General features: G+C 41.3%; 1 protein-coding gene across 1 annotated transcript; it reads left to right on the forward strand.

Annotated features, from left to right (window-relative positions):
• Positions 1–2,473: 2,473 nt before the first annotated feature.
• On the forward strand, positions 2,474–9,462 carry LOC148135727 (putative G protein-coupled receptor 139). The gene is made up of 2 exons (XM_087984259.1): positions 2,474–2,537; positions 8,561–9,462. Exons 1-2 carry the CDS (start codon positions 2,504–2,506, stop codon positions 9,460–9,462), a joined length of 936 nt encoding a protein of 311 aa, XP_087840385.1. The 5' UTR covers positions 2,474–2,503.
• Positions 9,463–72,089: the final 62,627 nt, after the last annotated feature.

Genomic DNA, 72,089 nt, shown 5'->3' on the forward strand with positions numbered 1-72,089 from the left:
ATTGCTTATTATTCTACATTATTTGTAGATGAGTGGTAGTCTGCAAACTTCCCGATCGAATCTGGGATCAGAAAATGATTCAATTTCTCCCTTAAACTTGTTTTGCATTACATCGGCTATTCTGCTGAGTCTAATAGTCAAAAATGGACAATTATCGTTGGGGACACAATGCATTTGAAACGGAATCTTCACCACTGTTCAAACATGTTGCATTGAACAACCTACCACCCTGCTACCTCTATTCCCTTTCCCAGTCAAAATCAACAGGGAAGCATTGAAATGGAGTCAACGGTGAGAGAAATGTGAATCTACTCAGTTTGGAAGGGAGATCAACTGAACAGTATTATTCAAATTGAGAAAGACTTCAGAAAGCGATAAAATCGGGGACTGGGTGTGACTGCTGAGAGGGCATCTACAGGGAAAATCCAGAGCCGGCGAACACTGCCTCAGAATAAAGGGATTCCACTTGAACACTGAGGTCAGGAGGATTTTCTTCTCTCAGAGAGTTGTGAGGTTTTGGAACTCCTTATCACAGAGAGCTGGCGTGTTTGTGTATCCTCAAGGCTTAAATAAAGTTTGATTAATAGAGGTATCAGTATGAAAGGTAGTCTGAGTTGTTTGGTGGATCGTTTTTTTCTACTTCTTATATTCTGATTTTTCTTCTATATTGAGTTACATTTTTTCTACTTCATAAGATATGTCAGAACCTTCTCTCCTGCATTTGAAGAACATCTGCAGCTCATATGGATATTTTGCATTGAATAACCATTGTGTTAAGCATTCAAGCACAACAAAGAAACCTATGATATTAGCATTTTTGGAAAGAAATCAGAGTTAACATGCTGGCTCGACTGAACCTTACTAAGAAGTCATGATTTGGAGATGCCTGTGTTCGACTGGGGTGTACAAAGTTAAAAATCACACAACACCAGGTTATCGTCTAACAGGTTTAATTGAAAGCACACTAGCTTTCGGAGTGATGCTCCTTCATCAGGTGAAGGAACCTGATGAAGGAGCATCGCTCCGCAAGCTAGTGTGCTTCCAATTAAACCTGTTCGACAATAACCTGGTGTTGTGTGATTTTTAACTCTTTCCTAAGAAGTGTTCCGCAGCAATTTTTCTCTTTGTTTTTGATTTACAGCATCGGCACATCTTTCAGTTTCCATATTATCTCCCATGCCAACTCTTATTTTGGGAACTAACATTGTCAGTCATAACATCAACTGAAAGCAAACAATGAAGTGCTAATGCCCAAAACAGCCTGTGGCCTTGTGAATGAGTGACCGAAAGTGATCCTGCACATGAAGCAAGCAGTTCAGAAGGTTGACAACACTTTTAACATGACGGGATTGGATTACATGAGCAAGACGTCTTGAACCAAAGGAATTGTATAAACTAGAGTATTATTTGCAGTTAGGCTCACCTTGCCTTAAATTGGTAAGGCTGGAATATCTGGAATTAGAAATATTTCATAGCATCCAAGAAATTTCTAATGTTTTTAAAGGGGCAGTAAGTGCAAGGTGAATACTTAGTTGGTAATGTGGGCTCATACTCAAGAACTATTTCAGAAAAAAGGAAAGCAATAAAAGCGAGGTATGTTTTGACTCAGAGAATAATGAATCTTTGAAATTCTCTGCTCCAGAAAACTATGCGAGCTCCTTATTAGAGACAGAGAGTTTCAGAGTTATTAACAATGTCAAGGCACATAGAAATGTACTGAGTGACCGTGTTTTGGAACAGCGGAGCTGGTTCAATGTCGCTGTCAGCTGAATATGGCTAAATACGCTTTTTTCTCTCTTTGTTGTGTGAACAACTGCTCTAAACTTCCTTTTCCAATGCGTCATGCCTAACGATTCCGCAGGCACCTTAAGCTTTGGATTTCAATTTGCACAATGACCACTGTTTTATGGTATATTTATTCACTTTCTTAAACAGCGCTCAGCACTTGCAATGCTCAGACTGTAGCCCGACTCCAGTTTTACAGTCAGTGCCTTCACTAATCACATCACTCTTTCCACAGGCAAGCTCCAATGTCACTTGGGTAAACACATAATTCTATTCTGGCACAGAGGGAGTTGAATTGAAAGGACATAATTGAACACGTTAGTTGAGTAACTCTCTCCAATGCCATTCCCCATGGATCCTAACTGTTTCACAGCAGCGTGTACTATATCTATTAGTAAGGGACATCAATCGATGTGTTTTCTCATCATGTCATTGGAGCAACAGCCTCAGCACAAAGAGGCAGACAGCGACAGAGAGAGCGGGGGGCCAGAGAGAAAGAGAGAAAGGAAAGGAGATCGTATTTAGTAATCACTACTAGATTAGAATGATCAAACAATATACTGGAATCTGGCAACAATAGATTGAATTGATAAACATTGGAATCGAAACCAAGAACAATGCATTGAAAAGTAAGAGAGTGGATTGGAAATTCAGGCCAATCGTTTGGCATTGTACAAAAATGGATTGGAATGTTACATCAGATTGGAATGGTACAGCAATGGTTCAAAATGTGAGAATAATGGATTGGAATAGTGCAACAAAGGTGAGGGGTTTTTTTGAAATGTTGAGTTACTTTTCCACCAGTCATCGGAAGCCAGTCAAACACCACATTCGTACAATCCTTCGGATTACCCAATTCATTTATTATCCAATTCTCGCTATTGTTGCAGTCCCTGGTAAGTCCTTGGTATTTTAATAAAATGTGACATTTACTCTGCAACCCCTACTGCTATAGTTTCCTTTCTTGTCTGCTGTTCATTCTGCAAATCTTTGATAAGAGTCTGACAGTGCTTGAAATTTACTCTCCTACTGTTTCTCGTCTACCTTTATGTCCGCCTGTTACATCTCCAATCCTCACTACTATCTTAAAGTCTTATTGAGTATTAACTGACTTAGTAGCCATATATCCATTGATTACATATCCACGCAGTTGACCTGTTTCATCAAGCGAATCTATTATCTTTGTTTTCACTGCAAATACCATTGCTTAACAATTGGTTAAATCTCGTAATTACATGAGGGTAACATGTCTTAGATTTTATCAATTTCCAAAACGCAATGGCTCGCCAATCTGGCATGACTTGCCTATCACTCAGTCATGACCACATGCTCTGAGTTCGCATTTCATTCTTTTCAAGAACCAGCAGAAAGCATTAGAGCAGCCGAGCAACTCTGGCGACAGTTCGAGCAAGAACACATAGTTAACATTTCCATTCCGGTGTTATCAGTCCTCCAGATCTTAACATCAGAACATAGAATGTCGAACATTACAGCGCAGTACAGGCCCTTCGGCCCTCGATGTTGTGCCGACCTATGAAACCAACACGAAGCCCATCTAATCTGCACTCTTCCATTTTTGCCCATATGTCTGTACAATAACTATTTAAATGCTCTTAAAGTTGATGAGTCTACAACTGTTGCAGGTAGTTCTTTCCGCGCCCCTTCTAGTACCTGGGTAAAGAAACTACCTCTGACATCTGTCCTACATCCATCACCCCTCAATTTCAAGCTACGTGCTCCACGCTATTCATCACCATCCCAGGGAAAAGGCTCTCACTGTCCACCCTATCTAATCCACTGATTAGCTTATATGCCTCAATTAAGTCACGTCTCAACCTTCTTCTCTCCAACGAAAACACCCTCAAGTCGCTCAGTCTTTCCTCGGAGGACCTTCCTTTCATACCAGGCAACATCCTACACAATTTCCTTTTTCCCCTTTCCAACGATTCCACATCGTTCCCATAATGCAGTGACCAGAACGGTATGAAGTACTTGAAGTGTGGCTGCACTAGAGTTTTTCCTTTACAATACAGCATGAACTCATAGTTCCGAAACTCAATCACTCTCCTAAAAAAGACGAACACACAGTCGGCCTTCTTAATAATGCTATACACCTGGGTGGCATCGTTCAGCGCTTTATGTACTTGAACGCTGAGATCTGTCTGCTCATCTACACTACCAAGAATGTTACGATTATCCCAGTACTCTGCATTCCTGTTACTCCTACCGATGTGAATCCCTCAAACCTTTTGTTATTAAGCTCCATTTGCCACCTCTCAGCCCAGCTGTGCAGCCTGGCTATGTACCTCTACAACCTACAACTTCCTTTGGCACTATCTCAAGTTATACTTAATGCCATCCCCAAATTTGGTCACCCATCCTTCTCCGTCCTCAAAAAGGTCATCTTTAAAAATGCAGCAGTGGACTAAAAACAGATGCTTGCGGTATGCAACTCATCACTAAACTCCAGGATGTTCATTGCCTTTCAAAGAACACCCTCTGTCTTCTTTCAGCTTGCCAATTTCTGATCAAAACTTCGAAAGCACCCTCTATGCCGTGGCTTTGTATTTTGTGCAGTAGTCGACCGTGGCGAACTTTATCAAATGCCTTACTGAAGTTCATATACAATGTTGAAATAGCCTTTGCCCGCATCCACCTGTTTCGTCACCTTCTGAAAGAAGTTAATAACGTTAGTAAATCACGACCGACCCTTCACAAAACCTTGTTCACTATCCCTAATGAACTTATTTCTTTCTTGCTGATTATAAATCCTATCTCTTATAACGTTTCCCAACATTTATCCCACAACTGAAATAAGGCTCACAAGTCTATAGTTACCAGGGCTGTCTCTTTTCACCTTATTGAACAAGGGGACAACTTTTGCTCTCCTTCAGTCTTCTGTAACTATTCCTGTAGAAAATGACGATGTAAAGATGAAAGCCATGGCGATCCATTCCCGAGAATCCTAATATAAATTCTAAAGTCAAGCGCATGAATTCTGAGACACTGGCTTGAACACTGAAGGTAATGTTCGTCCTTAGAATGGACCCTCTAACACAGATGTGCATGAGTTGTGCACCGCAGTAAGCAATTGAGCCTTGGAGAGTCACTGCAGTGCAAATTCAGAATGGCAGGTGCATTAAACGTTTATTGTTTTAGTTGGGAACCGGTTTTGTGCAGCACTTTGTCCTGGATAATAATCCACATCAATCGAGGGATATTCGGCCATTATCAAGTTAAATCAATCACTGCCAGCCCCAGATTGACCAGAAACACGATCAAAGTTGGGACGCAAATTTTCGTGCAGCAAGTTGGCTCAGTGGTTAGCACTGCTTCCTCATAGCCCCTCGGACGGGGGCTCGATTCCAGCCGCGTGCGACTCTCTGCATGGCGTTTGTGCATACTGTCTTTGTCTGCATGGCATCCATCCGGAAGCTCGAGTTTCTTCCCACATTCATAAATGTAATAGGAGTGTACTTGAGATAGAATGCAGGAGTGCAAAAAGGGGTCATGAAATAACCTTGATAAACAGAGTTAGAAAAGAATTGAAAGGATTTTGTACAAACACACCATGAATGAAGAGATAACTTTGGACCGAATCGAGCTCCTGCAAGATAAGCGAGATAGCCTTTCTGTGGAGCTATCGAAGATGGCTGGGGAGGGGGTCTACTAGACGAGTATTGTGCCTCAGTGCTTACTATGGAGAAGAACATGAATGATATAGCATATGGGCAAATAGGTGCTGACATCTTGCGAAATGTTCATATTTCAAGGAAGAGGTGCTGGACGTCTTGAAACGCATAAAGGTGGATACATCCCCAGGACGTGATCATGTGTACACGATAACTCTGTTGGGAGCTAGGGAAGTGGTCACTGGGCCCCATGCTGGGATGAAGTATTATTGATCGTCACAGGTGAGGTTGGTTAATTGGTACCACTACCGATGAAAGATGGTATGGACATTGCAGGAAACAATAGACCGCTGAGCCTGACCTCGGTAGTGGGCAGGTTGTTGGAAGGAATCCTGAGAATCAGAACTGGATTTGGAAGAGTAAGAACTGATTCGGTATCGTCAATCTGACTTTGTGTGAAGGAAATCATGTTTGACGAAATTGCCTGACTTTTTTGAACGAATAACAAAAAGGATTGATGACGTTACAGATGTGGACGTGATCTAAATTTGACTTCAGTCATGTTTTCGTTATAGCTCCGCATGGGAGACTGCTTATCAAGGTTATATGGCATAATACAAGGGGAAACAGCGATTTGGATATAGAATTCGGCTCGAAATTAGAAAACAGAGTATGGTTGTGGAGGGTTGCTTTTCAGAAAACAGGTCTGTGACCAATGAAGTGTCACAAGGCTCAGTGCTTGGTTTCCTCATTCCTCCACTACGTTTCCTCATTCATATAAATGATTTGGATGTGAACATAGGAGGTGTAATTAGTAAATTTGCAGATGACACTAAAATTGGAGGTGTAGTGGACTGCGAAGATGGTTACCTCAGATTACAATGGGATCTTAATCAGATCCAATGGGCTGAAGAGTGGCAGATGGACTTAAATTTATATAAATCTGAGGTTCTGCTTTTAGGAAAAGCATGTCAGAGTAGGACCTATACACTTCCGCTACAATGATGACTGCATCAGCGCCATCTCATGCTTCCATGAGGAGGTTAAGCAGTTTATCATTTTTACCAGCATATTCCACCCCGACCGGAAATTTAGTTGGATCGTTTCTGACACCTCCCTCCCCTTCCAGGACCTTTCCATCTCCTTCAATGACGACCGACTCAACACCAAGATATTTTTACAAACACATGGACTACCACAGCTACCTGGATTACACCTCCACCCACTCTACCTCCTGCAAAAGTGCTATCCCGTATTCCCTATTCCTCCCAGGAGGACTAGTTCCGCCACAAAATGCATCAGATGTCCTCCTTCCTTCAAGACTGCAATTTCACTTCCACGTGGTTGAAGATGCCCTCCAACGCATCACATCCACGTCCCAAATCTCCGCACTCAATCCCCAATGCTCCAACCGCAACAAAGACAGAATCCCCTGGTCCTCAACAACCACCCTACCAACCTCTGCGTAAACTGCATCATCCACTGACATTTCCACCACCTAAAAATTGACCCCACGACCAGAAATATATTTCCCTCCCCACCCCTATCCGCTTTCCGCAAATACCGTTTCCTCCATGACTACCTGGTAAGGTCGACGCCCCACAACAAGCCACCCTCCCCTCCTGGCAACTTCCACGGCCACCGCCGTAGTTGCAAAATCTGTGTCACACCTCCCCCTCCACCTTCAGCCAAGGCTGCAAAGGAGTCTTCCACATTCATCAAAGTTTCACCTGCACATCCATAAATGTCATTTATTGCATCCATTCCCCCCGATGCAGTCTTCTTTCCATTGGGGAGACTGGACGCCTTCTAGCAAAGTGCTTCAGGAACATCTCCGGGACACCCTTATCAATCAACTCCACCGACCAGTGGCCGAACATTTGAACCCCCCCTCCCACTCTGCCGAGGACATGCAGGTTCTAGTTCTCCTCCACCGCCACTCCCTCACCACCTGACACCTGGAGGAAGAACGCCTCATCTTCAACCTCAGAACCCTTCAACTCCAGGGCATCAAATCATTTCCCCTCTCCCACCTTACACCAGTTCCAAACTTCCAGCTCAGCACTATCCTCATGATCTGTCCCACCTGTTAACCTTCCTTCCCATCCATGTGGCCCACCCTCACCTCCGACCTTTACCACTGTCTCAATCGACCTATTGCACTCTCAATTATCTCCGCCCCAGCGCCTCGTCCTCCCATTTATCTCTCCACCACCGAGACTTCCGTCGTCATTCTTGTTGAAGGGGTCCTGGCCGAAACGTCGATTTTCCTGCTCCTCTGACACTGCCTGCCCTCTCTGCTTTAATCTTGACTCTAATCCCCAGCAGCTGCAGTCTGCACTTCGGCCTACTTAGGTTCAGAGGGAGAGTTTCTGAATAAAGAGACGTTGGTTTGAATATTCATAACTCCTTGAAAGTAGAGTCGCAATTAGATCAGAGAGTGAAGAAGGCGTTGGGTATATTTTCATTTATTAGTCAGAGTACCGAGTATAAACTTTGGAGTCATGTTGCGGCTGTCCAAGACGTTGGTTAGGTCACTTTTGGAATGTTGCTTACATCTCAGGTCTCCTTCCTTTTGGAAGGATGTTGTGACATTTGAAAAGGTTCAGAAACGATTTACAAGCATACTGCTCGGGTTGGAGGCTTTGAGCTTTAAGGAGAGGCTGTTCGTCGTGTTCAGAGATGCATTGATGTGCGAAATGTCGTTTTAGAGGATGGGAAATGGGTCTGTGTGAGATAATGTTCGACGGGTGATGTGGACTTGTTTGAGATAAATCACATGCTAAACATGTGTAGGGATGCTTTGATTCTATTTTGCTAAACTGATCAAATTCACAGTGAATAATCTCAGTACAGCGTTCCTGAAATCAAGTTGAGTTTCTTTCATTTATGTTATGGTGAAAAAATAATTGAAACAATAAGAAACATTTCAGCAAACAGCAATGAGTATAACATGTTAAATTTCTATTCAATGCTCAATTTATGGAATGCCAATAGTTGGACCCAACAAATAACCTCAGCATTGGCATAATCTCTTGCTATAGTAATGGATACAGAGTGATATTTAACATCTCATATAGTGGTCATGAAAACTGGTATTCTTCCAAACAGAAACCATAACTTAATTTTTGCTTTCCTCACAGCTAATGTAGTAACAGTTGTGGTCTTGTCCCGGGAAAAGTGTGGTCTCTCCAAATGTGTCACTCGCTACCTGATGGCCATGGCAATAGCAGATCTCCTGGTTATTATTGTTGATCTCATATTGCGACACATTCCATTTGTCTATATGGACGAGCATCATTTCCTAGAAGGCATTCCTGTGTGTAATATCCACGCTGTCCTGATTTATGCAGCCACTGACTGTTCTGTCTGGTTCACCGTCACTTTCACTTTTGATCGTTTTGTTGCGATTTGTTGCCCAATACTGAAAAGTAAGTACTGCAATGCAAAAACAACGGCTGTGGTTCTGGGAATGGTGATTGGATTGAGCGGTTTAAAGAATATTTTCTGGTATTTTATGTTCAAACGTCAATATTATCTGAGGAACAGACCCTGGTTTTGTTGGGTAACAAGAGCTGTCAAGTTCTCGCTGGTGTGGGGGGCAATTGAGTTCTTTCATTACATACTAACCCCGGGAGTTGCCTTTATTCTTATTCTGCTTTTCAATTTTATAACTGTCAGACACATTGTAGTGACCAGCAAAGTCCGCAAGAGATTCCAACATCAAAGCAATAGGAAGAGCGCCAGAGGCCAAGAGCTGAAGAGTCGAAGGAATTCCATCATTTTATTATTTCTTATCTCAGGCAATTTTCTACTCTTATGGGCAGTATCAATGGTGTTTTCCATAAATTGGAGAATGTCAATTATGGGAGATCAATTCCATGCTCTCCCTCTTTGCGTAATGGAACTGGGATACATGCTCCAGGTGCTGAGTTGCTGCACAAACACTGCAATTTATGTCATCACTCATCCTAAGTTCAGAGAGCAGTTGAAGAATATGGTGAACTATCCCTTTACTCCACTTTTAAAACGGATTAAACGTTGAGAATGACGGGAAAATTACATGAACAACAATCAATTATGCATTTATTTTATGCAATATTCACTGTAGGTGTCTAATTTATACACATCTGTGCAACTCGATTATGTGCCCAGTGCCTCTGAACTGTGATTTTTGCGTCTTCAAATTGACAGAGTGTGTCACAACATTTTCTGCATTCCAATTGGTTTTGTTCTAACAATGCTTCGGTTATTTGCTGTGTCGCAAAGTGTGTATATGTGTATGTGTGTGTGTCTGTGTGTGCGTGTGTATGCGTGTGGCGTTTGCATATTCTGCCCACATCTCGACGTAAACGTAAGGTAGCTCGACAGAGCAGAAGCTTCTGTAACGGGTGGATTATTCCAGAGTGATCACAAAATGATAAAATATCGTCCAGTTTAAACAAGGGAATGATGAAAAACATGGGAATGACCCCAATCTATAAATTTAAATAAAACAAATACAATCTCGTGAAAACAAACTTCGTTATGGCAGACTGGAAAAGAAAGAGAAATACTGGCATGTTAAATACGATGCAAGACCAGTGCGCCAAAATTTAGTAGTTCCAAATAAACCTGTTGTGCTATAACCTGGTGTTGTGTAATTTTTAGCATGTTAAATAAGCAGTTTTGGGTTCATAATGTACAATTTCATAACGCTCAAAAAGAGTTCTGTTTTACAGTGAGACAGTTGAATAGCACGTGTGTACGAGTCATTGAATAAAGGATCATTTGAAAGTGAATGAAACTAGTCAATATTGTGAAGCTGTCTGTTGGGGCAAAGTGGGAAATTAGCACTCCACAATATTAGTCTTTTGATCAGCCCATGCAGATACAATGTTGCAAATTACATCTGTCTGTGCTGTCCCAAGCCTGTGATTCTGTCGGGAAAATGAAGCAGGGTAAATGTTCATCGGTTTCCAGTACCTGAACGTTTGCATTTTAGAATCTCAAATTAAGTGACAGCAAAACTCGTGCAAGATTGGATTTAATTTTGCCATATTCCTTTCTTCTGGGAAACCCAAGCGGATCAGCAAACCAGAACATCATCCCGCAATCCACAAACCTTCCACAATGTCCGGCAGAAAAAGATACATTAAGCTGTGCTTTGCGTATTTGCTATTACAAATATCATCACTTCCAATATTCGACTTAGTCATTGAAGTGCAGTTCTATAAAAAAAGTAATTGCTTCTTCATTCTTGGCATTTCCTTCGTATCTGCTACACTGTGTCTTTCCCCATGACCATTGTTTGCGTGACGCCACCACAGTATGCACCCACCTCAGATTGATTTGATGGGATTTTCTGTCAGATGGCGATGTGCTTCACAGCTCTGTAAATTCACTGGAAGAAACATGCATAAAAGGAATGCAACCACACATTGCCACAGATTGGAAGAAATGATGGCAAGGTAATATTCAATTTTCATCGCACAAAAGAAGAAGCAATTGTGCAATAAGAATGTGTTCAATTTCCGTTCTGGTTCGAGAAAACTTTCAGTGTTCTTGTTTCCTTTAGTCCATGCGTTTTAATAAACATCGCCATGAGGGTCCAGGGAGAGACAAATGCATTTATGATCTGTTCTCGAAATTTTCTCTAGGTTGATGCATAAATCCAAATGTTTACAGACGACCTCAAACACCTCAGGAAATTTGCAGTGTCAGTGGTAAAGTATCTTCTGTGCGTGTGGTCACCTTGGTAGTAAGTAGTATTTGTCAGTTTTGTCGTCAAAGAAGTCACAATATGATTCAGCCACAGCAATATAAAACTGCCAGAAATAGCGAACAGTAAGATGACAGATTTATTTCGGCTCTGCACCTCGGTATAATTGTTTCTCATTCCTCTGAATATGGACGCGTTCCCCGGTTCGACTGCTCAGCATAATCCGACTGATGGTTAGAGAGCTAAATGTAGTAATCAAAATAAAAGGGAGCCAAACGAGAGAGGCACTGTGAAACCAAGAGAAGGCTTCCCCAAAATCTGAGAAGAATTCTGTTCTTGCTTGGCAACCTCAAAATATTTTGTTAATTATTATCTGATGATCAAAAGCAAACGTAATTGGGATGTATTTTCAAAAGGTAAGAACAGCGAGAGTTGTAACAATAATAGCCGTCATTAGTACAGTGCAGTATTTTGTCTTAAACTTCCTTTAGCAGATCACTACAAACCGGCCGAAAGTGAAGGAATTAGTGAACCAAACAGAACATTCAAGCGTCACAACAGTCTTGCATACGGTGAACTTACAAACGGAGGTCATTGATAGCAATGATGTTGGGAATTGCTAACTGAAAATGTGGTATACTCATACATTATTCAGCATGACCAGTAGATCTGCTGCAGCCATGGCCACCATCTAGCCAGATATACAGTTGGAAAATCCGCAGTTTCCTCATTCAAGAATCATAATTGTCACCAAGTTGGCTGTAAAAAAGTTAAAAAGAGGTGAATACTATTCGATTACTTACAAAAGGAAGAGTTTGTTATCAATATACAACACAGTTTCCCGCTTCCAAAAAGATGATGAATAACGTGTCATGTAAGAATATGACTTGTATTATACCAGTTGCCTTGGAAGCCTACTGATACATGGTCATGATCTGTTGGATTCTTCAATCTCCAAGAAAAAATCGAGCAGTCATCTGGTAGTCGCAAAATGTAATTAACGTTATTAGATTGTGAGTAATGTTAAAATAATTGTTGGTCATCTAAAACGATTTCTACCGACCAACAACTTAACTGCATCAATAAAACAAAGAATGGCGCATGTTGGAAATCATATGTCAAAACAGAAATCGCTGGAGGGGGTCACTGGACCTAAAGTATTCACCCTGATTCTGTCTTAACCAGTGTTTCCAAAACTGTAGAGAATTCACAGCACTTCCATTTGTTTTGTAAATGCCATTTTCTCCGTATTAGTATACATATTTTACATTGTTCTTGAAATCAAGTTAGTAAGTAGGAACGTATTTAACATAAATCAACAGGCAACTATAAGTATATAAGTTAGCCCCTGGCACACTGATGACTGCCAGTAGCGGATTGTAAAGTTATGTTATGAGTACAATCACTGGTTGTACATCTTCTGTGACAGTGAGAAAATTCTGAACCATCCAAAGGACTGATTCAAGGTTGAGGCAATGGAAGCTAACTTATATTTTTACAGACATCAATCTGCCAGTGAGAAATTCAAGTTACTTCGCCAAGAAGGTTAGTCACAAATGTTCAAGAAATGCATTCAACCGTTTTGTTTTACTTTGATGCCTCAAATACAATACAATGCTTGTTAAATGCTAAACACATAAATCAGCTGTTATGGGCAATCCACAAGCAGTGTAAATGGATGAAGACATAATATAAAGACTACTTCAGAGGTGCTCAACATTTCATACCAGTACGTCGTCAATTCTCTTCACTCCACATGGAGTCTGGATAAAGCGACAGTCACACAATTAAGAAAACGTTACTGGAAAGGTGATGGCCCCACACAATATTTTGAAAATGATACTGAACACGTCTCCTCCAAAACCTGATATGTCCTGAACGAAGCTGATCCAATCATATTATAACATTGGTATCTGTGTTCCAATGTGGAAAGGTGCCCACTCATGTTCTCCGCACATCAGGAATGACAATGCAATACAGATCTCTAACGGCCCAATTGGTCCACTCCCAAATACCATTAAGAAATGCACGGGGACATTGACAGCGCTCCTAAGCAGAATTTGTTCAGGAAAAGTCTCGCTCACACACATTCATTTGGGATTCTTCAGAAGTACTCTGTTGTTGATCTAATCACCTCCTTTCTGCTTCCCGAGGGCAAGAGCATATTTCTAGAGAGAGTGGAGCAAAAATGCTCACAATGCCCCAATGTACAATAAAATAATGTCACCACAAAATTCAGCAATTAACATTCGACACTGCCTGAAATCCCAACTGCACCGGTGACGAATGTATCAAATTCCAAACATGTGCTGTATCTGCACATTCAGAAGTTCTTTGAATGAGGTAACACGGTGGTCTCCACTCTGACTGTTGTGGGCAAAGAGAATTATAGTGCTTAGTTTTGCAGAGGTATTTGGTGAAGTGCTACTTTAAATACTATATTCGCAAAATAAACATTCACGTAACTGGGAGCCTGTGGTAGTGATAGAAGGTTGCCTGACAGGTACGAGGAAGAAACTGGATCTCAGTGTGCATTCTACTCATAAGTATGAAGTGTGAACTTATCCTGGGACCTCAACTGCTTCCAATCTGCGCAAGTAACTTACGGAAATCGCAGTTACATATGTTCCCAAATTTACTCATAAATTGAAGTTAAATAGGAAAGTCTTTTGTGCTGCGGAGATGAGAAAGGCACATCGTATTGTTTTGGGAATGAAGGGGGAATATTTGCAGCAAACAGTGTGCAATGTGGCAAAATGTGAAAAATGCCACATTTTCAGGGTTAACGACAATGAAGCATATTCACTGAAAATTGAGAGTTTGCAGAAATTCGAGATACCGAGAGATCGGTTTATCCTCACGAATCACAAATGTTAGGGTGCATTTAAAGAATGAAAATTATTAAATGTAATAGGATGTTCTGACTTACCACGAGGACAATTTAAAACAAAGTTAGAAAGTTGTGTGTCAGTCATTCATAGCATTGATGAGGCTGTGTTTGGAGTACCTGGTACACTATTAGTCAACTGATTTAAAGAAGGCGAACTAATGTATGCGACGGAGTTCAGAGATGCAGATCCTAACTCATTTTTGGACTAAGTGGATTTTTTTTCGGTTCATATTGAACAGGATAGGCTGCTACATGCAAACTTTTCAATTGGGATGCTGCCATTTGAATGAAATCTTCCAGATCATGAGGATGGGTTCTGTTAAGAGACAATACAGAACTGTTTTTTTTTTTTGCTGACTGAAAATGAGGTGCCATTTGTTTATTACAGAGATGGGGAGATTTACATTCATCTCTGACAAGTTCAAAACTCCTTGGAAGCCTCTGCCTCGAAGAATTGGTTTTGATTAGGTTCAAACCAAAGTATATTCTTGTTAAAAATAAGGTAGAAATGTGAGGTTGCAATCATATCAACCATTACACTATTGCATTTTGGCACAGACTGGGGGAACTGAATGACAAATCCCTACACTGCCTGCATGCACCTGTTTTCCATTGTTATGCCTTATCTTAATCTGTTATTTGTGGAGCTGCTTGCATTGTAGATGCAGTATTGAGTCTCTTGCTGCTGTATCAATACTTAATCATGTCAACCGTTTTTGAAGATCATTGTGTCAATTTCACATGGCATTCGGCATTCTTGAAGGTCTTGAGGGTATCCAGTCCACTTCGTCAAATTGTCCTACTTTCCCCATTCATTCTAAGTCCAATGCTCATTACAACACTGTTTCAGTTTTCCTCCCACAACCCAAAAGTGTGCAGGATATGTGAATTGGCCATGCTAAATTTCCTGCTCTGTCGGATAGGTGTATTGGTCAGAGGAAATGTAGTGCAACAGGGTAGGGGAATGGGTCTGGGTGGTTACTCTGCAGAGGGTTGGTGAGGACGTGTTGGGCCAAACACACTGTTTCCACACTGTAGGGATTCAATGATTCTCTGATATGATTATACAATTCTAAAATAAAAGGAGGAAGAACCAACAGTTTCTCAGCATTCAATATTTTTATCTACGTTCACAGTCACCAAACTAAGGTTGCACATTCAAATGCTATTGGTCACCGTTTACTGGTAGAAATGGTAAACAAATTAAAAAAAAAACATGAGAAACATGGAAAAATAGAAGTTAGTGCAAGAACTAAGGAGATCTGGTAGCATCTAGAAAGACAAACCGAGTTCATGTTTCGAGTCCAGTGACACTTCTTCAATCTCTTCCATACTTCCTTCCACACAACTGCCAGCGGAAGTTACAACATTGAACTTCTTTCAATTTTATGCATTCAAAATAACAAATAAGCATTTCCCTGAGCTAATGCATTTCCAAATATCATGCTACTTTGACGCGGTGTGCAACATTTTCATCAATTGTACATGTTTCAGTCAGACCACATAAACATTCTTAAAAAACTGTCTGCAGCAATACGTTTACAGGTTCTCTCTCTCCTTGATAAAATCTGCAGGGCGGAGTAATGAATTTCTTCTGACAAACTCTAACTTGGTCACGCAAATTGTTTCACCAAAATACATTATTCAGTTCCTAGCGGCATTGCTGATGACACAAAGACTTTGCTTTGTGTCAATTCCGAAAGACAATTTCCGATTCAAGCCACTATACAGAACTTCTTTTTCTCACTATAACGCAAAAGGGATAATTGGAAGGTCAAATGCCAGAGACCTCTATGAGTTTTTGCTCTGCAACATATTGCCTGAGCAGGTTCTGTTTTTACTTCACGTTAAAGTTTTTGGAGTTTTTTTGGAATTAACAGAAAACTTAGTTTGCAAATGAAATGGAATAATCTACAAAATATGTGCTCATGGCATCACAGCATTTGCGAGTTCGATATATGGATTTGAAAAATGTATTGACTGATGATGCAAGCTCAGAAGTAAAACCAGAAATCTCGCTCTTTGTTGCAGCTGTTCTCACAACAAAAGGAGTGACATCATGCAACAGCAAGAGAAGCACAGCCCTATCTCTGGTTACCAAAAATAGCATGCTGCTTATCGTACTGTGGTCCATGAATTCAATCCTCAATCAAATCAACCAATCTGATATCAAACTGAGCCTTTGAGGTTCGCCTTTTTATTGATTCATTTCTTTGCAATTAAGTTTTGACTCGTTGTCATCTATTTCCTTCCTGAGATCAGTGCAAATGAGAAGTGCTGGGGCCGGGAGATGCTCGGCGTTTTTTTTAAATATCGAAGTAGCTTCATTCTGTTGGGATTTCCCAGTTCACTGCCATAAAACTGGAATCTTTGATAGACTGAAATGCCACTTCCAAAGTATTTCGTAAAGTTACAGGCAATGTATGAATGAGCTTTAGCACTACTTGCTCTGCGACGTTTGGAGCTGAACTGCTAAACATTATAAATGTAAATTTCACATAGATTCGCTGAGCAGGTGGACTTTTATTTTTGCTTCGACATTTTTGAAATTTGTGGAAAACTCGTTTCAGAAAAGGACAAAATAACCGACAAAAATTAGGTTATAACATTGGCAACATTTCGGGCCAAGTCGTGGAATTTGGAATATTTATTAATGGCTGTCGCAAGATCAGGCTGACAACTGGAAATATTCTGATTGGTAATCATAGCTGTGCTCAACAGAACATTCAGAAAGTGGAGCTGTGTTATAGGGTGAGCAAGAGTGAATCTTTATCACAAGCAGGTAAAAACAGAAACTTTGGGGGAAAATGAACTAGTCTGTCAGCATGTATGGAGACAAGCAACGTTAATCTTACGAATACAGTGAGTTTTTGTTTAATTCTGCTTTCTTACCTTACTACAACTGCCAGTGGAAATAATTACCCTTATCTCCCTTCACGTTTTAACAGACAATATAGCAAGTCACCCTCACTCGGTGTTCAAAGAATATTTCTCGACTCTGTGCTCCTCTGTGATGTACACTGTAATCCTTCCACTAGCATCTTCATGTTTCAGCTAAGACTACGAAAGCATTCTTAACAGGTGGCCAGCAGTGACAATCTTCACATCTTGATTTTGTTTTTGACAAACAATGCAGGCCAAGGTAATAACTTGTATTTTTGTCGACAGTCAAAGAAGGTGCATCCGCCAAACAGCTCAGTCATGAAAAGAATAACTGGGTCATGCTGCGAAATGGTTTGTTAAATGCTAGAAAGGTTTCTGTCGTTATTTTTGTAATGAAGGTAGGCCTAAATATACAGTTCCAACAATTCTCCTGGGTTAGTCCGGCCAATCATTCTGAGCAAGACTAAAGAATTGTTCATTCTCATCATGGTGAGAATGAGGTCCCAGTGAAGATTTCCATTTGAAACATTTTGAACTGCTCTTAATTCTAGGATTTGATATGATAGGCAATTTCATCACTGCACTGCTTCTGGAGAAGAAAGATCAAGTTCCAGCAACATGTGCAATTTCCAGAATTTTGTTTGAGAGTTCTATAAACAACCCCGGAAGCTCCCTTTTGAGAGCTGATGTAACTGTTTAATTGTTGTTATGCATGAGTAGATCATTCACCGGCAAAAACAGAAGACAGACAGGGACATGAAGACTTAATCTTCGAAGGACAATCTGATTGTTACATAATGAGCTCTCTAATCATTTTGATCTTTGCTGTCAATAACTCGTAGTTCTCATCAAACGTGTGTGTCAAAGGTCTCACTCAGACCTGCAAAATTCTTGAGCACTGATTAGTTTGTCAAACGGTTATTTTTGCTTTCTCAGATCAAGCTGCTCAGAAATACTGCTATACATGCCCCGACTATTTGGGGATAGAAATGAAACCTCGAGGTCCAGAGGTAGATATACACGCAGTGCACCACAAGAGAACATCATATTCAGACTATCAAAATGAATCTTTCCAGCAACAGAGACGTCTAACCTCTGCAAAGGTATCTATTCCTGCTGTGAAATCTCAGTGTCTTGACTGTCACAGGGCACCAATCAGTCTGAGAAATTCCTATGTCCAGTCTGTCAAAAATCTTTTCAAGTAGCCCATCTAGACTGACAAAGGCCGCGATATATATTATGTTAAAAGCCCAAAGACATCTGTCCAATATTGCTGTCAGCACTCAACAAGCTGCTGTTTGGCCTGAAAGACGCATTTATTTATAAACGTCAAAGAACCATTCAGAGGTAGGCATTAATTGACTTTTTCCAGGACCCCATCTGAACTGCTGAAGGCTCCTACCTGATCTATCAACAAAGCCAGCATAACACTCAATTGCACAAAGCCACCTATAAGGTCAGACAAAATCCCATAACCTGTCTGATGAATATCCGTAAACCGTGTGACAAAGACTCTGAGACAATGTGAGAAAGACTGCATCCGAAATGGTAAAGATCCCGGTTTGCTCCTCTGTCGTCTTTCACATAAGAACATAAGATGAAGGAACATAATTAAGCCATTTGATCATGGCTGATATGTTTCCAACTTCTCTCACTTTCGATACCCTCACACATGAACTTATCCATTAATGTCTTAAATAGAAGCAATAACTTGGCATCCATAGTTCACTATGGCAAAAGGAAGAAACATGAACCACTGACTTGCAGAAGTAATTCTCCTCTTCTCGATTCTGAAGGGTCACTCCTTCTCGCCATGGCTTTGCACTCTGAATCAAGCCTTCCTATAAGTGTAAACACGTTGTCTGGCCCATGTGTCTTGGCCAATCAGGGTTCTGTAAATTTCATTGTGAATCCCCCTTATCCTTCTAAATTCATTCGAGTTACTGACCTAGAGTCCTCAACTACTCTCTTCTTTCCCGCGTTAATTGTTTTGTAAATGTCCTCTGGACTCCCTCCAATGTCATAATATCCTTCCTTAGATACAGAAGTAATACTGGAGACAATATTCCAAATGCGGTCTGACCTGAGCCTTATACATTCTCAGCAGTAAATTACTCTTGTTCCAATCTAGCCCACTTGAAATTAATGTCAACATTACATTTGCCTTTCTACCCAGCAACTGAAAATGCATATTAATCTGAAAGTAATCTGAACTTGAATTCCAAATTTCTTCCTGCTTCAAACTTCCGACGCTTTTCCCCATTCAGAAAGACTATGTATTTATTCTTCCCACCGAAGTGTAGAAATTCACATTTTACCACAATTTGTTCCATTCGCCCACTCTCTGAGCCTGTCCAAATACATTTTAACCTTACCACCTCGTCAACATGACTACTCCTCCACGTATCTGCATATTAGTAACAATGGCCTCAATTGTCTTTGTCAGTGCATAACGGGAAAAGTTCTACCAAAACTGCAATCTACGGAAATGCACTGGTCACCATCTGCCATCTTGAGTAATACCCCTTTATCCTCACTGTCTGCCTTCTGCCAGGCAGCCAATTCTCGAAACATGCCAGTACCTTCTGATGATGTTCTCACTTTAAAAAGTTTATGATGTCCTTTTTTATTATGAAGGCAGGTTACAAAGGCAGAGGTAGAGCCTCGGGAATTAGAATGTTAAAACAATGGAAAGGGAGTGACCAATTCACGTGTTTCAAGGTTTTCTAGTTATTTTTGCTGTAGCAGACACCAGATGTTTTGAGGAAAGAAAGGTATCCAGCTTCAGTAAAGGATTCCCAACTGACTCTGTCTAAAATCGCTCTCGATGTTGTTCACTCCTGCCTTGAAGAACCAGTATTTGAATTTATCTTGTTGCAAGGGTTGGACTTATGGACTGTAACGATATCGGACCAGTTCATTACAAGTAGTTACTGTCCTGGATCGATTAAGTTTTCAACAACCAAGTTATTTAAAATTCGACTTTCCTTTGTTGCTGTTTTAATTATAGTGTTTAAATACATTTTGTTATGCTTAAAGCCGAGTTGTTTCACCAGCTGCATCAAACCTGGAACACTCACTTCATATTATTCTTTTCAATAAGAAAAAATTCGGGTATTGGTTGACGTTTTAATATATTTTTGGGGGTATCTAGCCTGTTCCATAACACTTTGGTTTCAAATCTTATTGAGCAGGTTCCTGTGCAGCAGCTTGTCAAGGTCTTTCTGAAAATGCAAATAGACCACGTCCACTGCCCATCCTTTCTCCAACTGAACGAGCTATCAGACATCAAATCTCCTTGATGGAGCCACGCAACTCTCACGTTATTTTACCACAAACCAGTAATCCGAAATCGAATCCTTTAAAATGTGTTTGAAAATCTTGATGTCGACCGATTCGGAGAAAGTGGGGATTGCAGATGTGAGAGATCAGAGTCACAAAGTGTGGCGCTGGAAAAGCACACCAGGTCAAGCAGCATCAGAGGAGAAGGAGAATCGATGTTTCTGCCATAAGAATTAGCCCTTCATCAGGAATGAGAATGTCCTAGGTCAGGCTAAGCGACCTATAATTTTCCAGAATAAAACAAAGCAGGAATTACTATAAGAGAGGAATGAGAGTTAACTTATCGGGTCGTGTAGTCCTTCATCAGAATTGGAAGCAAAACTGAAATGTATTTCCAATTACGTTTGAGAAAGAGAGGCAACACAAGCGTATCATCGATGGTACCGAAACAGGGCGGTGGATGGGGATCAGAATAGGACTGGAAAAGGAAAACATCGAGTGCCGTGAGACCATCCTGTGGAGTATGGACATGCAAAGGATTGCACGCCAGTGGTAAGGAGGATGCGGTTGGAGACTGCAAGGTGGAAATCCTGACGCCAGCATAAAATATCAGAGGAATGACGGATGTAAGTGGGCAGGGACGTGACTGGGGAGAAAAGACCGATTCAAGCAAGGAAGTGATGAATTCTGTGGGGCAGGAGTCAGCTGAATCAATGGGCTGCCTGGGCATTCCTGGTTATGGATATTTGGAAGGAGGTAGAAACGAGTTGTGCGGGGTTGGGACAGTATCAGCTAGAGGCAGAAAAAGGGAGATCACCAAATGACATGAGGTTAATCACTGCAGTTGACAGAATGGCAGGATTATGATTCAGATATACTTAGCAGGAAGTACCTGAGAGCTGGCACTCAGCATCCACAAAGTATTGATCAGACAACAACGCCAACACACTTATTGGCAGGCTTAATTACAATGTCAGTCTCAGATCTGAATGCCTGGAGAGCAGTTAGTTCTCGGAGATTGCGTTCGAATAAATGGTGGTGTGTGCAGAAAAACTGAGGCGACCAATCTCATGTTGACGGTCCTCAATTAAGGGTAGATTACAAGTAAAGAACCAGAAGGAGGGGTCCTGGAAGGAGACTACAGGAGTTGTGCGAAGGGGTATTTGTGACAGGGACAAGGCTCTTTTCCACAGAAATGGGCACAGAGATAAGGCAATGGAAGAAGATTTCAACACAATATATTGCCCAGCATTCACTAAGTTGGAGACGCAGATAGATCAAACGGGAACCTTTGCTGAGTATAGGAAGTTCAACAGCGGATAGTGGAAGTTCAGAAGGGATGGTGAATATTCGACAGGAGGTGAATTTGGGGACAAGGATGCAATCAAAGGGCAGTGGATGGAAGAAAGCTTCCGGACAGCTGTGGGTATATCTAATGTTTTTCTATTTTTCTACTTTGATGCCTGACAGGAAAAGAATGTGTACTGTTAGCACCTCAAATTAGCCAGGGCTAGAGTGGAACTGGTTGTTGTGCAGCCCTGAGCCAGCTTTGGGAATGCAGTTGGAGAGAGAGTTCGATACTGTGACCAGACAGAGCTCTGAATGGATGTCAGGATCAGGCAAGAGCAGCTCTCAGTCGGACGATAAACATTACAGAGACTCTTAAAATCCTGAGTGAATTCAAGGCATCAGAATGATACTTGTGTTGGAATCGATGTGGCGTGTGTTTGAGTCAGAGACAATATAATTTTCTGTCTACTGATTCCCTCCCTTTTCAATATTATTCATTTTCTAGACATGTGGGACCTTTCATGACACCAGTAACTCACGAAAATTCACAACGAATGCTTCTGCACATCCCCTCAGCTTTGCCCTTCAGAATTCCTGGGTAAAATTGATCGCGTCAGATCAATTTATCAACCTTAAGACCTTTCAGCTTCCCGAGCAGCTTCTCCTTAGTGATTGCCAGTATAGTCTCATCTAATCTATCACGCTGGTGAAGTGCTATAATTCTGCATAGCCATTGTAATTTGACAATTGGCACAAACCAGCCATTCAATTCCTCCAGCTTCTTTGTATTTACATTCTCGTTTGCCTCGTCTTATTTTTCAGAGACATATGTTCACTCTTATCTCTCTTAGATTGTACATATCTGAACATTTCGTTCAATCTTTTTGTATCACAAACTACCTTACATCTTCTTTCATCTTCGGTCCCCTTGTTGCAGTTTTGGAAGTTATCCTCTGCTAACTTTGAAGAGGTTGCCTCTCCTCTGGATTCCCAACAATCAGTACCAAATGGTATGATTCTATTCTTGTGATTTAATCCTGTCGTTGACTTGTCTCATCAACCATGGCGCTCCTTCTATTCCCTCCATTGGTTTATTCATTCTTGAGTTTAATTTCTACTCGGCCCCCAGCAGAATTACGCACAAAAAACCGGTGCAATTTTATGCCACGTTTGACTTCCATTCCAAACAGTTCGGGCCAGCTCCATGCAAATGCTTTTATCATTACCTTTCCTCAATTTTAATACAGTTCGAACCGATGTCAGACTCTTCCTTCCCAATTAGAGGATGGATTCTCTCAATTTACAGTCACTGTCTCCTCGGGGTTATTTCACGTTAAGCACCAAAATCAAGTCTACCTCATTACACATAACAGAATCCAGCATTACTTGTTCTCTAGTGGTCTCGCCTACAAGCTGCATCAAACGCCAATTGCTGAAATTAAGAAAGCGTGGAAGAAGGCCATTTGTCCCACTGACATTCTGAAGAACATCCCACCATCCCACCCAGATCAACATGGCACCCTCTCCCTATAAATCCCAATTTTTCTTGACGAATCCACCGAGCCTGCACATCTTCGGAATATGAAGGAAACTGAAGCGTCTGAATGAAACCCATGCAGATACAGAGAGAATGTACAAACACCCACAGTTCGAAGGTGGAAGCAAAACATTGTCCCTGGTGATGTGAGGCAACATAATAAACAACTCAGCCTTTGTGCTGCTCCTTTACTTGAGAGCCAATGCGACACAACACAAACAATAATCTTCTCCAAAGGGGCAGTCCAATCATTCTTCATCTTTTAAAAAAAGAACAATCTATATACACAAAGGATTTCATTTTCAAGATCTTTATTCTCACGAGATTAGCGTTTGGCATTCTATCTGCATAGACGTTTCCAACTCTAAACATGTCAATATTCATCACATCAGATCTATTCCCAAACATTTCACTGTAACCTCGAATTTTTCATGACTAATCCACCAAGACTGCACATACAGTCACAGAGTCAGAGGCATGTACTGCACGGAAACAGACCTTTGGTCCAACTTGCCCATGCTGAACGATATCCCACCCCAATCCAGTCCCAGTTGCCAGCACTCAGAAAACATCCCTCCAAACTCCTCCGATTCATCTACCTGTCCAGACGCGTTTTAAATGTTGCAATTGTACGAGCCTCAACGGCTTCCACTGGCAGTTTATTCCATACACGGACAACCGTCTGCGTGAACATGATGTCCCTTTGGTCTCTTTTATATCTTGCCCCTCTCACCCTAAATCTATGCCCACTAGTTCTGGACTCCCCCACCCCAGGGAAGACACTTTGTTTATTTATCCTATCCATACCGTTCACGATTTTATGAAACTATATAAGATCACCCCTCAGTCTCAGACACTCCAGAGAAAACAGCCCTTGCCTATTCCGCCTCTCTTTATAGCTGAAATTCTCCAACCCTGGCAACATCCTCCTAAGTCTTTTCGGAACAGTTTCAAGAATCACACCATTCTCCGATGGGAAGGAGACCACAATTGCACACAATGTTCCAAAAAAGTACTAACCAATGTCCTGTACAGCTGCAACTCCAAACTCTTGTACTCAATACTCTGACCAATAAAGGAAAGTGTACCAAATGCCTTCTTCACTAACTGATCTAGCTGCAACTCTACATTCAAGGAGCTATGAATCTGCACTCCAGCAATACCCCCTTGGACGTTACCATTATGTGTATAAGTCCTGTTAAGATTTGGTTTCCCAAAACGCTGCATGTCACGTTTATCTAAATTAAAGTCCATCTGCCACTTCACAGCCCATTGGCCCATCCGATCAAGATCTCGTTGCAATTTGAGGTAATCTTCTTCACTGTGCACAACACCCCTAATTTCAGTGCCATCTTTGAACATACTGACAATACATTTTATGCTCACAGCCAAATCATTTATATAATTGATGGAAAGTAGTAGACCCAGCACTGCTTCTTGTGGCAATCCACCGGCCACAGGCCTACAGTCTTCTTTGGAACAATGAAGGAAACCGAAGCACTCGAATGAAACTAATGTAGATATGAGGAGAATGCACAAATGTCCTCAAGCAGACGCCCGAATGTGGAACCAAAACGTTGTTCCCTGGTGATGTGAGGCAATATTACGAACTAGTCAGCCATTGTGCCGCCCTGTTAGTTGAGACCCACTACAGAACTTTTTTTTCCCAGTCGACTTGCATATTAGAGTATCCCACAATAACTGAATTTTGCCTGAATTTACATGCCTTTTCCAACTCCTGATTTGTATTCTAACAATAGTCTATCTACTGTTTGGAGACCAGTACATAACTCCCATTGGAATTTGTTTCATTCGCCGATTCTCAACTCTCCTGTGAGAGACAACACCAGACTGTCATCATACCTCCCAACTAAGTATTGTGAGCAGATAGCCTATGTGTTAACTTTTACATTATGATTCAATTAATCCACCAGTTGATTTCATAAAGGCAAACATCATTCCTACCACAGTTTTAAAATATAAGGAAGAAAATGATTTGGCATAATTTTAAGTCTGTTGCAATATTTGAGATTCCTATCTATTGTTGAAATAAAATCATCAACCGTTCCGAAACATGTCGGATTCCATTTAAAAAAAAACATCTGTTTACAAAAATGCAACACAGCTAAATAGTTATGGTTCTTACATACAACCTGTCACCAGTCCAGAAGACAGAAACAGGATGCTCTCTTTGATTTTTAAGAAGTCTCTCTGCCTGTGACATCATCGCCACAGCTTTCATCAGCCAAGGTTTCAAATATTTACGTTAGCAGTCAGCAGAAGCCTACTGACTCACTGAAAGCAAGTCAATAACCTCCCTGGGTCTGTGTGAACACTGACCCACCCATTCATGGTTCGAGTGTATCATTTAAAAAGAAAACAACAAGGCGAAATCAGAAGTTGATAACTAATTCCATGGTGGAATGAGACATATGGGCAGTATTTTAGGAGAACCTCACTGCAAGAGAAACACCACAACACAAATCTCTCAAAAAGGACACTCCTGTCATTCTTCATCTTTAAAAAGTAATAATCAAGGTACAACAATGATTATTTTCAAACCATTTAATCTCACGTGATTAGTGCTACGTATTCTATTTGCACTGATTATTCCACCTGAAAAAACGAGTTCATTTCATTTATTTTCTTCCATCATTGAATGCCTCCTTCATCTCAGTCGTGACAATGCGTTGGAAGTTATGTTCTCTCGTGCTGTACAATGCTTAAGTTTAAAATCTAAAGGTCATAATAACAGCGTACATGTGTATAGATTGGTATTTTTATCCTCACAATTCTATGTGAAGATAAAATAAGGGATTATATTCTACATACAAAACTGTATCGGCAACATAAATGTTGAAATGTTGCACCACCAGCACCAGTCTCATTCTCATTAGTAGAATACCTCCTTTGAAGAACATTAAGCTTTCGGAAAAAAAATCCAGTAAGTCTCGTTTTACTCACATTACCTTCTTTCAAGTGTACAGCCACTTCACTCATCGCTCCCAATCTAAATTCCTTTACTTAATTGTTTTTTACTAATACTGGAGTGATGGTGGACAAAGATTTCAAACTGTCACATTGCAATTTGACACACATTCATTAACAGAAGCTTGATGCTCTTCTTCAACAAGTCGGTCAGTGGAGAAACATGCTGCATAAATGTGTAACAACAGTTTTCTTTAAAATTACTCACAGTCAGGAAGTGGAGTGTTTCCGTCTTTGTCGATGCTATGGGAAACTCCTCAATAAACATGTTTCTCACATCCCAATGAGAAACCTGTCGTTGTCTAATGATATGGCCTAGGAATGTGATTTGGGCATTTGTCAGGTCGTGATGCATTTACCAACAAGCTTGCCTCCTGATGTCTGTTGAACAAGGCCATTACATGCTCTTAACGTTTCCTTTTTGTGTAACGAAAAATGTCCAAATCTTCAATGTACACTGCACAAAAGGGTAATACCTACATAATTTTATGTTTATTTTTTTTGAGATGAGGCTGGTGAATATTTCATACTTTAAATTGGTAAAGTCATAGGTAGTGCCACAAAAGCTGAAACTTGTTTCGCTCTTTTGTATAGAGGTAACTGCCAGTGAATTTTTTAAGGGGTTCAAGCTTAGCGATAATGGTTGCTTGTCTTACCTTCTCAGCACGATATCAGGTATAGAGACGTGGTCACACCGTAGTCTTCACAGGCAGGAAGGTAATGGGTGATCACCAGGCAGAACAGGAGAGCAAAGCAGGCAACGCAGGAATATGGATATTCCCCGGCAAAACAAATCCACCGTTCGTGCTACTGTTTATGGAATGTCCTCTCAGCCAATAACAGCAGCAACCTAATTAATGGCGTCATGATAGTCTCTGCTGCAGAGGAGGTGGAGAGACAGGTATCGAAATGGATAGTTATAGGGCATTCAATTATAAGGGGGTAATAGATAGACATTTCTGTGGCAGCAAACAAGAATCCAACATGACGTGTTGCCTCCCAGGTGCTAGGGTGCTGGATGTCTCGGAGCGATTGCAGGACATTCTTGATGGGGAGAGGGAGAGCGAAGAGTCAGTGGTCACAGTACACAATAATAAGAACCCAACATCGGTAAAAAAAAGATGAGAATCGACAAGCAAAATATAGAGAACTAGGAAGAAATTTGAAATGTCGGACCAAAGATCGTTAACTCAGGATATCTAAAATTCTCATGAGCTAGTTAGAGTAGAAGCTGTACAGTTTTGAGAACTTAAAAGTTGCTGAACAGATGTTGCGGTGGGGAGGTTTTATGATTTATGGATCATTGGGACTGGTTCTAGGGGAGGTGGGACCTGCACAAAAACGACTGGTTATGCCTGTGCATGAACAGAACCAGTTTTCATGGTGTGGTTGGGGAATGGTGGTTTGGGAAGGTACTTGTTTGGCAGGGAGATGGGAACAAGAGAAGTACGGTAGTAAATGCAGAAATTGAGGGTGAGATGGAAATCAAAGGCAAATTTTACTCAGAACAAGTACAGGCAAAGGAACGATGCTGAAAACAACAGGGGACCTGGTCTGAAATGTGTGTGTTTCAGTGCGGGAAGTATAATAGGCAAGTAATATGAAGTTACGCCTTTGCTTAGCACTTGGAAATGTGACATGACTGGGATTACAGAGACTAAGCTGAAACAGGAGCAGGACTGGCAGGTCAATGTCCTAGGATTGAGATGTTTCAATTGTGATGGCAATGGAGGTTAAAAGGGTGGCGGCGTTGCACGACTGATAAAGGAATATCTTTAACGAGGGCAGGAGGTTGCGATCTGACGTTATACATGTGTATAGAATAATGAGGGAGAGAGATAAGGTGAATTTTAGTTGTCTTTTCCCTTGGGTGGGGCAATTCAAGAATTTGAAAGCATATTTTGAATGTAAACGCAGAATGATTTAAAAAGAGACAGGAAATCCAAGTGTAAGTCCACGAACGTGGTTCGTGTGAGGAATGAAATTCCAGAGGTAGTGGTGGATGTGGTTACAGTGATGAGTTTAAACAATATTTAGGGACCTATGCAAATAGAAAATATTTGCAGGGCTATGAGTTCGGTGCAGGCCAGTCGGACTCGTGTAATTTTGGATTATGGTAGGCATAGACTGGTAGAGTGAAGAATCTGTACTGGTGCTATATGATTCTATTCCACTACAACTTTGAATCGATTCTGTAATTTGTGTCTAAATCCATCGTACCCTGCATATACGCTTAGATATCACTTCTCAACTCCCACTCCTTGCAATCAAGACTAACATTTCTACAGCACAGGAATGAGTGCATGAGCGAAAACAGCTTGTGACAACAATTCGTCCCCCAACCCGGTGCTGACAGAATTTATGCCTTCTCTGCCCTGTTCTGTTGGAGTATTTGACCAATTCTTTCATATCGTTCTCCTTAGTACAAACACCAAAAAAGCAAATCTCTCTGTATTTCACATACAGGAGGTGAAAAGACGATAATATATAAATTATGAGATGTGGTTCAATCTGCAAGACACGGCACATGCTTCTGAAGGAATGAGACACGCAATTCAGGTTTGTTCACTTTAGCCATTTGATCTTAGCCCAGGAATGACATAAAGCAAGAAAGAGAATAGAATTAGGATTCCACATGATTTTTATTGCAGCCGAGATTCACCCGAGCGATAAATGTACAATTAGGATGCAGTGATTGGAAGTTGAATTGATTCAATCCAAGTATTAAATACCTGGAATTTAGAATTGAATTAAATTAGTTTTAATTGTGACGTGCACTCGAATGAGTGAAGTGAAGTTTGTAATGTTGCCACTTTTGTGCCGTCTAACACACAGGGTATGTAGGGTAAGTTGCAAACTTGAAAGAATCATAACTTTATTAAAACAAAGAACATGACAATAAAGAATACAAAAGTTCCTTCGTTAGAAAAGTACTCCAATTTTAGTATTTTCAACTAGGTTCTGCCAACAAAAAGCTTTCAGCCTGCCCTGCTCAAGTCTCTGGATCAAACTCGGCGTCAAACCTTCGAGGCGTCAGAAAAGATTTGAGGTGATGATAAATTTCGATAGGATAATAGAAACTGCTGTGTTTCACAGAGAGCAATACGGCTTGTCACTTCTGGACATTAGAGTTTGGATCATCGTCTCAACTTTTAGCAATGGTCAGAAACCCTTTTGAAATTCCCGTGCAAATTTCACCATGCGTTTCATTATTGATTAGACCACCCGCAACATCGTCCAGGACAGTTACACCACAGTCTTCGTTCTACAATAAAATCCCACTGCACTTTCGACATCAAACATATCTAATGCAGGTATCACACAGGCTTCAATGCAGGATAACATCCACGATATTCTTTTTTTGAAAGAAGCAAGTAAATTTCTCTTTTCAATGCCATCATAAAATATTGCAACGGCTGGTACCAAATTAGATTACATGCCCTCTACTCTTTTATAACCTCCCTTTACAATGTCCCATCAAACACTTCGAGGCACTGTTACAACATGAGGTTACATTTTGAGTGAAGCTTGTTCCGGGTGCTAATGACTGAGCAGCACAAAATAGCTAATGGCTGCATATTACTAATGCAGCAGAACATGCTGAACAATAGTTCCCATGCTTGGGAAAATATTTGATTAATGTAGTCTTCACAAGGACAATAATATTCGCTTTGTAGATCCACGGTAACTTAACTGACATAGAATATGCAGCTGCAGTTGTTTATGCTGAAGACATAAATACCCACACGTCATTTAATGAGTGAACCTTTCTAGAATACTAATAGTAGTTTCCAGTTACAATCCTTCAAATGGTCGTAGATGTAAGTTTCTGAATCAGTTGTTGATTCACCTCGATACAAACCAAAAATTGAGAGAAATGATTCAAATAAACTTAGGCGAGCAAACCAGCCTCAGACACGAAAATCAGCCCCCTTATCATTACGTGGAGATATGAGTCGTAAGTACAGAACCTGACCGACTTTGGAGTATGGTCTGAATGAACACTATAAAGACAGCCAAGAATAAAAACAGGGGTGTCTCGTAAATCTGGCAAGAAACACAACGGTCATACCTTGTTGGGTAAAGAATTCCATTTTTAGTTCTGATCACATAAATGTGTTGTAACAGATATTATAACAGTTAGTAAAAGCGAGTTTTATATTGCATTTACTGCAACGAGTTGAATAAGCAATTTAAAATGAGCCTGAATGATGGGAAGGTATCCAATTATTTGACAGTTAACATGCTGAGGCTGGAAATGTCTAGGCAGGAATGTACTTGAATACAGTGTCCATTTCGAAAATCTGGAAGACAGAACATAAGAGATTCTGGGAAATGTCACGAGATAATGGACGACTAAGGATTGAGGACATGCCTGCCCATCTTCGACATTCAGAGATATTATTCGACTGACTGGAGATGTACATAATTAATTAATAACATGACTGCTTTGTAAATGTTCAAGACGGAATGAAACCACACTAGAACAATGTGCATTTTTTTTCTCGTTTGTAGAAGAAGCCCTTTGTATTTACAGAGTGTTTCTTACCATCAGTGTAGCTTCAATAAACGCTTTGATTTTAGACATGAATTTCTGGGTGTCGAGTGGATTATTTGATTATTCCATACCAAGAGCTTTCTCTGCTCTGACTCCATCAACTACTCCTCGTGCAGGAACAACACTGAGTTAATTGTAAAGTAAATCTCTGTCCGCAGTATCCTCTTCTTGTTCTCACAAGACATGTGCATTGCCATTTTAAAACTGATTTTTTTCTGTCTCTGCAATGTTCGCATTAAGCAACCTTTAGTCCCACTGAGGTAGATGTCTGCAATACACAATCCAATCCAGAGTTGTAAATCTTTGGATTTGATCAGGTTTTAGCTCCCACTGTTATGTCACAACTGGTGGTGGAACATTTCCTTGCAGGGACGCAAAAAGGGCGATGTATGTTTAAGTTGAAAACTAGGCGGATTAATGTGGAGTTGAGGTATTTGTTTCCACTGTGAGAGCAGTGGGGCTTTGGAATGAATTGCCTTGATGGATAGTTGAGGCGGGAAAGCTTACAATCTTTAAACAGTTCTTGGATGAGTAGATGAAGCGTCACAGTATTGCTCCATCGCGGGAAGGTTGGACATGTGCAGGTAGCAGTGGGTTTTATGGCGCTAAATACTTGAAGTTCTCAAAGGTGTCTTTGGAATGGTATGATTCCAGGAAGTGGTTGAACAACAAAGAAAGAAGTTATTCATTGACTCAGAACAAATGTCAAGAGGGTGGTGGCAATTAGTGCTTTCAAACTTTCAGTGCAGGAACACTGGTCAGTCATTCTCCATGATATACGATCCTTCACTTAAAAAAGAACAATAGAGATTTCCATGCTGTTCCTGAGATTAATCATTACTCATACTTTTCATCCAGTTTCAAATGCAAATAAACTGCTACTTACAAAGTGAATTTCAGACTCACAAATTGAAATATTCCTTTTAGGGTTTTTGCAATTTTGCAATTAATAACGTAACGATGCTCGGTTTTATTAAGTAAAGATATTTTCTGTTCCAAGTAGACCAGAAAGGCAGCGGAGTAGTTGGTTGAGAGCTCAACTTATTGAGGTCTATGTAATTATGTGAGGCATGCAAAAGATATTTGAGAAGTGACTTTGCCTTGGGGTCGGGTGGGTTCAAACCTATGTGGTGTATTTTTAACGTGAGAGGAGAAAGATTTCAAGTGAACATGACGGGCAACTCTTTTCACAGAGAGTGGTTCGTGTGCAGAATATACTGTCAAAGAACTGTCGTGAACGCAGGTAAAGTAACAAAGATTAAAGAGCATTTCGTTCACTTCATGCATATGAAATATTTTGGAGAGACATGGACCAAGTAAAGTCAGGTGGAACTAGATTAGTTTGGGAACAGAATCGGCATGGAGTGGTTTGCCTGATACCATGCTGTGTGACTCTGTGACTTAGAAAAAAGGGTTGGGTGGGCAGGAAGACGATGTGGGGACAGGTGAACTTAAGAAGAGGCTACGACATGGTTGGTCGGTGGGATGACTGAATATAGGCGGTGGGAAGCATGAATGATCGATGAGAGGACTGGAAGGGAACAGACAAAGGCTCGGAATGTTGTCAGGTGATGGTACTTTCATCTGCAACCGGAAAAGATGCAAATCCTGCCAGCACACTGCATTCCTCCCCGACATGCAAAAACCCAAACAGTCCTTTCAGGTGAGACAGAAGTTCACCTCTACCCAGTTTACTGTACTCAGTGCTCCCAATGTGGTCTTGTCTATATCGGGAAGACCAAATGCCACGGACTGCAGAGTTTGTTAACCAAGCCGCATCTCTGTTGATGAGTCTTTGGAATGTGGCAGGTGCGTTCTTCATTCCAAAGGGCGTCTTTTGGAATTGATACAGTCCATTTGGGGGTTACAAGCATAGAGGATTCTTTTGCATTCTCTGACAAAGGTACCTGCCCATAGCCACGCAGTAAGTCCTGAAGATATAACCACATTTTCCAACTTTCTCTGTGCACCCCTGCAATCTCGATGATTGGTATGAGTCCGCTGCTGTTACGGCATTGACCATCTGATAATCCACACAAATTGGTGAGTCCTGTCAGGTTTCGGAACTAAGATAATTTTTGAACATATCTTGAGGCACATCAACCTTCACAACATCTGGATTTGATTCCTCACTCTGAGGGGCAGTAACTAACTCCTGTTTTTTTTTAATTCCTTATCCCTGTCATTATAAGTTTTAAAAATATTCACAGGACATACCTGATATAGTATTTTTGTTTTCCAGTCTGGTATTTTTACCAGATGGTTCACTCGATTCAACTGTTTCTCAATTTGATAGGGACCACTAAAACTGGCCTTGAAGGAATCTCCTGTCACTCGTAATGATACGAATACGTCATCTTCACGGGAAAATATCGGAATTTCAGAGACTGCATCTGCCACCTGCTTCATTCTCTGCTGTCTCGCTCACTCACCGACTAATTTAATCAACCCCTCATCTTCGAGACATAATCCATGTGTGAGATCTCCGACCGTGGACAAGTCATTTTGCTTTACTCAATTGCAATGGGTTTCTCACTTCATGTCCAAATATTTACTCAAATAAAGTAAACTCAGTACATTCGCTTCGGACATTTCTAATGGCAGACAATGCGAATGGAATACTTTTTAATCCAAAACATTCTGGTAATATTGGAAGGATGGTCTCAACATGGTCTGCCAACGCTCTTAAGTGCCTTGGGATACAGGATGATACGCACTCGATTTAATGTGCTTTATGCCTAAGTTATCCTTGACTTCTTTAAAAAGCCTGGCATTAAAATCCGACCCTTCGTCTGTTGACTATTTCTGAGTAGCTCATAACGCGTGAAGAAAGATCCCAACTCCTCTCTCACCCCTTTTGTCTCAATGCTCCGTGATGGAATTACCTTTGGAAATCTGGTAGACACTTCCATTATGGTTAGTATGCACAATTCCACTTTTAATTCCCAGGAGAGGACATACACAATCAACCTTAATCTACGTAAAAAAATCAGGGAATGCGGAAATTGTTAAAAAACGGTGATGGTTTTTATTATTGACCGTGGCTAACCTCCCTATTGGCAGGTATGGCAAAGGTTAACGACATCCTTTCGTATCCCAGGCCAATAGAATTGTTTCCCTATCTTTGCCTGAGTCTTCTGTACAGTCTTCAGCATCGTCTTCTCGGTAAATTCCTACTGTTAGTTCTTGTGCTTCCCGAAGGATTTCCTGTCTGTATGCTACCAGCAACACTTTCTGATACAATTCTGCACATTTCTGCTCTGCACTAACCTGCCATGTTCTCCATTTTTTTCAGAAGACTCTGTCTTTCAGATAATAACCTTCACAATATTCTCTGTCTCCTTTTATGTGCATGCATCAACAAAAAGATTTTTTTTTTGTTTTGTCTTTCTACTGTAAGTCCATTAGCCAATCATTTCTGCCTGACTTCTGCCATTTCAGGTCTTATTTTCCTGCACATTCCGTCAAACAGGATGTTCACTAACTGAACCTCAATTCTTTTTTGCTTCGTGCTGTGACGTATGACAGTGGGATCAAATTGCTACACAGTCTGGCTAAATGTTTTCTTTTAAATCCCCAGTTCCACAACAATGGGTGGCATTCTCACTTTGGATCCTGCTGCGTTATTCCCAAGAACAAACTGTGTTCTTGGAACTGACACACTGTGAAGCACTCCCACTGTTACTTCGCCTGTCTTGAGTTGGCACTTTAACCTGATCTTACATAGGATCATGCTATGTTTCTGTCTATCTCGCTCACAAATTAACCACTCTCTCGCTAACAGGTCGGAAAGAATCTATTTTTGTTAGAGTCCGGTTGCATTCTGTATCTCTCAAAATGATAACTTGGTACTCACAGAGCTGAATTCTTTATAAAGATCAGGCACTAACTTCATACCCAGCCCCTACATCAGCTGTGCACTCTCCTGCAGCTCCTCGAGTTTTCTTGGTGTTTCCTTTAATAGTTTCACTTATGGCACTGACTTGGCTTATTTTACCATATCTTTAAACACGGTGCCTTCCTGTCACAACCAGTACTGTGACATTACATGTCCCACTTTCCCACATCGGAAATCCCAGATACATTTCTCCTTGTTTCCACCCTCTTGTACTTCATTTTAACCTGTGGCAAACACTTACTAGTATTTTATACTGTTTGATTCGTAGTGTCGGATGTCCGCTTCTCCTAATTGCAGTCCCTCGCAGAATAAAATACTTGCTGGAAGCTGAACTTTGTCTAATGCACCAACGTATATGCATTTGCCACTCTACTGCTCGTCTGAATTGCTGAATATTCTATTGATCCATTTGAATTCTTATGATCTCTGGAAGTGTATTTTTACGGTCCGCCAGCAGATGAATCTCTCATCAAGCCTCATAGGTCTTATCTATTTTAAGGCCCGCATCCATCTGTCAAAATTGCAATGCTTACTTCTTCCAAACTCAGCATAAGCCTGACCTGATTCCGTCTTTATGCTTCTGATCCGCTGTCGATACACTTCTGGTACCTAGTCATGAGCAATCTAAATTGCCTGGTTGACATCTGCATAATCTCTTGACCTAACTTCTGACAGCACTGACAATAACTCATTAGCGCTGCCTGTCAGCTTCTTCCGATCAAGCATTACCCACAATTACTCTGACCAAACTGTTTGCCTAACCAATATTTGAAATAAAATAAAGAAGGCCTCGACACCTTTCTCATCGTCATGTTGTAACATTTCAACATTACTGTATTCACCACCTCGTGTCCTCTGTTGTATCCAAATCTTCGTATGTTGTTAATTTGACTTTACTGATTAAGTTGCAACTTCTGAAGTTCAAACATTCTCTTCATTTCTCATTCTTTTCTCTCCTTTTATCTCCATTTCTTCTCTCTCTTTATTCAGCTAAGAATCTTTTCTCTTTCTTTTTCCTCTCTCGCTTTGTTTACCTTCTCACTCAATTTTCCTCAGTTGTAATTTAACTTTTTTAGAGCTGTGCTGTTCTTTTCTGTTTCCCAGACATACATAAGTGTATGGTAATTCCCTGACAATTTTAGCTTTACTTTTTTTTCCTTGCTTAAATCCAAAATAAAACTTTTTGTAAATTCTAAAACTGTGGTCTTTTCTTTTCTTTCTGAACTTCCTTGGCAAATTCTGGAATCATTTTCAAACCCAAAACCTCTTTATGAAGATTAGGAACCATTTCGCTCACTTGTTAATTCAACTAACGACAAATAACAGAATAAAACAACGAATAGTTTACATCTGCCAGGATGTTTCCCACCCCAAATCTTTTCAAATCTGTCCAAATATCAGAGTAGATCTGCCACAACCTGATCAAATCACGGACACGAGCCCCCAAAGCGTTATCACGTGGGGTTTAACTCCTTTTTGAATTAAAAGCAACAGACAGAAAAGCTTAACTAGCCCCATCGTCTGTTAAAGTATGAGTGACAGTCGACAACACAAATTTCAGTATTTAAAAAAATTGAGAACTTCATTAGTTAACTGCAAAATCGATCAGTAAACAACTTTCTGCAAATGTAAACGCTCTTTCCCTTGAAGATTTGTTTTCTACCTCCCACTGCATAGCAATATACTACTCCAGTCTAGCCCAATTAAATTTGAAGCAACTCAATTTTCAAAGCCAGATCACGGATGTCGTCTTCAGGTGTCGAACATCCTCTGTTTGAAGATCTCCCTCGGTCGTCTTCGGTCTTCTGTTGAACAGAGATTTTGTAAGAAAAAGGTACCTTTTCGAAAGAAGGATTGCAAACAGTCTTCATGACGATGTCAGGTGGTGCTCTTCTTTGGCTAACTGCCCCAAATGCCTGCTTTTTATACCTCAACATCGGATTGTGTCAAAGGTTCGACGTTGTCAAAACAGTAAAATTGAAAATCGGTTGGGTTTATTATATTAGGACGTCATTTCAACTGATTGGATGTATTCGAGCTGCTGTGAAAACAAGTCAGTATTCAAGCTGCCGCCAAAAGATTACATCTTTAAATATTCCATCACATTATTTGACATGCACGCTTTGCCAGCTTTTACTTTCTCTGAAACGTTCAGGACGTGGCTTCAACTTCATAACACAAATGTCTGTTGTGTAGAACAACAGTTATTTTAACATTTTCACAAAACCTGGCATTTACTAAAGTGTCCGTATTTTGCAATTCTAATTTGTCAGAACTGTAAACGATAGGTTCACTCCTGCATCTCTCAGTTTACTACTACCCTGATTCAGATCCTTCACGAACTGGTTTCTACCGAAAGTCGAGGCAAGTTCTTCTGCACAAACATCATGACACCATTATTGTAGAGTCGGAGGATCAGATACAGAGACGAAAGGGAAACAGATAATAAAAGCATCAATCAGAACAAATCCCAGTGAATATTCTTCGCTCTGCACTTGATATCAGTAATTTCTGTTTGCTACAGTTTGGATTTCTTTTAGCCATAGGGAGCACTTTCACTCCTGAATCTTCCAGTTCATTATAAACTAATTTGATCAAATGGAATGAGAAGCATCCTGAATTAAACCACGCTTCTGATAATCCCATTTTTGGTTTTGCAGGTACTAAACACATTAGAAAACAGAAAATTACGTTTGCGAAATTAATGGATTAGCTTTCTCCATCGTTGACAATGAATCTTCCTCTGTTCAGTGATGGACAGTAAACAACCTGCTGCCTCGAGGAAGCCCCAGTCTTCTCCTATTCACCCGAGAATCATAATTGATGCCTGTGAGTTTTCTCTGTTTATTAAAAGCTGCACTAGCAGGAGGTTCCAACAGGCTTTACGTTACACTACCTTCAGGTGAAGACTGGTCAGATGTTTGCAAAAATTCCCAAACATCCCTTTCGAGATGTATCTGAAGTGTTAAATGAATTGTAATAAATAGCTGGTGACAATCGCTGCACTTTGTCCATGTCCTGCCCATTGTTTGTGAAACCTTGCCACTTTCTGCTGTGTACCCGTTCTCAAGGGCTATTCTATCCAAATAGGTTAACTTTAAGGGTTTTTATATTCTCGACTCTGAATGCTGAAGACTGCGTGACAAAACGTTGTTCTCTTTTCCCAACCCAGAATTGTTGCCTTGAAAAGAAACATCCAAATAAATTAAGTGTGCAAGGATTCCGAATGTAACTTCAACATGTTTTTCTCATTTTAAAGGAAAAGGGCAGTTGAGGAAAACGCTTTACTTTTTTTGTTCGCAATTACCTTGTACATGTACAGAATCGTCTGTTTTTTCGTGGCATTCCATGAACATGCACTCGCTCTAACCTGGCAAAAACTCTGCCTATCTCCATGTATTCCGTCGATATGCTCTCTGCCATTAGGCTTTTTTAAGGCAAAAGCTTTTCATTATTTCAGGAGTATTGTCACATAAGTAACGTACACCACTGAGGTGTACGCTCCCTGTATTATGTTTCTTTTACTCATTGTGTCCTGTTACCTTTTGTGGACCACTTTATAAATAGGCGTAAGTACCAGTTATTAAAAAAGGTTTGCTGTATTTATTTTCCTGCATTGACCCTTAATAGCTAAATTGCAACAAAATTGCGCAGATAGGCCACTTCCAGTGATCTCGACTTGCTGATTGAACACAGATATCAAAATCCCCACCAATCTGAAATGATCTGTTATAGATTCACCAGTCCTGACAAAATTTCGAACTGAGTCCTCACTCAGCATTCCCTTTGCTACAGTTCGTTTTGAATCTGCTCAGTTGTATAAATGAGCAGCCCATTCCTTTTATAATGGAGCAACAACGTAATGCTCGTCCGTTATGCTCATCCATCTGTTAGATTTCAGGACTAACTTCAATGCCTTGCATTTATTCAAACACATTCTGTTCATTGTAGACCTTCAAAATCAATGATGCATCTTTTTTTAAATTAAGGGGTTTTACTGTCACACAGAGATCAATAGCCTGGAACGGGACCAGAGATTCAATCGGGGAGAGTTGGAACTAGCTATACCAAGTGTTTGCATCGATCTCACTGTGGTCTGAGCCAGCATTGTATTCTCAGACTCAAATAGATAGTGACATGTGTTCACGAGGTTCGTCCTTACTCTTTCAGTTTTTGATATTTCCAAACTGTGCTTTTTACTTCTCGTTCACACAGTCAATCAGGCAACAGTTTGTTTGATGAAGAAATGGACTGAGAAACTGCTCAAGTGTCCGAGCTGCCTCCGAGAAGGAAAGACCAGCAAGAAAGCGCAGAAATATCTCCGATCAACCATTTTGCTTTCGATCGCCGTCACGGTGGAGCCTCTGGATGTTTCCTTACTCTGGAGAGAGGAATGTTGAGAGTGTAGCCACTAGCTCTTATATGGTGCGATGAACGAATGTGCAAGCCACATTCTGGGCAGAAACATCTCTCTCCAAAAGTTCCATTAGGAACCCAGATAGGAAATGGGAGGATTGCAGATCGTACTAAATTTCTAAACGCACGCTTCTTCACAGAGATTACTCCGAATGCCACCTCATCCAGTTTCAGCACATCAGGAGTTTGTTCAACCTCTTGGCATGGTTTACTTGAATGTTGGACATGTGTTGGGATATATCTTGGCGTTCGTCTTGGGAAATGACTGCTGCTCCCTGTCTCTTCCTGCGAATAAGGGGACGAATGACATTGGTTCCAGCTGTGCAAAGGATTGTAGCGCATGATGCCCAATATCTCCTTCTCTACCATATCTTCAAAAAAGACGCTGCCGCTTCCAGATCTCCAAAAGAAAATGTCTTGAATTGTTCAGTCCCCTCAGCATCAACAAATTCCAGGTTTTCAGCCCAGACACTGATCTCAGCCTTTTCCAATGAATGCAAAACAGTGGTCACGAAAACGTATCACCCCGAGGGCAGCTTTCTTTGGATTAAACTGTACACAGTGTCAGCACTTCACACCTCCATTCAGCATTTGTGCAGACAGACTGAGGTTCTGTATTTCGCCGAATGTCTACACAGTCACACCTGTACTTGAATTTATCTAAACCATTGAATAAAAAGAGATAACGTTCTGGGTTCTTCCAGTGCACTGCAAAAACATCCCCAAACTGAGGATACAGACCCATATTGCATTTCTCGGGTTAATCCTACAGTTAATCGCGATAAATCACGGAATTTAAAGCTGAAAACAAGTTGAAACCGTGGGCATATTTTCACAATTGCCAATGAATAAACTTTTTTTTGGAACCATTGTATTTTTCCAATCCCTGCGACTTAACACATAACAAGTGAAATTCCATATTTTGATTTTCCTGCGGAAAAGCCTGGTCAATTCGATTTTTTTCCAGTTCTCTCCGGAGATGATTCTGCACTCCTCATGATCTCGGCCTCTTGACAGCGGTTCATTTACTACAAATGTCCGATCTCGAAAAACAGAATTTATGTTTAAGTCGGCATATCGATCAACACGCTGGAAAGTCTTAACTTGATCCTTGATTAGAACAGTGCTTACTGGCATTCCTAACCACTCCTATTCATATACAAATTCCAATGCCTTTTCAATGTTGTAATTCTCCGAGCCTCGACCACTACCTCCAGCAGCTCATCCTATGTACGCACTACCCTCTGTATGAAGAGATGCCACTTATATTGCTTTTAAAGTTTCTCAATCTCTCTCTAAACTTTTGCCATCTCGTTTTGGACTGCCCCACCCCATAAAACACCTTATTGTTTACCCTGCGCATGCCGCTCATGATTTTCTCAACATTTGTAAAGTCACTGCTCACTCTCCGATGCTCCGAAGAAATCAACACCAACTAATTCAGCTTCTCCGAATGGTTTGAATACTCCAACCCTGGCAACATCCTTGTAAATCGTTTCTGAACCCTTGCAAGTTATGTAAGACCATTTTACAGTACCTTCGAACAGTACATGAAAACGACCGAAGTTAGTGATCTGTCATTATATTTTCAGGCAGGACAAACAGCCAACTGTTGGCACTGCTGAGAAAAAGCAAGCATATAATGTATCAGAGGTACACCGGTTTCACCTGTTTCCTGCCTTTTCCGATCTCCATTTCCTTCCTGACAGATAGGCTTGGACCGAACCCTTACCAGTCTGCTCTGCAATTCAATAGATCATGTGGATCACCGTCCAACTCTGTCCCCTCTTCTATAGGCTCTCCATTTCAAGAATGATATCCAACTCCTGCTTGGAAAATTTCAATGTATTTAATCCAACTATTTTCTGCAGCAGAGAATTCCATGAACTCCCCCTTTCTCTCTGGGTGAATATATTTATCATCATTTTATCTCCACTTCGTATCATCAGACTGGTTCTGGAGGGTTCTGTGAGCCCCCTTGTTCTCGGAACTCGAAGCGTCAACAAGAATGAGGCACAACTTTCAGCTGAAATCTCAAAGCTGCATTCTTGTCCACATTGCAAACCATAAACACTCTCGTTATGCAGGATTCTCTCTAAATATTCCTTAAAAGGCCATCAAAGACTTCGTTACAACCATTATTCAGGAAGAATGTCACAAGGGACCTCAATTCGATCCGAAAATGCAGGAGCAGCAGTAGTCAATTTAGGTAATCGAGTCTTCTCTGCCAGTTAATTAGGTTATGGCTGATCTGCTAATCACAGACTCCCCTTAATTCTCTTTTCCCAATAATCCTTGCCTCCAATCCCGATTAACAGTCTTTCTTCACATCCTTGAATGTACTTGTCAGCACAATTTCGAAACCCCTCTACAACGAAGAATTAAACAGATTTCATCTCCTCTGAGTGAAACAATTGCTCATTCCCCTGTTTGAATTGTGTGTCACATTATTCTGAGATAATACCGTTTGGACCGACATACATCCAAGAGGGGAAAGAATATTTTTTGTCCATGTTTGCCCCATCCTACCTCCTTGGCTCATGTAACATCCCAGCTCTCATTCTTCTGAATTCTATCGCGTCCATCTGCTCCGTGTCTTCTCCAAGGATACTCTGTTCATATATGCTTGCAACCCCCGAACCATCTCTGGACTGTATATACATCCTAAAATAATATTCTTCATAATATAGCAGGTATTCATGAAATTCAAAATGGCTTTGGACGATCATTTGAGCTGAAATAGTTTCCAAGCATGTTGATAACAGTAAGGGATTTGCCGCTCAGATTGTTTTCACATGTTCTATTCCTGGCAATATTCTGGTCAAACCTTTCTGAACCCTCTCCAAGCTAATAATACCTTTCCAATAGCACACAGTAATGCACACAGTATTACAGAAAAGGCCTCAACAACGTCTTTTTCAACATCAACAGCGCGTCCCAAATCCTGTACTCAATGTTCTGTGCAATAAAAGCAAGCGTGCTAAACGGCTTCTTCACTAAGCTGTCGACATGCAAATAAAACATTTCAAGGAATGATGTACCTGACCAGCTTGGTCTGTGAATTACTGTAATACAACTCAGTGCGCTGCTCTTTTTTGTGTACGTCCTGTCATTGTTTGTTTTACGTAACTGCAAGACCGGTATTCATATAAATTAAACACCATCTGAATTACTTGAAAAATAACCTCTGAATTACTTGAAAAATAGTTATATGTAATCTTGGTTAACATTATTCACTCTCTACTACCCCAACAATTTTGGTGTTATCGACAAACCTACAAACGATGCCTTCTAAATTCTCATTCTGATCGTTGATATAACTTTCAAGCAGAAGTTGGACGAGCAAAGATCCCTAATTAACACTGCTATTCAATGACCTCCAGACCAAAAACCAACACTCTACCACAACCCTCTGTCGACTCATATCACGCCAATTTTGTGACCAATTGGCAATTTCACGCTGAATCCTATTTCATGTAACTTTATAAACTAGTTTACAATGTGGAACCGTGTCAATATTTTACTAAAACCCATATAGGCAATGTCTACCTTACACCCCTCATCAACCTTTTTGGTGACTTCCTCAAAAGACTCAATCAAGCTCGTCAGATACAAAACCATGCTCATTAAAGTCTAGTTTGTCCTGACTCATCCAAATGCATGCAAATCTTATGCTTCAGAATTACCTCCAACAACTCATCCATCACTGATGTCAGGCTTACTTTATTCCTTCAACCTTTATTAAGTAAAGGCATGAGATTAGCTGTCTGTCAGTAACTTACATCATAATTTATTGCAAAAGATTAAAATATTTCTGTAAGGGCCACCGCAATTTATGTTGATTATAGCTTCCCCAAACCTCCTAGAATACAATTGATCATAGGCACAGTGGTTAGCACTGCTGCCCCATAGCGCCAGAGGCCCGGGTTCAATTCCCACCTCAGGCGACTCTCTGTGTGGAGTTTGCACATTCTCCCCATGTCTGCGTGGGTTTCCTCCGGGTGCTCCGGTTTCCTTCTACAATGCAAAATAAATGTGCAGGTGAGGTGAATTGGCCATGCTAAATTGCCCGTAGTTTTAGGTGAAGGGGTAAATGTAGGGGAATGGGTCTGGGTGGGTTGCGCTTCGGCGGGTCGGTGTGGACCTGTTGGGCCGAAGGGCCTGTTTCCACACTGTAAGTAATCTAATCTTATGTTTTCTATGACCTTCTGCACGTTCTCTTGTGTAATATGAACTGTTTTCATAACAGCGACATTTATTTACTGAATTCTCTGCCTCCAGTTACTTCTCCACAGTAAAAAAAAGACGCGACATTTTCATTCAATTTCTTTCCCCTCACCTGAGGTTCAACACTTGGACGAAGTCGTGGAACTTTCAGGGGCCATATTTGCTCGCGAGTTGCTGCTTTGCTCTTAATGTTTTTGTAGATTCTCGTTGGATTATGCTGAACATATCTGCTAAGACGATCTGATCTCCAGTTTTTCCCTCTTGAGTTCACTCTGAATGTTTGTCATGCATTGTTAATGCGCAGCAAGAGATTCATTTGAGCTCATGTCTAATACATGATTCTTTCTTATTATTGACCTGGACATCATAATGTTTACTCATTTATTGTTCTTTGCTCTTACCAGCCTTAAATTTTACTCATCTTAAACTTAATTCTTCACATTGTTGCAAGTTTGGAAGTCTCCCATTTGCTAATTGAATGGTTATCAAAATGATTTGTTACACAAGCAAGGATGTGGAGTCCTTGTTTGCTTTTATGAGGAAGCAGCCATTAGTATAACATTCTCAATTTGTTCAGGTAACGAAAGTGCCAGAAGATAAAACGTGGTGGGTCAATGAAATGCCATTATGCGCCTCGAGCCAACCGAGCATTCTGATAGAATAATGTCTGAACTGAAATACCACATGTCATTTTAGAGTCCTTTCACAATGACTATTTTTGTTTATTCAGATCTTCAGTATCCACAGTCCTTTATCCCACGACGAATGTACTCACAGGAGTTCAGATGAATATAGTCTGGAGAAACTTACAGAACCCCTTAAAAGTCAAAGAGGACTCGGCAATATAAACATGGAAGGATATCTTTCGTCTGCGAGTAGTCCAGAAGCGCTGCTCACTGTTTTAGGAATAGAAGGAGGGGATTTCACATTGTGATGAACAAAAAGGCATCCAACTAGAGATGAGTGGTTTCATAGAATTCCCTGCCATATGCAACGGTTCAGGCAAAATTACTGAATACAGTGATTTGGGAGATCGATATGGTTCGGAGGAATGAAGAAATCAAATGCAAAGGCTGGAAAGACTATTCTGATTTGAATGATAATCTGTGGTCATCTCAAACAGCAAAACTGTGTCAGTGTTGGAATAGCATTTTCCGTCTTCTGATGTCTGAAGTAGATGAGGAAACGGTGTTGTAACACAATTCATTGCCTCCTTCGCATGAATTTAGATCGTAAAGCTCCGTAGCATCAGCATTTTAGAATTAGCCAACCTGAAAATTGACAATTAATTAATCCAAATTGCCTGTTTCATGTTACGTTTCCATTCTTTGCAATGTTTCCGTTCGATTATGAATTCGAATCGAGGTGACATACATGCGATAAAACCGAAATGGCCTTTTTTTCTGCATTAATTGATTTCGTACTCTATCAGTTGAGTAAATATATTCCCTTTTCCACTGTGTCGTGTGACATTCTCGATGGTGCTTACTGAGTATACCTAATATGATCTCTCTTTCAGAAAACATATTCACTTTTCTTCATTTTATTATGACTTACAAATCTCCAGCTCCCATCAAACTAGCAATTTCTGCTAACATTACACAAATGCTTATATATTTCCTGAAAAGAAAACAATATTACGACAATGTTCCACACACATTGCTGTACCACGCACACACACACACACATTATGTGTTGTTGCTTTCTGGCTTCATCCTTTATACGTTAGTCCTGATTACTTGGTAAAATGTGAATCTAGTTTTCAACGAAACTCAGAAGTAAATTAATCCAATGTTCTAATTATAAATGAAATTCCACGTTGATCCTTATGCCAGCTTTAATATTAACTACAACCCTGTCCCTAAATCCAGTGCCTAATTTGATGGCTCACCCCTATCCAACGGCAATCCTGTTTGTGTTTTTATCTGCACTACAACATATACACAAATCCTCCACAACTCCGTGCTGACCCTCAAATTAATGGTTATCGTTATCCAACTGACTAGGGGTTTAGATAGGGTTGACAGTGGGAATCTTTTTCCACGTATGGAGTCAGATATTACAAGGGGGCATAGATTTAAATTAAGTGGGGGTAGGTATAGGACAGATGTTAGGGGTAGGTTCTTTACTCAGCGAGTTGTGAGTTCATGGAATGCCCTGCCAGTAGCAGTGGTGGACTCTCCCTCATTATGGGCATTTAAGCGGGCATTGGATAGGCATATGGAGGATTGTGGGCTAGTGCAGGTTGGGAGGGTTTGGATCGGCGCAACATCGAAGGCCGAAGAGCCTGTACTGCTCTGTATTAGATTACTTACAGTGTGGAAACAGGCCTTTCGGGCCAACAAGTCCACACCGCCCCGCCGAAGCGCAACGCACCCATACCCCTACATTTACCCCTTACCTAACACTATGGCCAATTAAGCATGGCCAATTCACCTGAACTGCACATCTTTGGACTGTGGGAGGAAACCAGAGCACCCGGAGGAAACCCACGCAGACACGTGGGTTTCAATTCCCGCCTCAGACACAGTCAGTCGCCTGAGGCGGGAATTGAACCCGGGTCTCTGGCACTGTGAGGCAGCAGTGCTAACCACCGTGCCGCCGTGCCGTATTCTTCTATGTTCCATGTTCTATGACTACTTTAAATCTATGCCAAATATCTCGTGAACCACAGCCTATAATGGTGTACTACACAAAGTCATAACACTAACTTTCATCAAACGTTAATGCATCCCTTACACAATGTACCCTTGTAAGCCTGAATTAGAAAATAAATGTACAACACACACTTTGGCGAGACATGAAATCAGTGCCAATTAGATTAAAGCTGATCATGTCTCTCGTCAGACTGTCCCTTGTTAGTGAGGTGGAATGGTGTTAGACGGTTGTGGGCTGTGGGCACAAGGCTGCAAAAAGTACACATTGTCTGGGTATCGGGTGTTCAAGCAATATTTCTACACAGTACATTTGACATCCTAGCTGTGGGATAGAGATGATTTCGAATTTAAAATTTCCCCTAAATCTGTTCTGGGCAAGTGATTATGTCTGAAGGATTTCCTTTCTCGGCAGATGTTCGTCAGACATTTTCATTATTATGGTCGAGAGCAGACCGGACCTGATTCGACCCACTCCACCCCGACACACATTCGTCCTAAGTTAAATAATGGGGATTGTATATCTTAATTATACTTTATTACCGTAAGGGTAACGTGCTGTGTTCCACATATGATTCGGTTTTCTTTCAACTAAACTTTCAACAAAGCAAACTATATTCTCACAACACAACTAAAATAAATCAAAAAGAAAATATCCCCATTGATATAGATAAGCAAGTTATTGTATTATTTAACCACTGATTGGCAATTGTATCTTTATTGGCATTCTCCTATAATCATACCCTTTGTAAAGGTTATTCAGGAACGCAATTATTATTCTCATGTCTTATCTCACTCCAGTCCAGGAGAAAAAAAGTCTGAAAGGCACTTTTTTGTCTTGTGATTTATAAGACGAAGTCTCTCTATATTTGCTGTCACTCTATCAACAGAATGCTCAAACTGTGAGCCTCCGGGATGCAGTAAAAAAATATTGACTATGTGAAACCTAATCCGTTGTATCTGTGTGGATCTTATCGTGCTCGCTCATGATTTTTTTTTGTGTCCCCAAAAAAAAAGCCAAGTGTGAAATCAGCAGTGTTCACCAACTGCCCGACAGGTGGAGACATTTCGGCACCATATTGGCAACACTCCTCTGCAAAAAGAACAAGAGAGAACAACTCTCTTTACGGCAATGTATCGTCACACCATTCTCAGCAGTCAAAACACGAATGTGGACCAATGACTAAAAATGAAGGAGAGCATATCAGCGGTTCGTGGATTACAGGAAACGAACAAGATATGTTCTCTTTCAGACGGGTAACATTCTTGAACACGTTTACTGTATTGATTCTGAGACGTTTGTTTCACTTTGACAGGACAATCTTGAACTAAGTCTCGGAGACCTCGGTTGATAGTGCAGAAAGTATAGACTAAAGGGATGATAAATTTCTTCACTAAGTGTACTGTTAATACTTAGTCATTGGATACTCTGAGAGATTGTAGGTAACTTTGTTGCATTTTTGTGAGAAGGATCCTTTATTGCGCAGATCATCAACATATAATAAACTCTGCATGGACTTTAAGTGCACTCCTAATTAAACATCAAATGTGGTATGTTCATTCTAACAACACAGAAGCCATAGTTCAATAATGCAAAGAGGCGAATGTCCAAAACAAAGCTCAATGATGTAAAATTGAGACGAATTGTTTTCCAGTTCAAATAATGTTAACCTGGGGTAATTATAGGTGATCACACTAGGAAGAGCATCCCTCTGTTCTTCAAATTTCCAAGAAAGCAGTGACAGAGTTTAAGCATTTGGAACATTCGCTCCGTGGATCGGCAGTCCATTTGTTTCTCTCCTTTTCCTTCCACTCTATTTCTTCACTGAAATGTTGAAACGTGGAGCTTTCTGGCAATAAAACTTTTCATGGAGCAGCTGAGTGGCGGAGCAAGGCGGGCTGGAGTCTCGGAACAGCGTGGAGTGACGGAGAGCAAGATTGTAGCAGGGGAGATTGCACTCTTGAACGCCTGAAAGCTGGAGCGGGCTGGTGGCACTGACCAAAATGGGCTGGAGGCATGGAATGGAGCAGGGACAGCTTCTGAACTGCTGTCTGATGCGGGTGGGAAAGAGAATTAAACTGTTTATGTTCAATACGTGAGATGGCGCCCTGAAAGGCAACATTTTAACTTTTCACTGTTATAATCTTCTTCCGTACTTGAGTATGCATGTAATTAAAGGATAATGCATGCAATATGACCGTGAGTTGTTTCGAATGGTTGGATGATGTTAATGAATTTGTCTGGTAACTGCATCTCATCTGGATGGCATCCTCCAATTTGGCACTTCCTTCAGATTGAGTGCATTGTGAAGTTGCTTAGTTCGTTGATGCGGACAATCTGGACACGTGAGACATCCAATTTGACCTATCTGTGAGAGGTTTATCCATGAACTTTGTGGAAGTGTCACAAGTTTTGTCTCAGCCAAGAATGCTTGAAATAGAACAGTACAATGTTTTCCAAATGCAGTGTACAAAAGGTGTATTGAAACTGAACCTGAACAATGATGCAAGTCCTGGCCTAACCTTTATAATTGGAGACTGTAATGGAGCACAGTGCTTCGGGTTTACGCATACAACACCTGAGACAATGATATCTGTCTGAAATGCAAAAAGAAGTTACTAAGTGATTTACTACAGCATATGGTGCATCTACTGAAACCGAGAGATTCGTTTTGGATATGCTGAAATTCATTTGCCTCTTGAGAATCAAAAGGCATTTTTGTGCTTTCTTCACCGTCATGTGAACATGGGTACACTAAGACAGATGGCTGCTGCTCCCCTCGTGCTGGAACTTGACGTTTTCCACTTGTTTTCTCCTCAGCACCATTGATGCAGACGGAGTCTGCCCTACACTCCTCTTCTTGTGGTCAATCAAGCATTCGTTTGTTTGGTTGACGTTGATGGAAAGAGTACACCTTGGCACTATACTCCTAAGCATGCTATCTCCTTCCCTGTACTCCGTCTCGTCGTTGTTTCAGATCTGATCTACACAGTGGTTTCGCAAGCTGGTAACATGTCTCTGGAGTTGATGTGGGATTTAGCTGCACAGTCATGTTTATGCCTTGGGGGCAAAAGTGGAGAAGGCATTATCTCCGATACTCACTGGTCTATTGGTCAATAAGTCGAGAATCGATCTGTGGAGGCAGCAGCAGAGACCTTGATCCTGGAGTTTCGAGTTGAACTTTTTTGGCATTATGATATGGAAGGTTAAACTCTGCAATAGGTAGAAGCAGATATCAGAAGTGTTTTGGGGGTACTGAAGATGCTGATGGTCAGACTCGAGAGTGTGGTGCTGGAAAATCACAGCAGGTCAGGCAGCATCCGAGGAGCAGGGGAATCAACATTTTGGGCACAAGCAATTTCTGAAGAAGGGAATTTGCCCGAAATGTCGATTCCCCTGCTCCATCAGTATCTTTCCTGTTCAGACTTCCTGACGTGAGTATGGGCCGAGCAAGTTTGCGTCTGCAATGGATATGTTGGACTGGTATGCGATTGACAAGGGATCAACGCAATCTGGGACATCAGATAATTATGGATGTAAGAGCTACCGCGTGGTCGTCAGTGAGGTGCACTGTATTACTGTTCTTTGGCACACGTATTGTAGTCCTCTTGAAGCAGCTGGGGCCATCAGGCCGTATTACAGAGAGGTTAATGATGTCCATGAATACTAAAAACAGCAGATCTATGTGACCTTTGAGTACACGGCTGGAAACTCCACCTGGGCCTTTTGCTTTCCATGGCTTCCCTCTGAAAAAGCCAGATCGAAAGTCTGTGGCGGTGATTTCATGTACAGCTGGATCCGAAGCTGCTGGGACACGTGACATCATTTCACTGTCATTCTGTTCAAAGCGAGCAGAGAATGCACAGAGCTCATCGTCTGGGAACACCCTGTTGCCCGCAATATCTTTTGATTTCGCTTTTTACCTTGTTATTTCACGTTAACTTTGTCAGAAACGAAGGGTGAAAATATGTGTCGCCTGGATCTCAAGCTCAGTTTTGTTTTGCTTCTTGGTGTTCCTGAAAGGCTTGCTCATGTCATGCCTGCACTCCCTGTATATCTCAGGGACACCCGACATGAACAACCCATATCTTGGCTTCACTGCGGACTGGATTATTCAGTTCAATCATGGTTTCCAAACGAGGAACGTCCAGATTAACTTCACTGGCAAGCAGTTATCTACATATCTGCTGATAAAGGTAGTCTGTAACAGTAGTGGCATACGCACTTTTATTTTCTGCTGGTTTCTTGAACATGTGATAGTCCATTGATTCTAAGCAGTCCCCTTGAAGCCCTTCTGTTTCCTCAGGTCAATGTTGTACCATTATTTGTACTGGGTCCTCGTGTGACAATTTCTGCCTGGAAACCTTGCTTAGAAGAACAGGGGATTTGGCTGATTTTTAATGGTTGCTGCCATCTTTGATGGACAAGGATGCTTGGACCTCTGTTGAGACAGGATATTTCTATTTGTTAATCTGGCAAAACATCCTTGAGATTGACCTGATTGAATTAATCAACTACGATCAACGGGGCTTCTAGTTATTCCATCTCAAAACTGTTTGCAACGTTGTATGCTTCATCAAGTGCATTCTTCACATGTGCACAGGGTGGATTATAGAAAGCTTTGTGGATACCAGAGGTGAGCACACATGGTAGGTTGTAGATATTGCACACTACTGGAGGAAATGTCGATTCACGGAGAAGTAACTCATCAACGACACGGCTGATCACAAGGAGGCGTTGATTAAAAAGTAGATTAAGCAGCGACTTGACTTACCTGAAGTCAATAAACAGTGATTTTCTTGAATTGAAAGTCAGGTCTAATCGTGGTGTGTCATGTCTCTGTGCAATCGAGCATACAAACGCTCACAATTCCCTTTTGAAAGTAAGTCTATCCTTAAGGTCACCCACCTTTATGTCCATAGCTTGGACTTTTCCCAGTTACATGCACGGGACAGGATGGGATTGGAAATCTTGGATGTGCAATGTCCACTGACGTTCACCGTGCCTCAAACTTTTCCTGCGTAGATCGATTGGAGGAATTAATCTAGTTGGTGAGTGGAATGAAGTGTCGATGAGAGGAATGGAAGAGAATGGGGAGTGTGTGAGAAGGGAGTCGGGTGATGGGAAGGTAGGTTATTTCAAATTGGAGAATTCAATGTTGAGCCCTCTGGGCTTTATGTTGCCCAGGTAAACGTTGGGGTGCTGTTACTCGAATTGTCCATTTGATTCTTTGTGGCCAAGGAGGAGGGAAAAGATGGTCATGTCGGAAATAGAGTGAGAAGCGGAATTAAAATGTATAGCGACTGGGAAGACGGCCCTTGCCAGGCTGGATGAGATGCTCAGCAATACATTCCCTGAATTGGCATTTAGTCTTCCCGATGTAGACAAGATCACATTGGGAGCACTGAGTACAGTAATCTGGGTAGAGGAGACGCAAGTGAACATCTGTCTCACCTGGAAGGACTGTTTGGGTTTTTGCATGTCGGGGAGGAGTGTAGTGTGCTGGCAGGATTTGCATCTTTTCCAGTTGCAGATAAAAATACCATCACCTGAGAACCTTCCCAGCCTCTGTCTGTTCCTTTCAGTCTTCTCATCGATCATCCATGCTCCCACAGCCTATATTCAAGTCATCCCACCAACCAACCATGTCGTAGCCTCTTCTTAAGTTCATCTGTCCCCACCACGTCTTCCTGCCCACCCAACCCCCTTTTCTGCAGTCACAGAGTCACACAGCATGGTATCAGGCAAACCACTCCATGCCGATCATATTCCCAAACTAATCTAGTTCCACCTGCCTTTACTTGCTCCATGTCTCTCCAAAATCTTTCATATGCATGAAGTGAACGAAATGCCCTTTAATCTTTGTTACTTTACCTGCGTCCACGACAGTCCTTGACAGTATATTCTGCACACGAACCATTCTCTGTGAAAAGAGTTGCCCGTCATGTTCACTTGAAATCTTTCTCCTCTCACTGTAAAAATACACCACATAGGTTTGAACCCACCCGACCCCAAGGCAAAGTCACTTCTCATATATCGTTTGCATGCCTCACATAATTAGATAAACCTCAATAAATTCAGCTCTCAACCAACTACTCTGCTGCCTTTCTGGTCTACTTGGAACAGAAAATATCTTTACTTAATAAAACCGAGCATCGTTACGTTATCAATTGCAAAATTGCAAAAACCCTAAAAGGAATATTTCACTTTGTGAGTCAGAAGTTCACTTTGTAAGTAGCAATTTGTTTGCATTTAAAACTGGATGAAATGTATGAGTAATGATTAATCTCAGGAACAGCATGGAAAACTCTATTGTTCTTTTTTAAGTAAAGGATCGTATATCATGGAGAATGACTGACCAGTGTTCCTGCACTGAAAGTTTGAAAGCACTAATTGCCACCACCCTCTTGACATTTGTTCTGAGTCAATGAATAACTTCTTTCTTTGTTGTTCAACCACTTCCTGGAATCATACCATTCTAAAGACACCTTTCAGAACTTCAAGTATTTAGCGCCGTAAAACCCACTGCTACCTGCACATGTCCAACCTTACCGCGATGGACCAATACTGTGACACTTCATCTACTCATCCAAGAACTGTTTAAAGATTGTAAGATTTCCCGCCTCAACTATCCTTCAAGGCAATGCATTCCAAAGCCCACTGCTCTCACAGTGGAAACACATACCTCAACTCCACATTAATCCGCCTAGTTTTCAACTTAAACATACATCACCCTTTTCGCGTCCCTGCAAGGAAATGTTCCACCACCAGTTGTGGCATAACAGTGGGAGTTAAAATCTGATCAAATCCAAAGATTTACGACTCTGGATTGGAATGTGAATTGCAGACATCTACCTCAGTGGGACTAAAGGTTGCTTAATGCGAACATTGCAGAGACAGAAAAAATCAGTTTTAAAATGGCAGTGCACATGTCTTGTGAGAACAAGAAGAGGATACTGCGGACAGAGATTTACTTTACAATTAACTCAGTGTTGTTCCTGCACGAGGAGTAGTTGATGGAGTCAGAGCAGAGAAAGCTCTTGGTATGGAATAATCAAATACTCGACACCCTGAAATTCATGTCTAAAATCAAAACCGTTTATTGAAGCTACACTGATAGTAAGAAACTCTCTGTAAATACAAAGGGCTTCTTCTGCAAATAAGAAACAAATGCACATTGTTCTAGTGTGGTTTCATTCCGTCTTGAACATTTACAAAGCAGTCATGTTATTAATTAATTATATACATCTCCAGTCAGTCAAATAATATCTCTGAATGTCGAAGATGGGCAAGCATGTCCTCAATCCTTAGTCGTCCATTATCTCGTGACATTTCCCAGAATCTCTTATCTTCCGTCTTCCAGATTTTGGAAATGGACACTGTATTCAAGTACATTCCTGCCTAGACATTTTCCAGCCTCAGCAGGTTATCTTTCAAATAATTGGATACCTTCCCATCATTTAGGCTCATTTTAAATTGCTTATTCAACTCGTTGCAGTAAATGCAATATAAAACTCGCTTTTACTAACTGTTATAATATCTGTTACAACACATTTATGTGATCAGAACTAAAAATGGAATTCTTTACCCAACAAGGTATGACCGTTGTGTTTCTTGCCAGATTTACGAGGCACCCCTGTTTTTATTCTTGGATGTCTTTATAGTGTTCATTCAGACCATACTCCAATGTCGGTCAGGTTCTGTACCTACGACTCATATCTCCACGCAATGATAAGGGGGCAGATTTTCGTGTCTGAGGCTGGTTTGCTCGCCTAAGTTTATTTGAATCATTTCTCTCAATTTTTGGTTTGTATCGAGGTGAATCAACAACTGATTCAGAAACTTACATCTACGACCATTTGAAGGATTGTAACTGGAAACTACTATTAGTATTCCAGAATGGTTCACTAATTAAATGTCGTGTGGGTGTGTTTGTCTTATGCATAAACAACTGCAGCTGCATATTCTATGTCAGTAAAGTTACCGTGGATCTACAAAGCTAATATTATTGTTCTTGTGAAGCATGGGAACTATTGTTCGGCATGTTCTGCTGCATTAGTTATATGCAGCCATTAGCTTTTTTGTGCTGCTCAGTCATTAGCACCCGGAACAAGCTTCATTCAAAATGTAACCTCATGCTGTAACAGTGCCTCGAAGTCTTTGATGGGACATTGTAAAGGGAGGTTATAAAAAAGTAGATGGCATGTAATCTAATTTGGTACCAGCCGTTGCAATATTTTATGATGGCATTGAAAAGAGAAATTTACTTGCTTTTTAAAAAAAACATCGTGGATGTTTATCCTGCATTGAAGCCTGTGTGATACCTGCATTAGATATGTTTGATGTCGAAAGTGCAGTGGGATTTTATTGTACAACGAAGACTGTGCTGTAACTGTCCTGGACGATGTTGCGGGTGGTCTAATCAATAATGAAACGCATGGTGAAAATTGCACGGGAATTTCAAATGGGTTTCTGACCATTGCTAAAAGTTTAGACGATGATCCAAACTCTCATGTCCAGAAGTGACAAGCCGTATTGCTGTTTGTGAAACACAGCAGTTTCTATTATCCTATCGAAATTTATAATCACCTCAAATCTTTTCTGAAGCCTCGAAGGTTTGATGCCGAGCTTGATCCAGAGACTTGAGTCGGGCAGGCTGAAAGCTTTTTGTTGGCAGAACCTAGCTGAAAATACTAAATTTGGAGTACTTTTCTATTCTTTATTGTCATGTTCTTTGTTTTAAAAAAGTTATGATTCTTTCAAGACTACATACCCTGTGTGTTCGACGGCACAAAAGTGGCAACATTACAAACTTCACTTCACTCATTCGAGTGCACGTCACAATTAAAACTAATTCAATTCAATTCTAAATTCCAGGTATTTAATACTTGGATTGAATCAATTCGACTTCCATTCACTGCATTCTAATTGTACATTTATCGCTCGGGCGAATTTCGGCTGCAATAAAAAGCATGTGGAATCCTAATTCTATTCTCTTTCTTGCTTTTTACAATTAAAAGATAAATGTCATTCCTGGGCTAAGATCAAATGGCTAAAGTGAACAAACCTGAATTGCATGTCTCATTCCTTTAGAAGCATGTGCCGTGACTTGCAGATTGAACCACATCTCATAATTTATATATTATCGTCTTTTCACCTCCTGCATGTGAAATACAGAGAGATTTGCTTTTTTGGTGTTTGTACGAAGGAGAACAATATGAAAGAATTGGTCAAATACTCCAACAGAACAGGGCAGAGAAGGCATAAATTCTGTCAGCACCGGGTAAGGGGACGAATTGTTGTCACAAGCTGTTTCTGCTCATGCATTCATTCCTGTGCTGTAGAAATGTTAGTCTTGATTGCAAGGAGTGGGAGTTGAGAAGGGACATTTAAGCGTAAATCGATGGATTTAGACACAAATTACAGAATCGATTCAAAGTTTTAGTGGAATAGAATCATATAGCACCAGTACAGATCCTTCACTCCACCAGTCTATGCCTACCATAATCCAAAACTACACGAGTCCGACTGGCCTGCACCTAACTCATAGCCCTGCAAATATTTTCTATTTTCATAGGTCCCTAAATATTGTTTAAACTCATCACTGTAACCACATCCACCACTACCTCTGGAATTTCATTCTTCACATGAACCACGTTCTGTGGAATTACATTTGGATTTCAGTCTCTTTTTAAATCATTCTTCGTTTACATTAAAAATATGCTTTCAAATTCTTGAATTGCCCCACCCAAGGGAAAAGACAACTAAACTTCACCTTATCTCTCTCCCTCATTATTCTATACACATGTATAACGTCAGATCGCAACCTCCTGCTACCCTCGTTAAAGAAAACTTGTCAGCCTAATCTGCGTCTCTTTCGAACGCAAACCCTTCATTCCTTATAATATTTTCGTATCCCTTCCTTACAGGTCGACAAGAAGAGGCCTCGCCAACATGTTCTACGTTTTCTGCATAACATATCAATTCCTATATTCGCAGGTCTCAACAATTAAGGGAAACACGCTAAATCTGTTCTGCACAGTAGTATCTAAATGTGATGCAATATTTAAAGAATTATGTAACTGAACAACTAGGCCGTTCTCTTCTACAACGCAAGGCTCTTCCTTTAATTGTATAAGTCTCGTCAATGGTTATTTTTCCAAAATGCAGGATCATGCATTTGAATTAAACTCGATTTACAATTCTTTAACCAATTGACGCAATTGCTCAAGACTTCTTTCTAATTGTTGATAGTCTTGCTTTCAGCCAATCTTTGTATCAAACGTACTCACCATGCTTTGCATAGCCTCATCTGAATCATTTACATAAATGAAAAACGAAAGTGGACCCAACACCAATCCCTGTGGATCACCGCTGATCACAGTTATCAATCCGATAGAAAAACCTTCGCCATCATTCTCTCCCTCTCCTGTTCTTAAGCCAATTTTGTATCTAATCGGCAAGCTCACACGGAATAAGCAAACGTCTCAGAACACCGATCACTCTGCACTTATCAATTTTCTTAGCTGATTGCTGAATAACCTTAGCCAAGTCTGTGAGTCATGATTTCCCTCAACAATGTCATGTTGATACCCAGTGATTCCTTACCTTTTCAAATGCACGTAATTCCTATCTTTCAGAATCTCGACCCAAACTTACGCAATTCTGAACTCAGACTCACAAGTGTACAGTTCCAAATCGTCTGCTTACAAGCCGTCTGAAGAAATGCACAACATTTACCACTGTCCAATCATCCAAAACCTCTATTGTAGTTATATGCAACATGAATAATTTGCAACGGGCCCGGCAATTTCCTCCATAACTTCAAGCAAGGTTGTGGGACACAAACGATCGGGTCCTGGACATATTTCCAACTTTATATTTTCTCAGATATCCAGTAATTCCTCTTTTGCAACGTGAACTTTTCTCAAATCCAAAATGTTTATTTCCTTGGGTTCTCCAGCTGCTCTTGCTTTCTCCACTGTAATAACTGATGTAATATATTAATTCAATATCTCTCCTATCTGTTTTGGTTCAACATAAAGATGGACTCATTCATCTGTGAAGAGCCCGACTGTCACTCTATCTGTTAGCCTGCTCATAATATACTTCAGGTATCTCTGAATCATCCTTAGTATGCCATGGCTATCTCATATCCAGTTTTTGCCTTCCTTTTAGGAATGCCCAGATATTGTTTTTTAGTGTTCAAGAACTTCATTTGAAGCCAGTTGTTTATATTCAAGTTATGATTAATTTTGTGTTCTTGATGCGAACATCAATATCTTTATTCTTTTTTTTTCTAATACTCACAGTCTTACCTTTTTATCTTACGGAAGCATAATGAGTCCAAACACTCATTACCGCTCGTTTAAAAGCCTTCCGCTTACCAGACGTCCCTTTATTTGCGAACAGTCTCCTCGAATCAGAGTTTGGAAGTTCTTATCATTGACCGTTAAAATTAGAACCAATGTGCGCCCCGTTCGATCATTTCATTTTGTTGTCCTGTCCTATTACACAAGAGAAGATGAAGTTATGCTCCTCTGCTCGTAAAATTTGTGTTTTGATAAATAGAGTTTTCTTGAAGACATTTAGCAAAGTTTGCACCATGCAAACCTTTAACACCACGGGAGTTCCAGTCAATGTTTGAAAAATTAAAGCATAACATTAGTTACAACCTTAGTCTTCCTTCATATATCCGAGTTTTTGCAACATATTGTTTCTCATTTTCCCTCTGATTGTTTAGTGGTTTGTGCTTAGCACAATTCCATCCAGGTTATTTTCTTTTAATTTTTAATTTCCATTGAAAGTCACTACTCCGAGTAAATCAAACGATTCAGGTGTATCTCGATCACATTCCAGAATTCAGTCAGAGTGATAGGAACATATAGAAAAAAAGATATACCAAGCCAGCCTCTGAATTGTAAATGTGAAGCTTTTCTCACGATCTGACACACATATTTCACGTAGAATCAGGTTTATTCTATTCTGAAAGCTGGCATCTATCAGAACTGATAACATTTAAAAACAGCAAGTATTTCATCGGAGAATATTATGCGTCCATCTTGCTGTTATGACAAACAGAAAAATCCCATTTGTTTTCCTAGGAAGATTATCCTCGAATTGTACACTTTGAATTAATTGTTTGCAGCTCTCTGTAGGAATGGCGACAGCCTCGCCTGAGATAGAACATCCAGGAACATCAGCTGAAACCTTTCTCTCTTGAAATATCTGTTTCCTGTTTCTTTCTTTTTGTCTTGGTGACCCTTCCGTCAGGTGGGAGCCGACTGATAAATTTGTAAGGACTTTTATTTATTCATAAACCAGACGTAGAAGAAGTGTGCATATACGTGATTAGTTCAATGCAGAACGGGAGCATGGACAGACGCATCCGAACACGAAAAATAACCTCCTTGTACCTGCTCTGTACAGATCTGTTGCAGTTGCATTATTTTCAACCAGATCTCTTTGCGTTCTTCTGAATTCCAGTCAATTCCCTAAACAATGCACTTTCCTGCACTTTCTCCAAAACACTGGATTCCCCGACTGGATCAAGAATCCATCTCAGCTTTAAACATTCGAAAAGTCTCTGTCGGAAAGAACGGAAAAGAACTCAGACTGTGTGAAGAAAGAAATTAATCCTCTTCTCAGTCTTAAATTGGTGTGTGCTGTCCCTTTCATTGGAATGTTTGATGCAGGCAGTTGAAAAATGGCTCACGCCATGCTGTCCCTGTCCCTGGAACTGTTTGATAGGGAACTTGCAAAAGGTGCTCTTCTTTGTATCTAACCAGGTCCTGTACGAATCCTGAGGGTGTTTACTGAGGGGAGTGCAGAGCACTGTTTGTACAGCATCAAACCCTGTTCTCTCCCTGTTCTCGGTGAGTTTGATGATGACTGTGTCGAGACAATTTCACTCTGTACGTAGATCCATTCTCTTCCAGTAATTGAAGTGATAAATGAGGGACAGGACAGAGAGAACTTTCCTCTGCCTGTCACCCCCTCCTATCCCTGCCCTGTGTTTGTTAGATGGGAACATTATAGAGGCATTTCTACTCTGTATTAAAACCCATGTTGTTCCAGTCTTGGGTTTACCTGATGGGGATGGTGGACAGTGTGCTTTAATGTATATCTGACCTTATGCTGTCCTATAGGAGTAGACCGTTCATCCCTCCAAGCCTGCGTTGACACGTTTTGCACTTTAATGCTAAAACTGTCTTCACTTACAGGATCCATAAATCAGTATTCCCTTCCTATCATGTTTTTGTTTCGGGTGCTTCTTTAATGTTGCTGTCGTGTTTGCATCCAGCACCTTCTCTGGCAGCGTCTTCCAGAAAGTCACCACCCTTTGCGAAATCTTGCCTCGCACATCTCTTTTAAACTTCCCGTACCCAACTCAGCTTGATCCTATGTTCCCTAATAATTGCATCGTGCGTCCTTGGAAAAACGCCCCATAGGTTCCGCTGTATACATGCCAATCACAATCTTTCATGATTCTACCATGTCGCCTCTCAACCTCCTGCATTCCAGCAAAAAAGTCTATCCAACCATTCTTCACAGTTAAAATCCTCCATAGAAGGCAACATCGTAGTAAACTTTCGCTACCCCCTCTCCAAATCATCAACATTCTTCTGGTCGTGTGATGAACTGAACTGTACACAATATCCCAAGTGTGGCCTAATTGAAGTTGTACAGCGCTGCAGCAAATGTAGACTAACATTATACTCAATGCCTCTTCCAATGAAGGCAAGCATGCCATCGGCCTTTTTTACTATCTTACCTATCTATACTGGCACCTCAGTGATCTGTGGAGCTGCACACCCACATCCTCTTCTGACGATTGCATCACTTTAACAACTTTAAATCCTTGGGAAGTTTGCAACAGCGATCGTAAAGACAAAGATATGTTGGGTCGAGACAGAGACGAAGTTAACAATGGCAGGAGAGTGAACTGTTCTCCCAGCTTAGGTTCTTTATAGCTTCTGACAGTCAGAAGCTGCTACAGTTCAGAAATAACTTCAGGCTTCAGCAGAAGACACTTGACTGACTTATCACTCAGAAATCTCTTTGGAAGTGATTTTGTCCTTCCTATAACAGCTTTTGTTTAAGTTTAGCTTTTTGCCAAGTGGTGTGTTTGTGGGATGTTGGTCGAGTGGAACAGCTCCTGAACTAATTTGCTGGATCGAATCCGTTAAGTTTCCCATAGCTAAGGAACTCTAAGATCAGTTTATTTCATGTTTCAACTTGAGCATTTGAATAAACTGCATTTTGCTGAAAGCCGAGTGGTTTGACGACTTACATCAAGCCTGGCTTTTCCACTTTACATCTGCCGTTAAATTAAGAAAAAAGTTAAGGTCTAGGCTTGCTTCCTAAAATATTTCGAAGGCATCTGACTTGTTCTGGAATACTCTGCATGTAAACAAGCCTTGAGGTTCTGCCATGCATGTTTTAATTTTCATTAGTACTTGACCTTCCAAAATGCATCACCTCACATTCGTCCGGATTAAACACTACCTGTCATATTTCTACCCGTGCCCTCCAATTATCTATATCCTGCTGTATCCTTTGAAAATCCTGCACAATAATAATGATTCCACCAATACTTTATCGTTCCAAACTTACTAATCATAACAGGTACATTTTTCTCCAGTTATATTGATCATGAAAGCCGAGGTCCCAGCCATGATCCCAGGGGATCAACATTAGTCTCAGCCCTCCATTCTGGAAGGCATTCTTCTATTTGCCTGATGTGACTACGTTGGCTCTGCATCCATCTTCAGGAATGCCCGAAACGTCGATTCTCCAGCTCCTTGGATGCTGCCTGACCTGCTGCGCTTTTCCAGCAACACATTTTCAGCTCTGATCTCCAGCATCTGCAGTCCTCACTTTCCCTTTGGCATCAATCTTGCCAGCTCACTCTTGATACCAAGTGACTTCCCTTATTTACTGGTCTGCCACGAATAATTTTGTCAAACGTTTGCTGATGCCCATGTCAGGTTTTCCCTGATCGATCATCTATGTCACTTCCTCAGTAAAACTCGATCAATTTAGTGAGGCGTGGGCTCCCTCGCACTGAACCATGCTGTCAATTGCGAATAATTCCATTTGCTTCTAATTGTGTGTCAAACCTGTCCTGAAAAATGTCTTCCCAAACGTTTCCCTACAACCAATATTACACTCACAAGTCTTTAATTTCTAGGATAATCCCTACTACCCTTTTTAAAGAATGGGAGAGCATTGAATACTCTTCATTCCGCTGATACATTTCCTGTGCCCATGGAGAGAGAAAGATAGATTTTAGGTCTTCAGCAGTTACTTCACCTGTCTCCCTCACTATTCTGGTGTAGTTCAATCAGTGCCTAAGGAATTAATTACCTTTATACATTTTATGGCGCATAATACATCTTCCTTTCCTTTCGCAACTTGGCTTAAAAACTCTTCATTCTCTTAGCTGAGATCATCTTCTACCAATTCCTTCATTTTGGTAAAAATACTTGGCATTCTACCTAAACCTACTTTCTAATGATTTTTCCTGACTTCTTTTAGCCTTTCTATTTCCTTGTTAAAGTTAATTCCTTCTTTCCTTACCTACTTCAAGGCTTTGGTACTCTCTATCCTCCTATACGTTATGTGTGCTTCTTTTTCTTCTTTCTGACAAAGGTTACAACACCCCTACTGATCTACGTTTCAGGTACCTAGCCATATCTATCATTCAATCTCACAGGAACATTCTGCACCTGAACTCATATCAAAAGCCGTTTCAACTATTCCGACATGTCCGATGTTGGTTTACCCTCAAACAGCTGTCTCCTATCACCAATTCACCAGTTCCTGCCCAATATTGGTATAATTCACCTTCGTCCAATTTGACAATTTCATTGGGAGTCTTCTGTTGTCCCGATGTACGAACATTTTAAAACTCGTGGTATTACGGTCACTACTCTCTAAATACTCCAATCTTGAAACTTCATTCATCTAGCTGCGCTCATTCCTCGTATCTAGGCCAAGGAGAATCACTTCCCTGTTTCAACTGTTTACATGTTGTGTCTAGAAACTCTCCTGATTGGTCATTAAAAAATCCAGTCCCATCCAAACTCCGAGCATGTAATGAGTTTCAGTCAATCTCGGGGAAGTTAACATAAACCTTTGCATAAACCTTGCTATTATTAAATCTTTTGAAAATCTGTCTACAATTTTTTTCCACATTGCACTGTCAGTTGGGAGGTCTTTTATGTGCTACAAAGATTCTGATTTCACCTTTCCTACTTCTGAGTTCAAAGCAGATTGCCTTATGCACAGGTCGTCTGTTGTATCCTCCTCCAATACAGCTATGAGATGTTGCTTTACCAGTAACGCAAATCCCCCACTCCCTTCATCCCTCGAACGCCTTTCAGCTGCCAGTCTTGCAACTCGTTCAACAAAAAAGATCCCAACACTGACAAAAAGTCTTAGTTCATCTACCTTGCCTATTATTCTTCACATATTGAAACACTCTCCTCACCTCTGATGTGTTGCTGGACCAGTGTTCATATACTCAACAATGGCAGTGGTCTCGCCCTGCTCCAAATATAGGACAGTCCTCACTCACGTTTTTTTTCCCTATAACACAAGTGAACCATTCAGCAATCATAAAAAGAGAAAAATGATATCTGAATAGAGAGCAGGTATACTTCCTCCAAGGTTACACAAACATCAAACATGCGTCACAAGTATGAGAAGTGACACAGTTGGCAATTCTCCCGGGGTTAAATGCATTGTAACTCTCCATCTGCATTGTTCACAACAAATATTTATGAGACTAGGTTGAAAACATAAGTGGAAGCAGACGCAAAACGCACTCTACAATGTCCCCATCAAACACTTACGAGACACATAAAGCACGGATATTTGTCCAGAACAAATCACTCTTGGCACGGTCATGATCACATAGTTTCGAAAGATTGAGCCTGGTCAGCCACAGAGACGGACTGCAAAGCGTGATCTTCATTGATAAACTCAGTGAAGCACTCTGGAAAGTTTGGTATGCAGTCAGCGTTGCGGTGACAGAGGTTTGGAGGAGACCTTGCTGTGAGCAGCATAGTGAAGCAACCTGGACAGAGTGGCGTGCAGTTCAAACTCAATGCAAAATCCTATGGACAATGCCATGCAGTGTTTAATACATTGGTAAAATCCACAAAGAATTGTTATCATCCAGCTATTGAGTGAAACAGTCCATGAGCTGTACCTGACGTTTACATTGTATGAAAACAGTCGGGCAAGAGTGACTTAAATTTAGCATCTCAGTGAAGAACTCTGGATAAGTTCCCTGCCCTGAACGTCGCAATGAAATAATCCAGCAAGAAACACATGCTGTCAGTCGGACAGTGAATAAGTCCTGGAAGAATGGGCTACAGTCAGCATCATCGGACAGCAGAATGGGATCAATATCTGGTCGTGAGTTTCGTAGTGCACTATGCGAGTGAGATTTGCTTCAAAAGAATATGGACGTAAAACAGCCTGAAATATGGCCTGAAATCAGCGTTGTAGTAAATCAGTGTGTGAGAGGTGGCCTGCAGTTATCATCACAGGGAAAATGTTTGTAAATGGTAGCCAACCGTGAGCAACGCAATAAATGAGACCTGGAAAATTGACCTGCAGTGTACGTCACGGTAAAATAGTCTGCAAAGGGTTGACTGGATTTAGTATGGTATTGAAGGAGATTGGCCTGTCGACAGCATTGTAGTGATGTAATTTAGGAAGAATCACTGCCAGTGGGTGTCATAATGAAGCCGTCTTTAAAGAGTGACCTGCCGTGAGAAACACGTAGAATGTCTGTGAAAAGTGATTTGAAGTTAGTATCTCAGTGAAGCAGGCCATAAAAAGTGTCTGGCAGTGTGCATCGCAGTGACAGTCTAAGAAGAGGATTCCTGAGGTCGATGTGGTACTGCAACAGTCTGAGACGGGTCACGTGAAGTTAGCAGAACAGTGATGCAGACTGTGGTGTGTGTCGTGCATGGACAAATGCAGTAAAATAGTCTGTTAAGAATGGCGATCAGTCAAGACTGCAGTAAAAATGATTGGTAAGAACAGCCTGTCGAGTTCATCGTCGATAAAAATGTGATAGGTGGTTCTGTAGTCAAAACTTCAGTGAAGGTAGATTGTGAGAACGACTTGCAATGAACATTACTGTGTAAAATTCTGCAAGGCATGGCCCACAGTCAAAGCAATCGTGAGGGACTTTGGACTTCAGGCAAAATGATAATGAAGCAGAATGGGAGGTGTAGTCTGCAGTGAGCAATCAAGGGAAGAGATCTGGGAGGAGCGATTGAAGTTTGCAATACAGGAAAGGGAGACTGGGAATATCGGCCTGAGGACACAATTTCAGTGAAGTATTTTGGGAACAGTGGTCTGCAGTCAACATGGTGGTGGAGCAGACTGGGAATGGAATCTGCAGTCTGCAACTCAGTGTCACAGAGTATGATTTTCGGATTTCAGTGGAGCAGTCCGGGAAGAGTGACTTGCAGATAATAACTCAGTGAATGTGTCTGGGAGAGGTGGACAGCAATCAACATCACATTGAATCAAACTGGGGTAACTGGTCTCAGTGCAAATCACAATGAAAACACCTTGAAAAAGTGGACTGCAGTTTTTTCTATCATAATGAGTCTGACAGGGATGAGCGACCTGAATTCAAACTATAGAGAAAATGGCTGAGTGAAATGGACTACAGCAGTCATCAAAATGAAACCACCCACCATGATTAGCGTGAGTCAACATTACAATGATGAAGCTGAAAATGTGTTGCTGGAACAGCGCAGCAGGTCAGGCAGCATCCAGGGAACAGGAGAATCGACGTCTCGGGCATAAGCCCTTCTTCAGGAAGGGCTTATGCCCGAAACGTCGATTTTCCTGTTCCCTGGATGCTGCCTGACCTGCTGCGCTGTTTCAGCAACACATTTTCAGCTCTGATCTCCAGCATCTGCAGACCTCACTTTCTCCTCATTATAATGATGAAGTCAAGGAAGAAAAGTCTGCAGTGAATAACTCAGAGAAACAGTCCGGAAGAGTGACCTGCTGTCAGCATCATAGTAGATCAGGCAGCAAAGAGAGGCCTGCAATCAATATTGCAGTGATGCAGATTGGCATCACGTCAGTAATGCAGTGAAGCAATCTAGCATGAGTGGCCTTCAGTGACCATCACAGTGAACCGTCGAGGAAGAGTAACAGTCTTGGAGAAGTGTACCACAGTTAGCACCGTGGTGAAATAATTTACAACGTGTCGCCTAGAGCGAGCATCTTCAGAAAGCAGACAAGTAAGAGTTGACTGCAGTGAGCATTGCAGAGAAGCAACCTGGAAGAAGTGACAGACTGGCAGAATCAGAGTAAAATAGCCTGAAAAGTTGGGCCCACGATCAGAATCACAATAAGGTAACCTAGGAAGAAGGGCATGTGGGGACGCTTTCTGTTACGGCTGACCATGTGTTGCATCTGCATTGCATTAGCGTTCTGTTTCATTGAAGCAAAGTCGCTTATGACTGAAGAGATCAGTGCTGTAGAGACAGACCAGTCGTAGAGGTCACATCTGTATGCGATCGTTGATCTGCTAGAATGTCTGCACTCAGCATGTCTGCTGCAGTGCTCATCAGCTTCTTTGCCCCTGTTTCGAAGTGTTGAGTCAGGGTGCTTCTCCATCTCGTGCAATCAGATGCATGTCTCTTCCAAGGACGACATACCGATTTCATATCGCTCATATAGATGTCATTGAAGCCCTGATTGGGACGTCCAGTGGATAACTTCCCGGATGGAAGCTCTCCATAAAGGATATCCATTGGGATGTGGCTATCTTCCAATTGTGGAAGTGGCCCCGCCAGTTTAGTTTCTGCTGCTTGTGCAGAGTGCAGATGCTGCGAAGGCCAATGCGAGATAGGGCAGTGGTGTTGCATACTCTTTCTTGCCAGGACATAGAACATAGAACATAGAACATAGAAGAATACAGCGCAGTACAGGCCCTTGGGCCCTCGATGTTGCGCCGATCCAAGCCCACCTAAACTACACTAACCCACTATCCTCCATATACCTATCCAATGCCCTCTTAAATGCCCATAAAGAGGGAGAGTCCACCACTGTTACTGGCAGGGCATTCCATGAACTAACGACTCGCTGAGTGAAGAACCTACCCCTAACATCAGTCCTATATCTACCCCCCCCTTAATTTAAAGCTATGCCCCCTTGTAATACCCGACTCAATACGCGGGAAAAGGTTCATACTGTCGACCCTATCTAACCCCCTAATCATCTTGTACACCTCAATCAAGTCACCCCTAAACCTTCTTTTCTCTAGTGAAAACAGCCCCAAGTGCCTCAGTCTTTCCTCATACGATTTTCCTTCCATACCAGGCAACATCCTGGTAAACCTCCTCTGCACCCGTTCCAATGCCTCCACATCCAGGATGAGGCGGATACTCCTCTAAAGGAAGGTGTTCAGTCTTCTCTCCTGTCTGCAATATGTAATCCAAGTTTTAGTGCCACACAGCAGTGTGCTTATGTTTTCACGATGGTACAGCCAGGATACATAAACTGATGGATGACATTGAGTTCAGGGACATCGAAGTTGATGACTTGCGGTCCCCCTGTGTCCTGTCCCAGGACACTCGTCTTCTTCAGACTGATAGTCAGCCCAAAATTCTTGCACGCATGGGAGAGGCGATCTATCAGTAACTGGAGTTGCTGATGTTTGTATGTTGCAACAGCAACATCATCGGCAAACGGCATGCCCCTGATGATTGACGGACATATGTTTTGCCTTGACTCTGAGGCAGTCCAGTTTGAAGAACCTGCCGACTGATCTGGTGCCTTGCTGAATCCCCTCCGTTGTGGTGCCAAATACATGTTTCAGGAGAACTGCAAAAAAAATCCTGAAGTGTGTGGGAGCAAGAATACAGCCTTGTTTGATGCCGCTGTGGATGCTGAAAGCCTCAGAAGAGCTGTCATTGGATTGCATGGTCTCCTTCATGATAGCGTGGAAGGATGCTGTCATACTCAGCAGTCTCGTGGGGGTAGCTGATATTCTGGAGGTCCTTTCTTTAAAAAAAAGTCCTTTCTGCTGACCGGGTTTAACACATTGTTGAGGTTCGAGAAAGTGACGTACAAGGGCTTTTGCTGTTCTCTGCCCTTTTCCTGTATTTGGGAAGGGAAAAGTTCATGTCTTCTATTGACCTTTCAGCTCGGACGTCGCAATGTGCCTCTGGGTCGTCAACATTCTGCCAGTTTCTGCAGGCGAGTCAAGATGGCTCGATCAAAGGCTTTGCCGACAGTTTTGAGGAGAGAGATGTCTCTGTAGTTGTTGACGTCGCATCCACCGACCTTGGCAGATGAAGTTTAATTTAGATAAATATTGTGTTGCATTTTGGAAACCAAAACCTAGCAGGACTTATACACTTAATGGTAAGGTATTTGGGAGTGTTGCTGAACAAAGAGACCTTGGAATGCAGGTTCACAGCTCCTTGAAAGTGGAGTCACAGGTAGATTGGATAGTGAAGAATGCGTTTGATATGCTATCCTTTTATTGGTCAGAGAATTGACTACAGGAGTTGGGAGGTCATTTTGCGGCTGCACAGAAGATGGGAGCGGCCGTTGGTGGAATATTTCGTGCAATTCTGGTCTCCTTCCTATCTGAAAGGATTGTGAAATTTGAAAGTGTTCCAAAAGGTTTACGAGGATGTTGCCAGGGTTGGAGGATTTGAGCTATAGGGTGAGGTTGAAAAGGCTGGGGCTGTTTTCCCTGGAATGTCAGAGGTTGAGGGGAGACTTTATAGAGGTTTACAAAATCATGAGGGGCATAGATAGAATAAATAGTCAAAGTCTTTTCCGTGGAGAGGAATGTCCAGAGCCACAGGGCATAGTTTTAGTGTGAGAGGGGAAAGACATAAAAGAGACCAAAGGTGCAACTTTTTCATTCAGAGGGTTATACGTGTATGGAATGAGCTGTCAGAGGAAGTGGTGGAGGCTAGTACGATTGCTACATTTAAGAGGCATCTGGATAGGTTGATGAATAGAAAGGGTTTGGAGGGATAAGGGTCAGGTGCTGGGAGGTGGGACTAAATTGTGTCAGGATATCTATTCGGCATGGACGTGTTGGACCGAAGGGTTTACTTCCGTGCTGTAAATCTCTATGACTATATGACTATATAAGGACTTGATGGCATCAAATACTGGAGCAGGCATGGTATAATCTCTGGCATCGAGATCAGAGTAGTATTCATTCCACCTCTCCATCTGCTGGCCTTTTATTACTTCGTCATTAGAGGATTAGGCGGTCCTGTTTTCCTCATAGCTGGTCCTAGTGTCTTCTTGATGCCTTTGCACATTCTCCTCATGTTTCCCATTAAAGTGTCTGCCTAACTTTACTCGCTTAGCTGTGGCCTGTAAATGACAGTGCAACACCTGGAAGCCTGCTGAACCTTCTACTTGACAGCCCTGTGAGTCTGGAATTACTTCAAGTGAGCTGACGGCTTGTACTTAGCTGCAGCGACATGGTTGGCTTCAAAGTTTGCAGTTTTTCGGTTTCCTTGGCTTCAGACCACTCGGCTGTCTTGCAGGTCTTCTTCCCAAGGGCAGTCAGGGATGTGAGGATATTTCACAACGTTTCTCATTTGGCTGTGGTGGAGTCTCCATGTCACGAGAAAATGAGTTCTTTCTCGAAAGTCTCTGAAAACTGTTGCATAAGGTCTGGCTGGGAAGAATGGAAGAATGGCTTGCAACGTGCGTTACTGGAAATTAGGCCAGGCAGAGTGGCATGCAGGCAGCATCACAGTAAATGAAGTTTGAGAAGTGTGAACTCCAGTCAAAATCGCCAGAAAGTGTTTAGGATGAGTGACCTGCAGTGATCATCAAAATAAACCACCCTGCAAAATCGCAGCATTCGATAAATTCTGCAGTGCAAATGTTGACACATATATGAATGAGACAGGTAGAAACACACTTCGCATTTGTAGTGGACGAAGTAATGTACAAAGATACGGAGATCTATTCGGTCTGAAGGTGGTCACAGCCATGGGCATGTTTTTGCGTTTGGAAGGTTTTAACGAAACGCACCCGACAAAGATAGATAGTGCAGGGGGCATAGGCAGAATTTGCAGCGATGGGATGCATTATAAGGTGTGTTGCACTCACAGATTAATGGACATTGGTTTGAATGTATGCACAGGGCGGGGCTTTTGGAAAGGCCCGAATGCATCACGAATGCAAATTCGGTGAGATGAATTTGAGAGATTTGCAGATATGTAGTCGGTTGTAGCATGTCAGGGTTGATAAAATGTTGAGAGGGTAGGAGTGATTGGCGTAGCTTAGAAAAAATGGGAAGGTATGTGGGGGATGTTGGAAGCTGCAGCGATAGTCACATATGTTGGTACTTGAGACGATAATAGATATTAGATGGCAGTAACTGGAGAATAACTGGAGGAAATACAGAGTGTTACTTTCATGTACAGGTGTAGCAGCAATGAACACTTTCTTTCTGGAAGAGGTTCCAGAAATATGGCGAAATTAGCAGGTAGAGGAGTTTCATAGGTAAGAATGACGAAGGAAGCAGCGGAGATTGCTTTTTTTTGCCGGAGGGATGGAAACTGTGAAACACATGGGAAGCGTTGTGATGTCTGCATGGTGTCACTGAGACTGTGCATGCTGCAGGCACTCGTTGCATGAAGCGAGATCAAAATGCTTGTGCTGGTGGCGCTTTACTAAATTGTAGATGTTGTCAAAGCTGGAGATTGGCATAGATAACACGCTGTTATGGAGAACATTAGAGGCAGGACCATTTTAAAGACAGGTAGCATAACAGTTTTGAAGTGCTTTGCAGCGAATGGAAGGCTGCAGCCGTTTATAATGATGGAGATCTGATCGCGACAAGAGAGCTTTGGGACTTCCAAGACTCAAGTGTATTATAGAAGTAAGGAGAAACAAAGTGGCTGCAGGAAGCAATCAACATAAATCCATTAATAGAGAATTAGCAGTTGCTATGTTTGGATAGGAAGAGGCCATGCTGAGATTGATATACAAGGGTAAGCTTATGTAATTCAGGATGATAGTTAATAGGTGGTCTGAGTGTGGGCAGCAAGGAGACGGGAAGGATTGATGATTGGGAGGTCGTGACAGTTGGAGAACAGAAAACATATATTTCGCTATTGTCCAGTTAATACAGCGTGGAATCTGTGAGTTCAAGCAGTAGTGTAATCCAGTCTGAGGATGCAATGTAATCGATGAAGTTTTCAGCAACGAGCCTGATATCGGGGCAGACTCAGCAAGTCATGAAAATGGAGAAGACTCGTCTGAGTGAAATCCTTCAATTCGCTTGAGGCTCGAAAAAGAGCTTTCTGCAAATTGTATATTCTGAAAGCATTTACACAGATGCTTACCATGAACAGGGAAGTGTACCATTCCCCCATTTGTGTGATGGCCTATTATTTCACTTCCCAACTCTGATGGTTGTACAAAAGTTCTACCACGGTCCTTTTCCACACGAAATCCCAGAGGTTGACTCTGGTGGAGGGGTGACAGCAGTGACTCGACCAGAAATGCACGAAAACTTGTTTCTCATTGTGAATTTCGTTAGAATATATAGAGTAATTACACATGAAGACTTGCCATATGCAAAGTATTTTCTTTTCTTATGGTGTCATTGCTTTGCCTAAGCGGATGTGAGGAGCTGAGACCTAATGGAGGAGAAACTGCGATCAGCTTCATTATCTCTCCTGCGGGACGAAATTCGATTGCCCTTCTGCCGTTTTTATATCTGGTCAAACGAACGTTAGCTGCTTTGATGACTCTTCTTCGGCATATCTGACAACATTTCCACGTATGGAGTCAGCTATTACAAGGGGGCATAGCTTTAAATTAAGGGGGGGCGTAGGTATAGGACAGATGTTAGGGATAGGTTCTTTACTCAGCGACTGGTGAGTTCATGGAATGCCCTGCCAGTAGCAGTGGTGGACTCTCCCCCGTTATGGGCATTTAAGCGGGCATTGGATAGGCATATGGAGGATAGTGGGCTAATGTAGGTTAGGTGGGCTTGGATCGGCGCAACATCGAGGGCCGAAGGGCCTGTACTGCGCTGTATTCTTCTATGTTCTATGTTCTATGTTCTATTTGTAAATTACAGCTCTCAGCTGATAATCTCACCTCACTACGAGGAGAGTTCAACTTCTCAGTTGAACAACAACAGGAGTCGATGTGGTGTAAGAAACTGATATTGATGCAGATAATGAGCCCTGATCTGTTTGAATGGTCGAGCGGACTCAGAAATATAAACGCACTCCTTCTGCTGCTAATTCTTGTCTTTTTATTTCCTCCGTGGACTCTGTGTTTTCCCTTTTTTCTGTTGTTGTGAAACACTTTCAAGTGACTGCTTCCTTCTTTTCATTCACTTCAGGTCATCCCAGGGTCATTTCGCCTCCTTCGCCATTTTCTATTTGGCATCTGACAACAGCTGTCAGTATTCCTCAGATTATTCAACTTTCTGTTCCCAATTGATAAAGTCGCTCATACATCTCATAATATTTTCTTCTTACGACTTCTCCACACTGATTGATGCTGACTCCGTTGCTTTGATTGTTGCTGGGTTGAATATTTCAAGCAAAAATAGCTTCCGACGGGTTCTTGAGCTTCTCTCTGAACTTGGACAAGGATGCTGCATAGAAAATGGTGTTCGCACAGCAATTCAAATTTCGCAGCATGTATGCAACTCTTTTGAATGTATGTTCCCCATCACTATCTAAAGGGGCGTCAATATCAAAATAACATAAAATGTATAGCAGCCACAAAAATATGAAGCTACCAGAAATGACGAAAAGTAAAATTATACACTGCCTTCTACTGTCCATCTCTGGGTCACTGGAATTTTCTCCCTTAGTCTGACCCTTCAGACCTTTCCGGACTTGACTGGCCACTAAAATATGTTTGACTGTCAGGGCGTTGAGGAACAGTATTAAACCGAAAGGGAATATTGGTGTTAGAATCTTTTCAAAGTCGTTAAAACTTTTTCACACAGGGTCATAATAATATGCACGTGAATTCATACAGTACCATGGTACATTGTCAATGATCTCATAAGGTTCAAACCTGAAGTAGGTAGGAATATTTTTTAGAAAAAGCAGACAGCTGATTGTTGCAAGAACGACAGTTGTGGATTTTTGAGTGCAGTATTTGGTTTTCAGTTTCTCACACCAAATGATGACATATCGATCAAAGGTGAAAGCGATGGTGAACCAGACAGAACAGTCTATGAGTAGACGGCACAAAGCATAGTGAACACTACACACAGGGGTAATGTCAAGAATGATGGTGGGAAAAAAATCATGTTTGATTCTTTCGAGTATGA

The sequence above is a fragment of the Chiloscyllium plagiosum genome, unplaced genomic scaffold (assembly GCF_037043375.1).
Source record: "Chiloscyllium plagiosum isolate Xiang-an unplaced genomic scaffold, Cpla_swu_hap1 HiC_scaffold_48, whole genome shotgun sequence".
Classification (NCBI taxonomy): Eukaryota; Metazoa; Chordata; class Chondrichthyes; order Orectolobiformes; family Hemiscylliidae; genus Chiloscyllium; species Chiloscyllium plagiosum.

Excerpts from the sequence above, each read along its gene's own strand:
- LOC148135727 (XM_087984259.1), top strand. The coding sequence starts at position 2,504 with ATGGTTCAAAATGTGAGAATAATGGATTGGAATA. Across the intron at positions 2,538-8,560 it reads GAGAATAATGGATTGGAATA|CTAATGTAGTAACAGTTGTG; the intron begins GTGCAACAAAGG and ends CTTTCCTCACAG.